Genomic DNA, 72,089 nt, shown 5'->3' with positions numbered 1-72,089 from the left:
CCTGGCATTTAGTTATAGTCCCAAGATTGAAGGTTGCCACAGGATCATACACACCAAAATGTCGTATATTAATTCCGACAAACACTGTTTTTGGGAGACGATGCCATGTCACACTATTCATGCACTAGTTGGGGTTCTGCTTTTTTCCATTCATGCACTAGTTGGGGTTCTGCTTTTTTCCATGAAGACATTTCATCAGAAGAATTTTGTCAGCCAGATCCCTGAAAATGGGCTTTATTTCTTCCATGATGGCTAATGGTGGCGAATGTATTTCTCTTCAATTGTTAGTCCCCTATTGTGGAAATACAAAGCCCATATAGCTTTCCTGATTTCTTCAAGAATGCCTGTATTTTGCCCGACTGCAAGGCCATAGCAGTTCTGAATGTGGTCTGTTATGGAATCAGTCAATCTTCCTTTGCAATGCAAGGTTTTCCCATCATCTATATTTCTGATTTTAACCTTCTCAGCCTGCCACCCATTCTCTTCTGCACATGTCCCATACATTCAAGTTTGCTTATATTTACACTGTTCCCATATGTTTTGCTTTCCAAAACTTCTATGAGTGCTTTAGAGTCACCATCTCCCAGACACTTGACATAGCGAACATTATACCACTCTGAAGAGCGATGAAAAATTTTTTTTCACTCCAGCAAGCTCCATGACACCACTATTACCATAATAATTAGCAACACAGTCATCACTATGTTCATTTTTCATCCTGTCTATGCATCGACAATATTTAAACATTATTGCAACATCAATAACCTTGCCAGTGTCAACACTAGTTACTGTTACAACACAATTGTTGGAGGTGTGACCCCTTTTCTGCTATGTGCCATCAAAAGCTACTGTGAGGTCACGACTGCCATCATTTTCTTTCACTGCTTCTTCCACAGCTACCTGCATTGACTTCTGTGCTACAGCTTCAACTGCAGATCCTAGTACATAGTTGTAAGCATCAAACTTTGAAGATACACTTGGAAGATTTGGAACACCAGCTGCTTTGCCCTTACCAATTGCTCGCAAGCCATATACTAACATAATATTTACACTATAAAGTTCAATTTTCTTCTATCCATTATGTACAATTACTGAAACAGAACTTACAAACTTACAGCTGTACTTACAAACACTCCACGTATTTCGACTTAAGGTTGAGGAATATGAACAAACAGTAACAACATAAAAGTGGCGTGAACCACTGTCGCATCGTCACAACGACAAGCCCACCCTACTATACGAAAAGTAAGGAAACGCATAGACTGCGTGCACCAATAGATGGCACCTAGCTGCACAGGCAGCATGGTAGAGGAGGGGATAACTATAAGGGGGTGGGGGGAATGGCTCCCTTACGGATGGGACAGGGGAGAGCGCGGAGAGGGGAGGTGTAGTTCTACAGCTTAAACATTCACACGATGCCCAGAGCTTGTACGTCATAGCCTGTGAGTCTGCAAAAGCTCGTATTAACAGTTTATGCCATTACGACGAATAGTTCGAAAGGCCAAGACACAATCGGTACAGAATTACGCTGAAATTGCAACAGAATGAGACCGCCGCTTGTACATCTTTGGTTCTGTTGTTGCTATATCAATATTAGCTTCTCTTCACAAAACACAATGAACTTCACACAGTTTCACCTCACTATCATGCTGATGCTGTTGCCGTTGTGACAGGATCCTAAAATAATCTTCTATTAATCAAACAACTGAAGACAAGTAACGTCAGTTGGTTAATAGAAGCTCATGCTCAGTACAAAAATAGAAGTATGATTCCTTCATTTATGTTGCTACAAAGCCATACCATTCCTCGTGTCACCAACTATCCATGGCCCTTCAAAGGATTACATTATTTTATTGAAAAAAAAAAGAGTTTAGTGTGTTGTACCACACAGTAGACAAGAAAATTTCGCGTGTTACCCATAAAGATAAATACTTTGAGCTTTGCGTGCTATTATTTTTTCCTTTTTGTGTCTCAAAGCATGTGTCGACAGGAGGGATGTTAGGATATTTGGCTTACACTCTATAGTTTGTACACTAGATACAAGCCCTTTTCTCGAGACTGGCGGTAGATGTACTTCTCGTCTGAAGTTGAAAAAAAACAAAAAACAATGCGTTAGCCACATTTCGCATGCACCAATATGTGATCTAACATCCAAGAAACGCAAATTCATAACGATCCCCATTTTTCATTGCAAACTATTTGAATTTCGTTCAGTACCTCACTGAAATTAGGAACATCAGAGTAATTATGACCGCTAACAAAAGGATATACAGTTAATCATGAAGCTGACAAATGGGGCTAAGAGATCAATGAGACTCAATTTATTTTACCAAACAGTTTCTGTAAAATCATTAGAGAAAATGTGCAGGACAACCAGCGTGCGCATACCTCCGTTTCCATTATGTGGTTGAAGTGGGCGAAGAATGTTTCTTTTGCAACTGACGAATCTCACAGCTCAGTAGATGACAGGTAACTGATGTTGCCACCCCTTGTGAACAGATGGCTAGACACCCCGCGCTGAAAGGGAGAACGCATTTCTGTGCACCGGCCAACTAATTTTGCGCGATTTCTAACTCAGATGTGGTCCATGTGTGTGCCTGTGAGCTAGAATCCCATCTGTCTGTGCGCTGTTGTGACAATCATATGACCTGCTTGTGTAGCTATTCAGACTTTCACAACATTTAGACAAAATGGGAGAGTTGGACTTCATGGCAAATATCGCTAAACTTTGAGAGCAGTGCTGTTTCTGTACTCTGAAACATACCCTGACTGTTTACGGAATGTCTTTATAAGCACAAAAACATTCCATGAAACTGGAAGTGAGAGTAAATTAATCAGCGAAAAAGAACAGAAACTGCTTAGATAAAGGAAGCTACCTTTTGTAGAAGTAACACACAATCCACACATCCACAATCCACATGTCAGTACGAGGAAGCTTGAATGTGATGGGTTAATGAGTGTTCTGAAAATACTAATATTCCAACGTATTTCGTCGGGCCACCGATTTAGCTCCATCAAGAAATCGGATACGGTTCTCCAGATGGTGCCTACGAAACATGTTAAGTGATCTGGCATTTTTATGCAAGACATTGTTTACAAGTGAAGCACCATTTACAAACTGGACAGATTAACATTCGAAAGTATGCACTACTGGTCTTTTAAAAACTAAGATGGCTACGAGAAAAGAGTAAAAAATGGCGTCAGTTTGTCAACATGGTGCAGGCTTTTTAAGAACTGCATTAGTGGGCCTTGTTTTACCGAAGAGACTCTTAAAGAATAACAGGTATCTGCAGTTCCTAACAGATATGCTGCCACTATTATTGGAAGACATTTATTGTGGTACCAACTTCTCGCCCATTAAGTAAAGATAATTACAAACCTTGTCAGCTGAACGTTTTTGCATTGGTGGATCGGTCTCTCGGAATACACAAAAACTGCCTGCACAGTCACCAAACTTAATTAATCCATCTCGAAACTGTAAAATCAAACATCAAATTATTATGAAAACTCGACTCTGTACTTCCAGTCCACTTTGGATATTGTAGGTTCTCTTACTTTCCTTGCTTGCTACGAATAACTTCAGAAGAATTCAACTTTAAAGACATTGTTTTATACTTCTGTTATTGTCCAAATATGTTTCAGTACTTTGTGTGCTATCTTCAGTATAATTTTTTCTTTCTTTCTGAAGAATTATTATTGCATGTTAATCTCTTTCGTAGCTGATATAATTTTGGTTTCAAACGAATTTAGATATACAAAGGAACGATGATTGTGTGTCAAATATTTTACACCAGATTACATATGATGTACAGTTCTGACGTATGTCATTGAGCTAAAGCATTTTATGTTGTTCATTCAAGCCATGTTTAAACCTGTTGTATATAATACACTAAATTTTGAAATAATATAGTTATGTTTCTGTTCAGACACCTCACACGACGTTAGTAGCTGTGTATGCTAGTAGCTTTACATCTGCCTGACATTCCATAGCCTGTCATCTCCAAACAACGAAATGTTTTCTATTTGTTTATTTAGCACGTTACTTACGGCTTTTTATGTTATCTACTTTCTTTCCTTCTTTATGGCATTTTAAAGCTCGTATGTCTTTGCTGTTGTCATTTCTTGCTATTACACACGCACTGGATAAAACTTAAGATCAAAGTACGAGCTTTCTGCCGCCATTTCACGTGTTGTTATAGCTGTTTGTCATTCATACGTTTCATTTCATGTTCATTTCAACTGTAGCAAACAGTGTTCATTGAGCACACTCATATAAACGAACTTAATGGTAACATGATCAATATACATCCACAAACATAATTCACCATTGAGACACAAACAAATGATATAATTCATTTCTTATCGTCACTGTACACAAATGAAACGACGGGTATGATTTCATAATATATAGGAAGACCACAATCAACGTAACAATTATCAACCTTATATCACATTCCCAGGCAGTTTCAGAAACTTACCGCATGGATTGAACAGAAAATGTATGAAGACCTAATAGGAGAACTAACACAATAAATTAAACTGCACAGGAGAATAGCTATGACACAGAGACTGTAGATAAAATGAAAAGTAAAATACGGAAACATCCAACACACAATTACCAAAGATAGATACAGACAGATTTGACACAAACAAAACAAATCAGCTTACAGTAAGCAGCAAGTGGTAGATAATGATGCACAGTAATAAAGCCACATACGTCATGGGCGACATACTGTAGGATGCAGTGAGATGTCACGGCTATGGAACCTAGATGATGAAGTATGGAGTGCGGTGAGACAGCATCAGCGGTTTACACTTTTTTGGCCTTGATCTGAATCATCTTCTCCCCATTAGCGTCGACGGCAGCAGAAACAGCACGCGAGCTTGAAATGTGCCGATCTGTCCAACTCAGCACTCTCGAGGGTGTCGACATAACCACAGCTGACAGCACAGCAGAAGCAGAGCTGTGACAGCCAGCTGAGCTGTTGGCAGGCGGTGCCTTCTTGGCACTGACACCCAACATTGCGATGACACGGTTTACGATGGCGCACTAGTGGATGTTGAAGATAGCACCGTAGTAAGCTCTGAGCAGTTGGGCATGGAACGGCAGTGGTGGTGCAAAGTTATGTTATGACCTCTTAACCAGACAGTGTCCGCATCCGCTCACGGATGCATGTCAGGAGACAGCAACAGCTATTGTACCTCCCCAGAACATTGACAGTTCGACAGTGTGTAAAACACCATCATTTGGCCCCCATGTGCTAGAAGGCTCCACGTTTTCAACCCGCAGCTCGTGGTCTCGCGGTCGCGTTATCGCTTCCCGAGCACGGGGTCCCGGGTTCGATTCCCGGCGGCGTAAGGGATTTTCACCCGCCTCGAGATGACTGGGTGTTTGTGTTGTCCTCATCATTTCATCATCATCCATGACAGTGGCGAGATTGGACTGAGCGAAGTTTGGGACCTTGTACTGGCGCTGATAACCGCGCAGCTGAGCACCCCACAAACCAAACATCATCATCATCGTCATTCACGTTTTCATATCGGCAGTGGAGAGTGCAGCCGCTCACAAAGGCTAAGTCCAGCTTGGCGAGCTGCCTACTGCCTACTGCCTACTGCCAAATGGTAGTGAGTGCATCACAGGTCCTGCCTTGGAACTGGCTCAGTGCTACTGGAAGGCCTTGGGAACCCAAGAATTTTGTAGCTGTCTTTTGGAGGCGGTGACATTATCCCCTCCAGATGATGAACGAATGTCGCCTGGTTTTCTGGCTCCAATAACACTCTCCATCAAGCCATCGTGTCCCAGCTCGTTATTTTCTACAATGCGGTGGAAGTCGTTCTGACGTATGATCTACCTGTTGCTATTCGACTCTGCGTTATTGGCAGCAGAATGACGTTATACTCTCCTCACAGAGATTGCTGTACAGATATTGCTGTACTGGTGACTCAGATACATTTCTCGACTGATATGTAGCAGTGGTCTCGGTTGGGTCACATGCTGTTTTCAGTGTCAGCTCACCTGCCCATTTGATATTCTGAAGCAGATTCAGTGCGTGAGCCTGCCTTGGTTTGGCTTGGCGTTAGCAGGGAGGGACTTCAAAACTTTTCTGCGGCGCAACGCTACCTTTTTTCTTTCAGAAAATTCGCCCCGAATTTTTCTTAGGCTACACCTACATCTACATCTACATCCATACTCCGCAAGCCACCTGACGGTGTGTGGCGGAGGGTACCTTGAGTACCTCTATCGGTTCTCCCTTCTATTCCAGTCTCGCATTGTTCGTGGAAAGAAGGATTGTCGGTATGCTTCAGTGTGGGCTCTAATCTCTCTCATTTTATCCTCATGGTCTCTTCGCGAGATATACGTAGGAGGGAGGAATATACTGCTTGACTCTTCGGTGAAGGTATGTTCTCGAAACTTTAACAAAAGCCCGTACTGAGCTTCTCTCCTGCAGAGTCTTCCACTGGAGTTTATCTATCATCTCCGAGGTGCTTTCGCGATTACTAAGTGATCCTGTAACGAAGCGCGCTGCTCTCCGTTGGATCTTCTCTATCTCTTCTATCAACCCTATCTGGTACGGATCCCACACTGCTGAGCAGTATTCAAGCAGTGGGCGAACAAGCGTACTGTAACCTACTTCCTTTGTTTTCGGATTGCATTTCCTTAGGATTCTTCCAATGAATATCAGTCTGGCATCTGCTTTACCATCGATCAACTTTATATGATCATTCCATTTTAGCCGGCCGAAGTGGCCGAGCGGTTAAAGGCGCTACAGTCTGGAACCGCACGACCGCTACGGTCGCAGGTTCGAATCCTGCATCGGGCATGCATGTGTGTGATGTCCTTAGGTTAGTTAGGTTTAAGTAGTTCTAAGTTCTAGGGGACTTATGGCCACAGCAGTTGAGTCGCATAGTGCTCAGAGCCATTTGAACCATTCCATTTTAAATCACTTCAAATGCGTACTCCCAGATAATTTATGGAATTAACTGCATCCAGTTGCTGACCTGCTATTGTGTAGCTTAATGATAAGGGATCTATCTTTCTATGTATTTGCAGCACATTACACTTGTCTACATTGAGATTCATTTGCCATTCCCTGCAATTCGCTGCAGATCCTCCTGCATTTCAGTACAATTTTCCATCGTTACAACGTCTCGATACACCACAGCATCATCCGCAAAAAGCCTCAGTGAACTTCCGATGTCCACCACAAGGTCATTTATGTATATTGTGAATAGCAAAGGTCCTATGACACTCCCCTGCGGCACGCCTGAAATCACTCTTACTTCGGAGGACTTCTCTCCATTGAGAATGACATGCTGCGTTCTGTTATCTAGGAACTCTTCAATCCAATCACACAATTGGTCTGATAGTCCATATGCTCTTACTTTGTTCATTAAACCACTGTGGGGAACTGTATCGAACGCCTTGCGGAAGTCAAGAAACACGGCATCTACCTGGGAACCCGTGTCTATGGCCCTCTGAGTCTCGCAGACGAATAGCGCGAGCTGTGTTTCACACGATCGTCTTTTTCGAAACCGATGCTGATTCCTACAGAGTAGATTTCTAGTCTCCACGAAAGTCATTATACTTGAACATAATACGTGTTCTAGAATTCTACCACTGATCGACGTTAGAGACATAGGTCTATAGTTCTGCACATCTGTCCGACGTCCCTTCTTGAAAACGGGGATGATCTGTGCTCTTTTCCAATCCTTTGGAACGCAACGCTCTTCTAGAGACCTACGGTACACCGCTGCAAGAAGGCTACTTATGGAACAATCTCATTTCAAACAACTTTACATCGACAGTTGTACACAGTACATGTTTTATATTTTGCATGCTCTTGAGAGCTGAATCACAGGTTTCTAATTTTGTTGCCTAATTGTGCACCTTTACTTTCTATATTCAGTTCATTGAACTGATATGGTTAATACTATGCTGTCTCTGTTTATTACTTATCTGTTAATACAAACTCACAGTTTAATTACGTTTCACTATGTGATCGTTATTTCTGCCAGTAGTAGTATACGCTACTAGTAGATGTGACAGATAGTTTTAACATGGTAGGGAAGCTAGAATATCAGAAAAGGGAAATGCTAAGGCTCAATCTAGATACAATGAGACTCAGTGAAGTGAAATGGAAAGAAGTAAGGGATTTTTGATGAGAAAAATATAGGCTAATACCAACAGCAGCAGAAAATTGTATAGTAAGAGTAGGATTCGTTATGAATAGCATAGTTGGACAGAGAGTGATTTACTGTCAACAATTCAGTGACAGACTTGTTCTCATCACAATCAACAGCAAACCGACACTGACAACACTTCAGGTATACAAACCAACATTATAAGCAAAAGATGAAGAGTTAGAAAAAGTATATAAGGATATTGAACATATAATTCAGTACGTAAAGGGATTTGAAAATCTAACAGCCTTGGTGGCTTGGAATACGGTTGTAGGGCAAGGATTAGAAGAAAGGGCTACGGAGAGTATGGGGCTGGTTAAAGGATTGAGAGAGGAGAAAGGCTAACTGAGTTCTGCAAACATCATAGCTAACAGCGAATATTCTATTCAAGAACTGCAAGAGGAGGAGGTATGCTAAGACTGGGAGACACAGGAAGATTTCATTTAGATTACGTCATGGCCAGGTAGATATAGACTCAGATCACTATTTAGTAATGATGAAGTTTAAGATACTAGTCAGAAGAGTCAGTGCGCGAAGATGTTGGATACGTAAGTACTAAGCAATGAAGAGATGTATTTGAAGTTCTCAGAGGCTATGTATACTGTGATAATAAGTACCTAAGTACGCAGTTTATTTGAAGAGGAATGGACATCTCTAAAAATTGCAGCCACAGAAGTCGCAAAGAAAAACGTAGGTACAAGGAAGATAGATGCGAAGAAATCACGGGTAACAGAAGAATAATTTAACTGATCGACGAAGGAAGGAAGTACAAAAACATTCAGAGAAATTCAGGAACATAGAAATACAACTGACTTGGGAATTAAATAAATAGTGAATGCAGGGAAGCTAAGGCGAAATGGCTTCATGAATAATATGAGTAACGTGAAGAAATCGAAAAAGAAATGATTGTCGGAACAATTGAGCCAGCAAATAGAAAAGTCAAAAGAACCAACCGTGAAATTAGAAGCAAGGACGGAACCATTAAAAGTGCAATGTGAATTTCACTGTTATATACAACGCAGACTACCAGTCGCAAATTTATGAGAACGTACGTCTGGAGCATAGCATTGTATAGTAGTGACATATGGACTGTGGGAAAATCAGAGCAGAAGAGAACAGAAGCATTTGAGATGCGGTGCCACACAATAATTTTGCAAATTAGGTGAACTGATAATGCAAGTAATGAGGAGGTTCGCCGCAGAATCGAAGAAGAAAGGAATATATGGAAAACTCTGACAAGAAGAAGGGACCGATAATAGGACATCTGTTAGGACATCGGCGAATAACTACCATGGCACTAGAGAGGGCTCTAGAGGATGACAATTGTTGTGGAAGACAGAAATTGGGATACATCCGGCAGTTAATTGGAGACTTAGGTTACTAGCGCTACTCTGAGATGAAAAGGTTGGTAGAGGAGAGGAATTCGTGACGAACCGCAACAAACTAGCCAAGAAATTGATGAGTCAAAGAAAAATATGAGGTATGTAAACAAATATAAAATCATACTATTTCGAAATTTAGTTTCCTATTCTTAATATTTTTTAACATAGAATCAGTGAACAACAGATAATGACTCAGCTCAGTGACATATGTGTTAACTGTACATCTTATGTGAACTAGTGTAAAATATTTGATACCTAAAAATTGCTCATTTTACCCATGATTCATATAACATACACAAGATATTAACGCAAAATAATTTTTTTAGAAGGAAAATAAACATTTCACTGAAGATGGCACATAAAATGCTGAAACCTATTTCGATAATAATAAAACTATAAAACGATGTTTAGCATAAGGCGACATATCTCAAGGACCTTGGTATCCATTTCGGATGGATGACGTTTCCACAGCTCCTTTCTAGGACTTAAATATGAAAAAAAACTACACATTTCGTTTTTTGTTGCCTGTTATTGGTCCTTGTTCACCTTGAACGGTTGACTTCTGTATCAGTGTGGCACTATTCCCGTCCATCTTCTAGCAGTTGCACTGCCTTGTAACTGTAGGCTGTATGGTGCGATCATCTTAGGTTCGCTTTGGTTCCCGTCTTGTTGCTTCCCGTCTTGTGATTTTTTTTCATGTTTCTTTACTGCCCTACATATATTTTATGTTTCTTGTCAGCTATGCTTCACCCATTCCATCAGGATCTGTTACATGTTTGTGCATATCTCGCTTTGAAATTTAATCAGACAATTCTTCATATACATCTATTAGTTTTAAACTCTTTTATTTAACGTTGATATTTTCTCATTGCTGTACCGAAATTTAAAATACTTCAGAACCGTATGTTCATGCATTCATTTTTAGTCTTCTAACCTCAACCACACACATTTGTGAAAGCTGTAATACCACAGAGCTCAGGTTGATATGGTTCTTGACTTTTAGAAAGCTTTCGGTACATCGTCTAGAAAAACACAACATGTGCATACAGAATAACGTAATGCTAATAGAAAGACCCGTATGTCGTTTGACGACTCAAACAGTGACCAGTCATGGGGCTCAGTCATAACATTCGAAAAAGAGCAAATTAAGGCAGAGTGACAGCCTAAATCTATCAATACTGAACCAAGATTAATTGGAAGAATCCTAATGAATAATTCCTGCGCGAAAGAGATCACTCACATTACTATGGATCGATCAGTTGTTAAATGTTGTTCGACGGCCTGTGATAACTTTCTAAATTGTATCAATATAAGTGACAGAGAATATTCTAAGAAGAGCTGGAATTCAATTGCGCGTTCGCTTAGTATACCGTAAGAAGGAAGGGATACGAGAAAGATCTTATGTTCTAACACGGGAAACTGGTTACTTCTAACATTCGTACTTCACCTATTTCATCAGGATCTGTTACATGTTTGTGCATATCTCGCTTTGAAATTAAATCAGACAATTGTTCATATACATCTATTAATTTTAAACTTAATGCCAGGCAACTAAAATTAACTGCATTTCGATTTAAACATAGCGATGTTCCCTTTCCAAGCACCAGCCGCAAAAAAGCAGGAAAGAGCTAATGGAAGGGATGATTCGGATACACTGTTACAGTACATACCATTCTACACTCACCACATGTACAGTGGCTTCCCAAGAACGGAAGTAGATTTAAATATCGCTCATCACCTTATATACAATAAGAAACTCGTATGAAGTTGCCCACAACCCGTTCAACAGTTCTGTTGACGGATTGGTATTTCGGGAACCAAGGAATTATCTTTGCTTGTGATACTATACCAAAGTACTTTCGGTGGTATAAAACAGAATACATCGTGAGTTATAAAATGCGCAGGAACAGAGCATAGAGAGAGCTATTAGCATATGTTAATTAATTTCTAGTTACATGCACGTCTGAAAGGAGATATAGTGGTGAAGATCCACAGCCGGCCGCTGTGGCCGAGCGGTTCTAGGCGCATCAGTCCGGAACTTCGCTGCTGCTACGGGCGCAGGTTCGAATCCTGCCTCGGGCATGGACGTGTATGATGTCCTTAGGTTAGTTAGGTTTAAGTAGTTCTAAGTCTAGAGGACTGATGACCTCAGATGTTAACTCCCATAGAGCTTAGAGCCATTTTTTGAAGATCCACAGCCGTACGAAACACTTCCAAATTAATTCTCTGAATGCGAATTTCTTGACATTAGCAGTATTGGGTATAGATCTACTACCTACTAGTGACATATGGAATTCAGTGGACTACAATGCAATGATGTAGACACTGAGACGTACGGTCCAGAGTGCGTGCACAGATAGCCGAAGTTGTTAAGGTGACTGCTTGTAATAAGTGGGAACTCCAGGACAGGGACAAGCTCCAGCTCAAAAATTTCGTATGTTTCTGTTGGGTAGTAGATACAGTATATACTTAACACAGCTGGTGTCAAGAACATTGTGTTTAGCTAATTAATTTCGAATTAATTTTTTATCTTATACAAGTTGTTGTAAAGTAATACATAAGTTATATTTGAGTTTTCATAATGCCAATGCATAGGTAACCAAAAATGAGCATTACGCAAGAGACCAAACTCTGCTGCTAGTTGTCAATTGTCCCAGTCAGGGTGTTACACTTGCAGTTTTCATTTTTATAGTCCCTGCCTGGCTACCCCTACCTATCTCACCTTTTGTATTGTACATCATTGTCACTCTCAGCATCACTGTGTTTTCTGTGTCACACACCAGATGACCGGCCAGTGCCTCGTCTCCATATTCAGCCTGCTTTTTGGTGACAAGATGCTGTCCCTGGGCCTTAACACGACCAGCGCTGCCGTCGTCATGAACACCATGATGGCAGTCATGCAGTTCTCTGGTGAGTGTATTACTTGCTTCGAACACTGCTGCAGATCTTACTTGCCGACTACGTCTGCAGACTATCCATCCCAAAGACGATACCTAAATACAGAATTCTTGAAATTACAAATCATCAAATCTATAATCTTCAAAATTCAGCTGTTATAGGTGTGAATTTCTTTACACAGTTCGTTCAGAATAATTCTCACCCCTCACTGGTGAATATTTGGCTTTTTGGAACAATTAATGCTTTGTCATTGGGTTCTTGCTGAATAAGCATGGCAAGCTCCCCAACATCACGTGTTTTGTGATGTAGCCATTAAAAGAGGAATGTACACTGAAGATATTTACTGGTAGGGTATTCTAGAAATGAAGAAGTGTAGCGCAGTGGAACACCTTCGGCTGGGACCACTGACAGGAACAGCCAGCAAGTTTATTTGCGGCTGCAGCCATGTCACATACCGTGAGCTTGATGCACAACCAAGACTTTTCTCTCTGTCATGTAGAAAATAATGAAAATTAGGTCAGCGTTTGAGACGTAGCCTGAATGGGACAATGGGACGGACAGAAAGACATGTGAAAACCTGCCTAAGGTTTTCAAAGCCCTTAAAGACTCGTCTGCATCGGATATCGTGACCGGAGATAACATGCATGGTATCTTTGACGTCTGGAAACAAAGAATCGATCCGTAGAATGGCGTTGCTTGTTTTCTACGAGGCTTATCACCACTGAAAACCGTGACAAATACTTTTCAGGATGACGAAGAGGCTATTCTGTGCGGTTTTCTGGAACTCTACCATACCGTCAATAGAGAGCGATTCACTGAAGCATTGCAGAACCCAGAGAAGCTGTCAGGGGAAAGAAGCAGCACTATTTCTATGCGTTCTTGCGGTTCATATCTGAAATATTATGAGGATACTTACCAACATGTACAGTGATTGATAACAATAGTAGTAATTGCAGACGTTAAGAAATCAATATAGTTAATAAGTTACATGATGGACACTTTTGTGTGATCCAGCAGGATACTAGGATCTCACTCAGCTACTTCCAGTTTGTACTTGTGACCATCAAGCAACATAATCAGTGTTGTCTCTGCATACTTATTGTCATCGCTTCCTAATCCCAACACATATAATTAACAACGAAAACATACAGGGCAGTCACCATTCAGAGTACATACATTAGTGGAGGGCGGATGTACTTCTTAGTTACACCATAACATCTCCAGTTACACTATTTTCTGATGGTTTCAGATAAATAATGGCAGTCATACTTCTACGGCCCTTTCTCGCGACAGCATCCTATGCAACACTTTAAGTCCTGCTGACCTCATCACACGTTCAAATGAAACTCGTTGTTAATAAACTGTTTCTGTATAACCACAAATAATGGACAGAAAACAAGTGAATCATATACGGCTGACGATTATCAAAAGTATGTAATGGCAAAAGCGAGGAACATGTACGTTTCAAGCAAGAACGGATCCTAATGTTACATATATTAAATATTTTTCTATTAAACAACTAATTTATCACAGCCAGAAACAACTTGGTGAAACATTTTTGTATAATACCTTTTCGGCCGTAAGTACAGAGGCGTTATTCAATATTTAAATAATACCATTTTTACTCGTTTCATTGTACTGCGGAGGCAAAAATCGGAATCTGTCCTTTCTTAAGCTTATGTAAATTCGTACCAGCGCACAACTTAACTTACGTATATTGTGAACAGTCAAAATCAGCTGATGTGTAACATTTCCATTGATGGGATGGTTGTAAGGGTACGTTGCGCAAGCTAGGAAAAAATTACCATGTCATGTACTTCAGCTATTTTAAGTATGTTCTGCTTAAGAGAGCGTATGGGGTACATAAAATGATTACATTTACAGATCAAAAGCACAAGCGGTTCGGAAGTACCAGGCACCGATCCATGCCGAAACACCCATTTTAGTATGCGGTGCAGCTTCCACAGGTGGCAATGCAGGTGCAGACTCTGGTATGAAGTACACTACTGGCCATTAAAATTGCTACATCACGAAGATGACGTGCTACAGACGCGAAATTTAACCGACAGGAAGAAGATGCTGTGATTAGCTTTTCAGAGCATTCACACAAGGTTCGCGCCGGTGGCGACACCTGCAACGTGCTGACATGAGGAAAGTTTCCAACCGATTTCTCATACACAAATAGCACTTGACCGGCGTTGCCTGGCGAAACATTGTTGTGATGCCTCGTGTAAGGAGGAGAAATGCGTACCATCACGTTTCCGACTTTGATAAAGGTGGGATTGTAGCCTATCGCGATTGCGGTTTATCGTATCGCGACATTGCTGCTCGCGTTGGTCGAGATCCGATGACTGTTAGCAGAATATGGAATCGGTGGGTTCAGGAGGGTAATACGGAACGCCGTGCTGGATCTCAACGGCCTCGTATCACTAGCAGTCGAGATGGCAGGCATCTTATCCGCATGGCTGTAACGGATCGTGCAGCCACGTCTCGATCCCTGAGTCAACAGATGGGGACGTTTGCAAGAGGACAACCATCTGCACGAACATTTCGACGACGTTTATAGCAGCATGGACTATCAGCTCAGAGGCCATGGCTGCGGTTACCCTTGACGCTGCATCACAGATGCCTGCGATGGTGTACTCAGCGTCGAACCTGGGTGCACGAATGGCAAAACGTTATTTTTTCGGATGAATTCAGGTTCTGTTTCCAGCGTCATGATGGTCGCATCCGTGTCTGGCGAAATCGCGGTGAACTCACATTGGGGGCGTGTATTCGTCATCGCCATACTGGCGTATCACGCGGCGTGATGGTATGGGGTGCCATTGGTTACACGTCTCGGTCACCTCTTGTTCGCACTGACGATACTTTGAACAGTGGACGTTACAGTTCAGATGTGTTACGACCCGTGGCTCTACCCTTCATTCGATCCCTGTGAAACCCTACATTTCAGCAGGATAATGCACGACCGCATGTTGCAGGTCCTGTACGGGCCTTTCTGGGTACTGAAAATGTTCGACTGCTGCCCTGGCCAGCACATTCTCCAGATCTATCACCAACTGAAAACGTCTGGTCAAAGGTGGCCGAGCAACTGGCTCGTCACAATACTCCAATCATTACTCTTGATGAACTGTGGTATCATGTTGAAGCTGCATGGGCAGCTGTACCTGTACATGCCATCCAAGCTCTGTTTGACTCAATGCCCAGGCGTATCAAGGCCGTTACTACGGCCAGAGGATGTTGTTCTGAGTACTGATTTCTCAGGACCTATGCACCCAAACTGCGTGAAAACGTAATCACATGTCAGTTCTAGTATGATATATTTGTCCAAGGAAACCCGTATATCATCTGCATTTCTTCTTGGTGTAGCAATTGTAATGGCCAGTAGAGTAGATCGTGCAGACTGTGAATACTGTCCTGGGTTACTTTATTCCACACCTGATCGACCTGCTCACATAGTTCAGTTAGAGTTGTTGGTTGACGAGTCGCACGAGTAACTTCTCGTCTCATCCTATCCCACATGTGCTGGTTGGAGACAAGTCCGGAGACGTTGCTGGCCAGAGAAGTTGCCGCACATCATGAAAAGCACGTTTAGTTTCTTGAACAGTGTGTGGGTAAGCATTATCCTGGTAGAACAACATATTACCTTCTTGTTGCAAGAACGGCTAAAGAACTGGTCTAATAACATTCTGAACTTACCGAAAGCTGATTAATGTCCCATCCAGAAACGCCAAAGGTGAACGAGAGCTGTAACTTATCACACGCCAGACCATAAGACCTGGGTGGGACCAGTGTGTCTTGGAAAAGTGCACTTTAAGAGATATCGCTCACTATGCTTCTTGTGATACATGCAAGGGATCATCAGTTGCGCGTAACAGTCTGCTTTTATCGGTGAACACCATGGCACGCCAATACAGCCTTGCACGTCGATGCTGTGGCGTGAGTGGAAGGCTGGCTAGAGGTGTCTGTGCCCATGGTCCCACTGCTAATAACCGGTTTCTAACAGCTCGTGTTGACACGTCTGGGCTCACAAGCCCTCTTATCTGTGCTGTGGCAGCTGTACCATCTGCCACCGCTGACTTTACAATACGACGATCCTGGCGGCGTCTGTGGTACGTGGACGTCCAGAACCTTGTCTATGGGTGTCAGAATGTTCACGTGACCACTGATCATTGCATCGTCGCACAACTGACGCAGCACGTCCACCTTGTGTGGAAGTTCTCCGAATGGACCATCCTGCCACTCGGACAGCCACAATTTGACACCTTTCAAACTCTCTCAGTCGTCTGTAGGAAGCACGAGAGTGTCTCTTTGACATGGTTGCCCGCTTGCTTCACATTTGCAGCACGCTGATTCTTGTGGCTATGAGCATTCCTTATTATAGGATACACACAGGCTGTACTCTGATAGCTTTTCCACTACGCTATCTGTTGGTGGACTGCATTGAAACCATTATCAGTACATCTGCTATCTCCCAGGTGGCGCATGCTGTCATTGGATCAAAATCGACGTCATCTTTCCAGGTGTACTAATTTTTTTCCGGCACTGTGTATCTGAAGATGAGGTATGAATTTCGAAATAAGCTGTATGAACATTTTTGACATTGACTGGTAGTGGACTATAGTTGCCTTTTCTTAAAACTGTTTATTCTGCAGGTATGGCAAACCTAATCCTAAACATTTAATATTCTTGGCAACACAGAAGACATTTCGAAAGTGAAATAATAGTTGAAGCGTTAGACTCTATTTAGCTCCAAGAAACTTAACTGACGCTTAAAGTCATTCATTGAAACAATGGATTCTTGAAATTGTATCACCACATACGTTTATGAGCGTTGAATTGTTCGAGTTGCTTAGAAATTCGTTTCTTATTTGTGGTATTCCCGCATCCCTCATGAAACCCAAAATTAAGGCTGGTGTTTCGTTTTGGATTATCATATTTCAGGCTTCTTTAAATATAGCCCTCCGAAGTGTTGTCCTCTGCGTCTCGTGTGTCACTTACTGATAATAAGTAAAAAAACTGAGACTGTAATATAATCTAAAAATTCAGATCTCTAATGGGAGGAGAGTTAATCGTCTCATTTGCTCAAGGAAATTTTCCTGCCAACAGTCACGAGAGCCAGGTCCAAGAAGCAAAATGAGTCGATATTTCAGCGGTCCACCTGTTCACCATTTTCAGGAGAAAGCTGCTGCTGAGTCACGCTGGAAACTGATGCTAAGGCTGAAAATCGACGTTCCATATATTGTCGCCCATACCGTACACGGCACATGCATCGCTCATCACAATTACGCCACAAAACTGGGCTGCTGGCGCCACCCCTACCAGAACACCGGCCCCGACGTTGTGTTTTGATGCGTGATACTACAGGTTTCCACGCCATACTAGAAGGAAAACCCTTGCCTTTATTAACCAGAGTTCCTTACAACCTAATTTTAATTGCTTCTTCATAATCATTGTTGTAAAAACCGGAATTACAGCAACTATTAGAGGGACATAAAATTTTATCCTGTATCTCTTGTTTAAACAATTTTTCAGCCTCGTATGACGGCGATGTTTCACATCCCTGTCCCAAACTTTGCGAACGTGACGGTTATGTAAATATTCCCACAATGACACTAAATGTCGTAAATGTCAGGCTTCCTAAGTTCCAAACTATCTTTCACAGATACATTCAGTTCTGTAGTGACTTTTGCAGCTGCCGTCACAATCCTCTTCGATGACCGTCAGTCACAACCATTTCACACAGTTTTGTTTGCGTTGTGGCTCAGCATATGACGTTTCTCTGCTTTCCTTCTACGTGGTATAAATCTTCGGTATGGTGCCTCTTGAAATATCAGATACTTCGGCTACCTTGGTAACGGAAGCACCCATCATTCGAGCACCAACTATTTGGTCACGTTCGAATTCAAGTAGCTCTGATATAATGCACTGAAAACTACACAGAAGGCTCTTCTAACACTGACGATTGACACTTGGAACGTATTGAGGACTTTTGACAGGAGCAGTCCGTGATCAAATACTACAGCGCGACCTGCAGGCTCGGCTAGCATTTATATTTATGTATTTCTCGCCGAATTTGCAATTTTTTGTCCACCATCTGTAAGCTCCTCCCCATGCACCTCCGGGAATAGATCGCGAAAATTCCGAATCGTGTTGAACTTAGGATCATGCAGCAACCCGAGAAGACGACCAACAATGTTTGTGATAGTTTTAGACATTGTGTTTGCCTGTTACAAAATAAATTTTGTTGCTGCTTGTCACCTCTAACGATTTTCTTTTATTTATTTCCTAGAAGACGCGTTTTGGGAAGTGATTCTCATTTCAAGTGCGTTCCTCGTGTTTTATGCAGTTATGCATGATGATGTGTGAGCTGCTGCATTAATCTGTTCATAAATAATTATAGATCTTTACTAATAACTAATGACGAATTTGGAAAACAAACAGTTCTTACTTACTGTTTTCTTGCAGTTATGCTAAGCAGAAACTCACGTATTTTAAACATCAGTCACACATTTTGCGGTGCACTGTACACGTTACAAAACAGAACAGTGCGATAACCATCACAAAGATATTTTATACATAGCCAATGCAGATAATGGAGTCAGCAAGGCATACGGCCACCACCTACAAATGGCAATGCCACAACTCATATAAAAATGCTGACTACATACAACAATGGGTAAAGGAGAGGAAGAACAAGAGTCAACAGAGATGATGCTACATATCGTCTACAGAACCCTACAATAGGACTTAACAGATACCAATGATTACGCCATATTATCCTGTTTCCTTCTCTTTGCTTTTTCCTTCCCTCCCATTGATTCATAATTTCTCCCCCCGCACTCCCCCGCCCCACAAGTTCTTGCCCCTTCCACGGAAAGGTTGGGTCACATGAGGCGACTTGTTCACGTCCCCCTTAAATGTCCGAATTTGGCTTATGTGGGTTATCGATGGGTGGGTGGGGTGCTGCAATTTAACATTAACTGGCGATTTCATCTCTATTACCTGGTAAGAGCCATTATACCGCGACCAAAACTTCTTCGTTCTCCCCTTCGGCACATAAGGAGTCGCTAACATAGCCCATTAACCCACAAGGTACTTGGATCCTTTCCTTTTTCTCTAAAGCCTTAATATTCATTTTTTGTACTTGCCTCGAGGTAAGTTTCACTCACCTAGCGATCCTTTAATGATGAGATGTCTACTTGCGGTGGGGTTTTGCAAAACTCAAAGGGCGACTGCATCTTGAGTTCAAGAATTACTTCATCCAAGGATAATCCTTGGTCAATAACGGGTAATACGTAACGATTCCCTGCTGATGTTTGTGTCAGGGTTCTAGGATGTGCAACCCTACCATTTGGGAGGGTTTATCAGCTTCTGGTAACCTCTGTAGTTTAACTTTCTGGTGGTTAAGATCTGCTCACAGAACACTTTTTTTGTGTAACGGTCCACTTCCTGTCTATGCGTCATCACCAATGATTCTGTGCTATGCTTCTATCCATTCCATTTGATTCAAATGTCCCACTAAAATCGAATCATATGCTTGCAACAACATTTCATTACTCAAGCTCTGCAGTACCACTAACTGTGGTATAATTCTTGTCGTTCGATACAATACTCCATCCTCTGTAGAGAACTGCTGTTGTTTAGCAATCCGCTGACAGTCCAGTCAACACTTTGTGTTGCCCTCCATTCACTTATACTGTGCATTCCAAACCATATATCTTATGGCTGAGTCCATCTGCATTACTGTGCGACATTCCCATTTGATGTACTACCTCGTAATCATTCTTAACCACACAGCCCATCTCGACAATCTACTCGTTGGATCTTTAAGTTCTAAAAGCCGCTTAAGACTGCGTGATCAGTTATCATGTTAAATCCTCTGCTACACTGATAAGAACGAAAGTACCCAATTCCAAAAATCACTGTGAGCATTTCCTTCTCTGTAATGGTGTAATTTCGTTCAGCATTACTGAGCTGCCATGAAGGGTAGCCAGTAGTGTGTTCCTCTCCATCTACGTCCTGACTCACAAGAAATCCTAGCGCAAAATCGCTCGAATCACGAGAAAGAATAATTTTTACAAAATCGAGATAGAACAAAACGAGACGACATGTTAATAGATCTTTCCACTTCTGGAACTCCGCCTCACTCTCTGCTGTCCAATGAAACCTCACACGTTTCCGTAGCAACTGAGTGAGAGGTCTTATAATATCTGCAAATTGTGGAACATAACTACAGCAAAAATTTGCGAGTACCAAATAAGATTGCAATTCGTTTACCTTGATGGGTGTTGGAAAATTTTGAATGGCCTCAAGTAGCTTTGTATCTGTACGAATTTCGTCCTGTCCTATATTGTAACCCAAATACCAAATTTCTATCATTGCAGAATGACATTCCTCTAAACTCTACCGCAATCGTACTGTGTGCAGACGATCAATCACTTCATGCAACAGCTCCACAACTTCTGGAATATCCTTTGAATACACAATTAAGTGGTCCAGGTACAAAATGGTCTGTTTTGGTTTTAATCCGTGCAAAACATTATCTAAAATACGCTGAAAGTTTACCAGAGCTTGTTAAGTCCAAGAGGCTTGCAGCAAAACTAAAAGTGTCCAGTCGGTACTGAGAATGCAGTTTTCGATCGGCCCTCCGGCATTTCTTCTAACTGGTGGTAACCACTACTGGAATTCAGTGTTGCGAAATACCAATGCTGACTCAAGTTGTCCAATCTGTCTCTTATATTAGGCATGGGATACATTTCTGACAACAGTTTCTGGTTCTGAAACCTGTAGTCACAACAGAAACTATATGCTTCTCCACCATCTGGTGACTTTTTCTTACTATTACCATGGGAACAGGCTAGGGACTACAGCTAGATTGTATGACGCCATTCTCAACAGCTGACCTATGAACTCTTTCATAATCAGGTGTAAATGCCTTGGAACTCAGTACGGTCGTTTGCAGTCAGGTGCTTCACTTCCAGAAGGAATTTCATGCTGAACAAGCGGTGTTGTGGGTAATGGACGCGACGGATTAAATAATACCACATACTCACTCAATAGTTTTTCCTCTAATGCTCTATCCTGGGCTTCAACATGCGCTATCTTGCTCCTTAGCATTGACTAGTCGACAGACCCTCCCGGCACTGTGTGACGTGCTGTAAGATTTGTTCTCATGTAACACTCCTAAATTCGCAGCCAGGTTACCCTGTGGCAACTTTATTTCCTCAGGGCCAATATTGTCAATACTGCCAGGCACAGCCCTCATACCGTCTACCTCCCGAACGTAGGATGTGCTACATCACAGAAAACAACTGACTGCATCTAGTACTTCGTTGTCCACCAAAGGTTCAACGGTACACACCGAGTTCACTGGCAGGTCAATACTAAAATCAACCCGGACTACCTTTCCTGTACCTTTCGGCATGCTACTCCACGAGCTGACCTTAAGGGAACCTGTACGCAGTGTAATTGGTTTCTCTTGGCCATAGGGCGTACTTTGCGACAGTTAAGGTATTCCGAATGCAGAGCCTAGCTGAAACAAAGTTCCATCCAGTTCTACCGTATGCCGCTACATATCAATTATGACGCGATGTGCAGCCAGGAAATCGAGTCCAAGAATAACGTCATACCTACTGCGAACCACGGGGAGAACTTCTGCATCCATTTGGAAGTTAACCTCCCCCACTCGGAACTTCAGCACTACAGAACTGAGTGAAATTACGCGTCCTCCACCTACGGCTCTTAACGCCCAGCGTGGTTCACTTAACCTGTTCGCCGAAAATGCTTGCTTACTTGCAACCAATACCTGACAACTGGTATCCAACATCATTTTACTTAATTTATCCCCCACATAGCCGGTCAGAAAAAATGTCGGACACAGCTTTCTTTCATGCGCTAACTCTCAGTGGGGGCGTGACGCAGTGAACACCCTGCTCCCTGCGCCGTTTAACTGCTGCCCATAAGATTTACCCTGTGACTGAAACTTCCATTGTTGCTCCATTGTTGCCAGTCCGAGTGACCAAATTTCTTACAACACCTGCAACGTTGCTGTCTGTAATTTCTTTGTACACCACCCCTTAGTCCAGACCGAAAACAATTTATGTCCATACTAAACACTGTCCAATGTTCATGTGATCTAGCCAATGACTCAGTTTTCTCTAATGATAATGTAGTATCCATTGCTTCAGTACTTAAGAAATTCCAACCGGACCTTTCTTGGCATTTCTGGTTGTAACCCCCTCTGCTCTGCTCTGCATTTCACAAAATTACCTAGCTAACTCTATCATCATCCACGAGCTCATTGGTACCTACACTGATTTTACGAATATGGTCAGCAGAACATTCGATCGAAACATCCTGCTCGCGAAAAACTCTAGTAAGTTGATCTCGACAATATATTACCAAGTTCTTGTTCCGATATCTCTCTGTTACCCCTTCCTGAAAATCCTCAAATGATTTTGCCTCCCTCAGATTCTCACTACACATAACACTTGCTCTAACATCTCGCGTTAACTTCAATCTAGCAACACGTAATAATTGCTCCTTACTCCATCCCCCCAATTTGGCCACTGTAGCCATATTGTCAAATGGTTCAAATGGCTCTGAGCACTATGGGACTCAACATCTGAGGTCATCAGTCCCCTAGAACTTAGGACTACTTAAACCTAACTAACCTAAAGACATCACACACATCCATGCCCGAGGCAGGATTCGAAGCTGCGACCGTAGCAGTCACGCGGTTCCGGACTGAAGTGCCTAGAACCGCACAGCCACCGCGGCCGGCGCCAAATTTTCAAGAAACGTTAAATCATCTTGTCCCTGTTTCCCCGAGAATGGGATAACCAATTCCACAGCAGTACCATCCAGAATGAGTGACTATTCCCTCTCTGCTAATCTTTCATTTACGTCTGTCTGTAATTTACCTGCCTGAACCCTAAGTTGATCAGTATCGTCGGCGGCTAAAAGTTCCTTTGCCACGACTACAATTTAATCAAGAGAAAAGAGTACCCAAGGAATACAAAAATGATCGAGGCGAAAGACAGAAAACGGACAACCCAACTGGCTCGAAATCAAAATAATTGAAATGGGCAGTTACTTTCTCTGTTGCGTGGCACACGGTCGCTGTAAGTGTTCCACTCTGCTGACTCCTAACAGGACTGGAGAGTAGGTCGGTCCTCCACGATGCCTCAGCAGCCTTCCTGACATCTATGTAAACAGGCACAGGATTCCAGTGCCAGTCGCCAGATTCTAACATAGGTTCTCTGCTGGGCGTGAGGAAGGGGATAGCGGGGGTGCGTCTACGGATGGCCCTTGATGACAGGATAACAGCGTTTATTGACCTGCTGCAGTATATTGGTTGTTGGCTCACTTGGAGAGGTACGCTTCTGTTCGTAATAATCTCTGCGGTGACGAAGATGGCTGGTGGATACTCACTTGTGGGCACGTTGCTGAGACTGTAGCTGCGCTGCAGTAGCTGTAATCTACTGCCTCCCCAGCTATGGCTTTCGTGGGTCGTACTGCGTCGGCTGGAACCACGCGCCAAGAGCTTCTGCTGTGATCGCGGATGGGGGGCTGGGCGGCGGTGGCAGTGGGGGAGTTATATGCCATGTGTCAGCGACCCTAGCCCCAGCGGCTCTAGCCCCAGTTGTGGAGGCACCGTTCCAGGATGGAAATGGAAATGAGCGTTTGGCGTCATTGGCCGGGAGGCCCCTCGCGGGGCAGGTCCGGCCGCCATATCGCAGGTCTTATTACATTCGGCGCCACATTGGGCGACCTGCACGCCGGATGGGGATGAAATGATGATGAACACAACACAACACCCAGTCCCTGAGCGGAGAAAAATCCCCGACCCAGCCGGGAATCGAACCCGGGCCCAGAGGACGGCAATCCGTCACGCTGACCACTCAGCTACTGGGGCGGACCGTTCCAGGATGATGGCGACAGAGTGTTACCACAACACACCCCAGACGATGACTCCTATTGCAGGTGGCTGCCTGCTGACGGCATCCGACGATAGTGACGGTGATGACTGCAGCGGCGACATCACTCTAGAAATGTTATACACATACGAGGTGCATTCAAGTTCTAAGGCCTCTGATTTTTTTTCTCTGGCCTGGAAAGAGATAGAAACATGCGCATTGTTTTAAAATGAGGCTGCGTTCATTCTCAATGCGTCCCAGAGATGGCAGCACCGTACAGCAGATGGAATTTTACCGCCAGCGGCGAGAATGAGAACTGTTTTAAATACTTAAAAAGGCGACGTTTTCCTTACTTGAACAGCGTGCAATCATTCGTTTTCTGAATTTGCGTGGTGTGAAACCAATTGAAATTCATCGAAAGTTGAAGGAGACATGTGGTGATGGAGTTATGGATGTGTCGAAAGTGCGTTCGTGGGTGCGACAGTTTAATGAAGGCAGAACGTCGTGTTACAACAAACCGAAACAACCTTGGGCTCGCACAAGCCGGTCTAACGACATGATCGAGAAAGTGGAGAGAATTGTTTTGGGGGATCACCGAATTACTGTTGAACAGATCGCCTCCAGAGTTGGCATTTCTGTGGGTTCTGTGCACACAATCCTGCATGACGACCTGAAAACGCGAAAAGTGTCATCCAGGTGGGTGCCACGAATGCTGACGGACGACCACATGGCTGCCCGTGTGGCATGTTGCCAAGCAATGTTGACGCGCAACACAGCATGAATGGGACTTTCTTTCGTCGGTTGTGACAATGGATGAGACGTGGATGCCATTTTTCAACCCAGAAACAAAGCGCCAGTCAGCTCAATGGAAGCACACAGATTCATCACCACCAAAAAATTTTCGGGTAGCCGCCAGTGCTGAAAAAATGATGGTGTCCATGTTCTGGGACAGCGAGGGCGTAATCCTTACCCATTGCGTTCCAAAGGGCACTACGGTAACAGGTGCATCCTACGAAAATGTTTTGAAGAACAAATTCCTTCCTGCACTGCAACAAAAACGTCCGGGAAGGGCTGAGCGTGTGCTGTTTCACCAAGACAACGCACCCGCATATCGAGCTAACGTTACGCAACAGTTTCTTCGTGATAACAACTTTGAAGTGATTCCTCATGCTCCCTACTCACCTGACCTGGCTCCTAGTGACTTTTGGCTTTTTCCAACAATGAAAGACACTCTCCGTGGCCTCACATTCACCAACCGTGCTGCTATTGCCTCAGCGATTTTCCAGTGGTCAAAACAGACTGCTAAAGAAGCCTTCGCCGCTGCCATGGAATCAAGGCGTCAGCGTTGTGAAAAATGTGTACGTCTGCAGGGCGATTACGTCGAGAAGTAACGCCAGTTTTATCGATTTCGGGAGAGTAGTTAATCAGAAAAAAAATTGGAGGCCTTAGAACTTGAATGCACCTCGTATATAGTTTTCGGCCAGAGGCGTTCGATCGCCTGAAAGCCCCAAACTGGTCAGGCTACATAAAACAATAACTAAAAGTGACACCTTGATCACGCACAACGGCCCCCTGTGTTGTCGCTGTAAAGGGATTAACTTGAGCACCGGAACAAAACTGAAGTGATAAGTCACAACTGTCGATTGCCAAAATAACACAGTCCAAATAGCAGTTCATAAAAAGCCCAAATACCAGTAAGGTCGTAATCCGTTAATGGTTACACGGTGCTTGGCGACACAGCTTCCTGTAAAGTGAACAGACGCCAGCTGTACGGCCGCGGCTCGACCGCTGACAACGTCTATTGGATAGCGACGCTTCTGTGCATCTCTTACTTCGAGCCCAGGGACGATACTAAATAAGCATTGTCAACAAAATTGCTTGTGGAGTTTAATCAGAATTCTTCACTGTTTCAACATACTTGTTGATGAATACCGCCACAAACTGAGTAGTATGTACACTTCTTACGTAGAAATTTTTAAATGTATCTTTATCTTTTTCAGGTCTTATGATGGGGCCATTACTGAAGAAATTCAGCACGCGTCGAGTAGCTTTCAGCGGGGGCTGCCTTATAGTGGCTGGAGTCCTTCTCACCAGTTTTGCCAACTCTTTCATCCACATCATTATCACCTACAGCATCTTCATAGGTCAGTGACTCCTTCTGTGTACTTTGTTAAAACTCCTCCTGTACTGTTATCCTCATTCTTTGCAGTCATTTCTGTCCGTTCATCTTTGCTTGTCTCCCTTTGTCTTTGTCTGTTTAATTTCTTATTTCCTGTCTTTTCTGTCAGTCTAATTTCTCAGTGTTTGCCTGTACTATCCTGAAGTCACTGTTAACCACGCCATTTGAAATAGAATACGCTGTAATGAGTGTCATTGTACGTGCTGCGATTTCGTATGACTAGCAAAACAAAACCAGAAGAACAAAATAGTAAGTGTGTTGGATCACTTTTAATCTTGCATATGTGAACCCATCTTTAGTCTGTCGACTGTTTCAGATTCACTTACCGGAGGGATTTGGCAACAGATACACAGAAGTGCCAAAGAAACTGGTATTGGCAACCTTATTCAAGTGCAGAGATACGTAAACAGGCAGAATACGGCGCTGCGGTCTGCAACGCCCATATATGACAACATGTGTCTGACGCAGTTGTTCGATAGGTTACTGCTATTAGAATGCCAGGTTATCAACACTTAAGTGAGTTTGAAGGTTGTGTTATGGTTGACGCACAAGTGATGGGACACAGCACCTCCAAGGTAGAGATGAAGTGGAGATTTTCCCGTACGACAATTTCACTAGTTTACCGTGAATATTAGGAATCCGATAATACATCAAATCTCCGACGTAGCTGTGGCCCTAAAACGATCCTGCAAGAACGTGACTAACGACGGCAGAAGAAAATCGTTCAACGTAACAGAAATACAACCCTTTCGCAAAATGCTGCGTGTTTCAATGCAGGGCCATCGACAACTGTCATCGTGCGAGCCATTCAACGAAACATTATCAGTATGAGCTTTCGGAACCGAAGGCACATTCATGTACCCTTGATGACTGCACGCCATAAAGCTTCACGCCTCGCCTCGGCCCGCCAACACCGGCATTGGATGGTTGATGTCTGGACACATGTTGCCTGGTCGGACGAGTCTCGCTACAAATAGTATCTAAAGGATGAGCGACATCCTTAGAGCATAACTGTACGGCGACGATATTCTACTCGCCGTTTAGTTACCTTTCACCGAAACCCATCGTGAGCTTACATTTCACCAAGATAATGCTCCCTCGCACACGGCGAGAACTTTGACTGCATATCTTCGTGCTTTCCAAACTCTACCTTGGCCAGCAAGCTCGCCGTATCTCTCCATAACTGAGGGCTTTTCGAAGGCCGTCCATCCAGCTGAAGATTTTGACGATATAACTCTCCAATGGGATATATTCTGGCATGATATCCATCACGAGGATATCCGCCAACTCTTGTCAATAAATGTCAACCCGAATAGCGCCTTGTACAGGGACCGGAGGTGGACCAAAGCATACTGACTTTCTCAATTTGTAAAGCTCTTTCTCTTTAAGAAATAATCTGATTTTTATGAAATTATAATACTGTGTTTGTCTGTACATGTAAGTCACATCTACCAATTTCTGACCCATTCGGGTAATTCCTTTCTTGTGTGTCGTTATCATTTTTTGAAAATGTACTTTGCTCACCTCCAAGTCGCGTGAGCTCAACAGAGCAACGGAAAACCTTCAAACCCATTCTTGCTACAAGACTGTACCCTCCATTTCGCATATCTAACGCTGGTCTTGGTATACTGTTCTTTTGCACGTGTGCGTGATTTCCATCGATCTTGCAAGTCCTTTACTTACATAAAAAAATGGTACGTAAATCTTTGTTCTTAGTACTGGCGTGTTTGTCCAGTGTGTACGATACTTTTCCGGTATTTTACACTCATGAACAATGTGAGAGTGTGTTCAAGAGTGAGCCAGGATAGTTCCTCTGAAAGGGCGCGGCATATTTCCTTCCCCATTCTTCCGTAATCCGAGCTTGTGTTCCGTCTCTAATGACCACGTTGTCGACGGCACGTGAAACACAAACCTCTTGTCTCTCCCTTCAATAGTGAGCATTTTTAATCCAAAGGCGAATCGATTAGTTCGTTTTTTCAGGTGACTGTGATTTCGACACGACGTATTGTACGTTAAGGTTACAATTGACTGCAGGAAGGGCGAGTTGCGCGTTAAGAGTAAATCTGAATGAGGCCACATCGGGATGCTTGGCGTGCGGGGTACTACATCTCTTGTAGCTTCATGGATTTTCACGTGTCTCCGTATCAAAGTTATGTCTGTATGACGAGTACGTTAATAAGGAGGAAACCATCGCCCATAGCGTCAACTGCCTTGAGGAGCACGTTCTTCATCTCCATCGTCTACACGCACACTCCGAGAGCCACCATACACTGCGTGAGCACTACTAACTATTCTCGTTCCTGTTCCATTCGGCAAAAGCAACGAGGAAAAACCGCCTGTCTGTATGCCTCGGAATGAGCCTAATTTTTCTTGTGTTCATTGACAGCAGTAGAATCGTTATGTAGTCAGCCACAGATACCAAATGGTTCATATGGCTCTGAGCACTATGGGACTTAACATCTGAGGCCATCAGTCCCCTTGACTTAGAACTACTTAAACCTAACTAACCTAAGGACATCAAACACATCCATGCCCGAGGCAGGATTCGAACCTGCGACCGTTGCAGCAGCGCGGTTTCAGACTGAAGTGCCTAGAACCGCTCGGCTACAAATACCAAATCTCCAAATTTTCTTAACAGTGTTTCTCGAAAAGAACGTTGTCTATTCTCCAAGGATTCTCATTTGAGTTCAGGGAGCATTTCCGTTGTACTCGCGTGTTGATCGAACCTACCGCTGACAACTTTAGCATCACGCTTTTAAACTGCTTCGATGTCCTCCTTTAATCCGATCTGTCTGTCTGCGAATCACTCGAGAAGTACTCAAGAGTGCGTCACACTAGTGTCCTATCGGCGGTTTCTTTGATGGACTTTCCTAGAATTCTCCCAATAAATGTAAGTGGACCATTCGCCTTCACCACTCCATATCACTTTGCAACGTTATTCCTAGACATTTAACCGATGTGGCTGTATCAGTCAGCAAACAAGGGACACTATATTCCAACAGAACTGTTTTTCCTGCCTACCAGCATTACCGCATATGTTTCTTAGTTTTAGAGCAAGATTCCATTCATCCAACCAAATACATATTCTGTCTATGTCACAGGGTATCCACCTATAGTTCATGACGACACTTCCCTGTACACTGCAGCATCATCAGCAAACAATCGCAATTTTATGCTCACCCTATCCGTCAGATCAGTTATGTATGCAGAGAAAAGGAGCGGTCCTGTCTTATTTCCCTGAGTCATACATAACGAGACCTTTGCTTCTAATCAAGACTCGCCGTCTGTTACGTAAGGCATTTTGGAGCCACTCACGTCTTTGAGAGCCTATTCCGTGAGTCAGCAGTGCAGTGCCATGTCAAACGCTTTCTGGAGACCTAGGAATTTGCATTCTACCTGTTGCCCTTCATAATTTGTTAGCAGGTTATCGCACGAGCAAAGCACAAGCTGACTTTCACACAACGGATGCTCTCTAAATCCGTGTTGATTTGTGGCAAGAAACTTTTCTCCCTTTCTCAAGGAAACCTGCTCAGGAATCTGCACCAAACCAGCGTCTTAGTCTGTAATTTTGCGGGTCCGCTCTTCTTCCCTCCACACAGAAGTCACCTGCACTTTTATCCAGTCTCTTTGCACTTCGCACTGTGAGACAGATTCACAATAAATATAAGCCGACTAAGGGGACAATGCCTTAAAGGTCTCTCTGTGAAAATGATTTAGGATTACATCGAAGCTGGCGACTTCTTTCTTTACAACTATGTAAGCAAGTTCCCAACGCCTGGGAAGTCTATTCGTATGACCTCTATACGGGAGACCAAGCGACGGCAAAACAATGGTATTCTGCAGGACCCTCCTTCATGACTGATTTTTTAAATGTGATATTTAAAACTCCAGCTTTCTCTTTGCTGCCTTCTATGGCCAAAATACACTGGTCTATGAGTGACTGAACAGAAGCCTTCGATCCGCTTAGTGATTTTACGTAGGACTAGAGTTGTACCTCGTTCTCGGTAAGACCCCTAGGCCACCCTTAACTACCATGGGTTTGCAACAGATGATAAAAGGGTCACTCTGCAGAACTACTCGCCAACCAGTGCTGTTCAACTAAAAGTCGGGGAAGGAATGCCTTATTATCCAGAAAAATCTCATAACTATACAGAGCCAAGGAGCTAAGACAGGATGATGATGAAAAAGTACACAGGCACAAATGAATGCACATTAATATGGAATTATTATTATTCTCGTGACAGAAACATACATAGAGGCTCAGTTACCATGTAATTTAGTCTTTGAACGAAACTGGGCAATTTACAGTCTATTTTGTGTCACTTGAGGGAGACTTTCTGCAATACATGAGGCTGGACACAGTCGACTCTGAAGCATGTGCTTGGACAGCCTGGACTTCTCCAGAATCACACTTAATACTGTTTTGTGTACTGTTGCTCCATCTTGCCAAATTAATACCCACGCCTGACCTCAGCGTATTCAAAGATTTTCAGGTCATTCATTCCTCCTCATGTCCTGGAGGCAGAATTCTAGAAACTTTTTCCCAATCAGAGGGAAGGGGAGTTTTACCACTCCAAACTTCCAGCCTGAGATTTTCATCACTGGTAGTAAGTACCTTTGATATTCTAAGGAACCTCTTCCTTGACTTTAGTCGCTGCGAATGCGGTTTATGCCCATAAAGGCGATGGGTTTGTTCTTCTTCCACTTTCTTTCGTTTCTTATTCACAGGAGTTTCTCTTTTTGAGAATATTCTTGAGAGGCTGTAAATCCATTCGACGGGAGTAGAACTCAAACAACCTGCTATTTTTCTGCAGGTGTCGTTGAGACCTACGTCTAACTGTTTGGCATGTGATGAATTATACTAAACAGGACGAGCCTACTCTGCTGCAGAATAGGCTAATGTAAGGGAAAGGTTGATTGCCCCACTGTGATCTAACCAATTTTCTTAGCAAATTCTTTCTGGTGAAAACTTTCAACTTGTTATTCCTGCAGTGTCTCTTGAAAGTAAGCGATCTGCCTAGCGTCACTCCTAGGTATGTGGTATTGTAGCTGTGTTGTAACTTATCTACTGACCATACTGTATCAATTGGAGCTAACACGCTTCGTTGAGGAAGACCGTTTTTCTGTAGTTTCCATCGACGGCACTGCCCTTGAAAGTCAACGAAGAACCTACTGTTTTGCACAATTGCTGCCACTAGCCTAGTTGGGCTAAAGCCCTTGGTCATATTGTATACCTTGAGTAGCAGTAGCTGGTGGTTGACAGTGTCATAGGCCGCTAATAACTCGACAAATATCATCCATGTCATCTTAAGAGCTTCAAACCCATCTTCAGTGAACTGCGTAAGATTCAGCAGTTGTCTAGTGCAGATTATACAAGGACGAGAACCATCTTATTGAGGTATTAGCAGGGGGTGAAATACAGGCAAGAAGTAATTCAATATCATTCTTTCCAGCAGTTTGTACAGATGGCAGAGTAACGAAACTGAAATTCTTTGCATTGTTTCCTTCTTTACCAGGTTTCAGCAAAACAATATTGAATGTGTGCAACCATCACCTTTATAGCGGACTGAAATCTGTTTGGGACACTTTCAGTGAGATTTCTCAATGTTAACCGCAACCAAATATTTTTCAAGAGCCGAAACGAGAGAAGATAGTGATGTTGGACGCTAGGGTATGCTGGAGCGAAGTTGACGTTATCACTGTTTCGGGGGATTATCATTGGGTGCAAATTAGGATTATTGGAAGGCCAGTCAGTTTCAGGAATGTTGTTTCCACATACCATTTCCTCACAGATGCTTTATGACAGGGTGCACTGTCATGCTGACAAAGACCATCATCGTCTCTGAACTGTTCCTCCGCTGCAATCAATACACAGTGCTGTTAAATGTACACATACCATTCTTCAATCAGCATTTTCTTAAGAGCATTAAGGGACTACATATTTACCACTAAAATCATCCCCAATGCGTAACGCCCCCTCCTATATTCACCATTGTTAGTACATGACAGTGACTAACGCTCTCCAGGCATTCTTCAAAGCCAAACCATTCCATTGGAATGCGACAGGGTATAGCGTGATTCATTACTTAAAATCACTAGTTTCAAGTCATTCACTGTCGAAACGCACCGTTCTTAGAACACCTCAGCTTGTCTTAGTACTGAGTGCAGAAATGTTGACTTATGAGGTGCTGCTCGACCATTCTTACCTATTTTTTAAACTCCCTACAAACAGTCATTGTGCTAGCTATACTACTGGTAGCGCTTCGGAACTCACGAGTGATTCCTGCGACTAATTCATGCCCTTTTTTACAACCGTCTTTCGCAGTGCTTGATGCTTCCTGTACGTCAGTAAATGAGGTCTTCCTGGTCTTCGCTTAACTATAGTTTATCCATCGCGTGCCCACTTGACAATCACGTCATGAACAGTCGACTTGGAGAACTTCACTTGTGGACCGTTCCAAGTGTAGAAATGTCCATGATGGATTTGTTACTTAGATGATATCCAATAACAAGTCCACATTCGAATTCACTGCTCTTATCTGCCATCTCACTCTGCCCTTACTGCATCTACGTTGACAACATACTACTCCCGCCACTCTTACACTGGCAGGTCTTCCTCTCGTGACATCTAGTGGTCAATCCCCCATTACGTAGCGGAGTCCTAATACTATTATCAGATATTGTACACTTAGGTGACAAAATGCTTGCTATACCTCCTAATACCGTGTCGGCCCTCCTTTCGCTGGGCGTAGTGCATAAACTCGACGTGGTATGTGCTCAACAAGTCGTTGGAAGTCCCCTGCAGAAATACGGAGCCATGTTGTCTCTATAGCCGTCCTTAATTGCGGAAGTGTTGCCGGTGCAGGATTTTGTTCACGGACTACCTTTCGATTATGTCTGATATATGTTCGATGGGGTTCATGTCGGACGGTTTGGGTAACCAAATCATTCGCTCGAATTCTCCAGAATGTTATTGAAACCTTTCACGAGCAGTTTTGGACTGGGGACATGGGGCATTGACACCCATAAAAATTACATCGTGGTTTCTGAACGTGACATCCACGAATGGATACATAAGGTCTGCAAGCAGCGGAACATAACCATTTCCACTTGGACCATAGGACCAAATTCATTCCATGTAAACACAGCCTGAACCATTGCGCAGCCACGTTGACAGGTCCATGGCTCTTACCAACTGAAATCTGGACTCATCTGTTCGAGCCACGGTTTCCCAGTTGTCTAGGGTCCAACAGATATGATCACGAGCCTAGGAGAGGCCCAGCAGCTGATGTCACGCTGTTATCAAATACTCGGGTTTGTGGTCTGCTGCCATAGGGGATCACCGCCAAATTTCGCTCCATTGTCCGAAAGGATACGTTCGTGGTACGTTCCACATTGATTTCTGCCATTATTTCACAGTGTTGCTTGAATGTTAGCACTGACAACTGTGCGCAAACACCGTTGAGTGAAGGCCGTCAGCCGCTGAATTGTCCATGGTGAGAAGTAATGCCTGAAAATTTGCTAATCTCGGCACACTCTTGACACTGTGGACCTCTGAATACTGAATTGCCTAACAATTTCCAAAATGGAATGTCCCATGTGTTAGCTCCAACTACCATTCCAACTCTGTTAATTCCCGTCGTGTGGCCACAATCGCGTAGGAAACCTTTTCACGTGAATCACCCGAGTACAAATGACAGTTCCACTAATGCACTGTCCTCTTTTACCTTGCGCACCGCCATCTGTATTTGTCCATATCGCTATCCCATGACATAATAGTTTTGCATGAATCGTTAGTGTTCAGTCCTATCTTCTGTGTGTGTTCAATAAGTAATTGTGCTGATATATAACATTGTTTCAAGCGGTTGCTAATGTGGCATCAATGATGAGAATCCTTTGTTATGTTAGCGAATTCGTGTACTCTCTCTCCCTTCTACGCTGGTGGAGCTCACTTGTGCCCAGCAAGACTAAAGTGGCGAGATAACTGTTACAGAGGCAGTGATGGAGACTAGCGACTTGAGTCACCTAGCATACGGCGATTGTGAGCTAGGAAATTACGTCATAGGAACCTCTGGCGAGATGAAAGCTAGTATATGGACCTAATTTCTTATCTGTTTGTGTATGTCGTAAAATTCGATACACAGAGCGATATGAGTTGGTGAAAACAGCACTTAGATATATTTACTCGTTCTGGTAATATTTTTGGTAACTTGTTTTAGCTCCACAGCTTACGGAGTACACGAGTAGCCGCCTAGCAATTGCCGAGGGCAGCAATATTGTCGTGGGCGCAGTAACACAGGCACGAGTCTTTCGCAACGTGGGAAAAGCGTCCTTGAACAGGTGGTAAATTGGTACAGACGTCAAGGCCCAAACTCGAAGAGGTAACTGACTTACCAATACACCATCATTCAGACAGAGAAAGATTGTTGTGTGTAAGATTTGTTAACATGTGATGAAATGGAGTTCCTGGAATGCCTGCAATCTGCTGTCACGAACTAACGATACAGGAAACTATTGTCCAATAATGATTATCTGTATTATCTGTTGCTTCATCTATGGCACACCATAGGCGTCCTGTTGCTTCAACAAGACACAGCGTCATGCTACTGCCCCCCCCCCCCCCCCAATAGTATTTTAGAACACGCCATTGCTCCTGAGACGTTTCAGAATACTTTATGAAAGGTTCCATCGTCTGACAGTAATTGTGCTATCACTATCAAATGATTTGAGTCGCATTGACAGATATTGTTTATGTCATAGACGCGATGTTCATGCCTTGGACCCCGACTCGACTGATCTATTCGAGTTACTATGGGTGGTTGAGTGGTCATGGATCACAATCGTTCTCCAACATCTGTCAGTGTACAGAAGACATTAGGTGCTATATTTGTACAGACGGATGTCTGCAATTTTATTGCTCTTTTCTTTCCATCGGTTGAGGATTTCATCAGTCCTCTGAATAGGCTGATATGGCCTGATACGACTCATTGCCTTATATCAGTCACTCAGAATAGCACACAATGTCCTTAGTTATGTGTTGAATATATTACAGTCACTGGATTTTCCGTAACTTTTTGTATCTGCAGCTCCCACTAATACAATGGACGTTATTCTTGACATCCAAACAGACGTCCACCCATCACATCCCTTTCATTAGTCAAGTTTCCCACCTGATTTTTACCTCGTAAATTTTGCATTGGGCTTCCTCATTCCACGACCAATCAATTCACCTAAATATTTATGTCCTTCTGAGACACCACATCTTAAATGTTTCAAATTTCTTCGTTTCTGTTTTCTGACAGTCACTGGTTCACTTCTGTATAATGCTGTGCTCCAGGCGTACATTCTCAGAATCTTATTCATTAAATTAAAGCCTGTGACTGACAGCAGTAGACATTTTTAGCGATAAAGTCCCCCATTCCCTACGCTAGTCTGCTCCATTTGTCCACTTCTCTCCTTGCGAGGACCGCGCGGGATTAGCCGAGCGGTCTAGGGCGCTGCAGTCATGGACTGTGCGGCTGGTCCCGGCGGAGGTTCGAGTCCTCCCTCGGGCATGGGTGTGTGTGTTTGTCCATAGGATAATTTAGGTTATGTAGTGTGTAAGCTTAGGGACTGATGACTATGGCAGTTAAGTCCCATATGATTTCACACACCTCCTTGCGAGCAACTGAAAATGTACCATGATTAATTAACCTAACTGTTAGTGTTTAATCTTAAGAACTACATAACTGTCTTTCTAGTTGCGGGTTTTCAATAAAAGTTTCGTGGAAACTAATACGAAACGATAATGATTGCTCCCATCTCCGGATGCGTGGAAATTGTATGTTGAAGACACGTCTAGTTCAGCGTGACTTATCCTCACCTCACTTTGGACAGGTCTGGGCAGTGGGCTAGTCTCGCCCTCTGGCTTCATTGCAGTCAAATCGTACTTCGTGAAGGCACGAGGGCGCGCAGTTGGCATGTCCATGGCGGGCGGCAACCTGGGTCAGATGGCGATGCCGCACCTGGTGCGTTTCCTGCTGGAGAACTACGGCTTCAGCGGCGCCATGCTCGTTCTAGGAGGTGTGGCCATGCACGGTCCAATGGGCAGCCTCCTCTTCCACCCTCTGGAATGGCACGCCGAGCGCCGACCCGTCGCCAGTGAGCTGAAGCCGCTCAAGGACGATGGCGCTGCGGCGAATGAGCAGCCGACCAAGGTTCTAAAGCCGAGGCGCTTCGCGTCTGTGACGTCACTAGCCACCTCTGAGTTGGGCGACATGAGCGAAGCCATACCTGTCGATCACAGCAAGCGTCTGCCGCCCACTAGCGATGAGGACCCAAGCCCCGTCCAACAGAGTGAGTATTGGCGAACATGTTCCAATCTGTGAATTACTAAAACCCTTACGAGCATCCAGCCACATATGGTGGCTGCAATCCTGTCAGATATCGCATAGAACTGCTTGTCAGCTATTGCTTTAGGCAACGTCGTACTTATATAGTCATTCTGCCAGCTATAATATCGCAGGTCCCCAGTCCGTTACCAAATTAAGCGATATATACGTCATTTCTTCATCATGCTTGCTTCACTGTCGCGAGGGCCAGGTACTGTAGTGAACTGAATGTTGTCGTTCTTACAGAGAATGGATTCCAGCCGCCGCGTTCTTTACGTGACGCCTCCATCCATGTGATGACAGAATTGTGATGTAATGCAATTATTTATCCATTTTCGAAAGTGTGATCCGCCATGGCTGATTTCTCTGTATATTCTAGGTCCAAATCCTGTTCGTATTCTTTCCAGTGTTGTTCTACAACGTGCACTGTTTATCTTAAGTAATAGTAACAACTCTCACAAGTAGTGTAATGCATGTAGGACAATCTGAGTCCTATATCATCTTTCACAGACCTCATCAGTTACTGCATTTTACATGTCTCCCTGACGATTAACTTTGTCTCCCTTCTGCTGCCAGCTATGCGGCCCTTTCAGACAGTAGGACAAGCATATTCACAGTGAACTACAGAAAGTAGCAGTTTAGGTATTACCTACTATAACACATGTTTTCTAATTAGAAAAACTATTGTATAGGAAAATCCATACCGACAAATACATAATCAAATATTTGGTTACCATCACTATTAAGATTCATTTCTTACAATGTGATGGAATCCAGATTTGTAATTATATATTTGTAACCATGGAATTGGTTGCGTAAGCACTGGTTAGAATGACTACGTGTATCTGCCAAACAATAACCAAAAGACATAGAGAACGGAAATTTTTGTATATCTGCTAGGTTTCGGCAATTGATGATGACATTTCTTATATGGAATTGCTATTTTAGTTTATCTTGTGGACCTGCTTTTATTCATTACGAATAACTCTTTATAGTCGGGCTTTCTTAACCATGAAAGATCGTAAAATTATTATTTTTTATTTCGTGCGAACGTCATGTATGTTTTAATCTTAAACTACTAATATTTTTGTATAAAATTATATCTTGTATTTAATCCATTTTAGCTGTTCTGAAAATATCGTGTTTCTACCGAATTCCTTGATCGTTTCATTACTTTCATCAACTAGATCATCATCTTGGAAGTCATTTCCCAATGAGCCAATTTGCAATGGGGCTATAGGTACGAAACATACTTCATTTTGAGAAAACTTCACCTCCGGAAACCTAATGATAAAGGAACTGTATGTTGTGAAGAATCTTGTACGTGACTTATACTGAAACCAACTTATAAAAATATAACATCATAAGCCTCTAACAGTCAATATTTCTCGTAAAACGTGCTTCTTCTGTATCTTTTATAGATCTAGTAGTGGTGCCTAGAGTATGAAGTGGTAACATTCATCACAATTTCTTGCATCTGCAATTTATTTATTTATTTATTTATTGTACATCAACAACAGCAAACATTGACAGGTGCATAATGTTTAATTTATCATGTATATCTTGTTAAGTATTAACATATGGTTTAGTTTTACTTTTTGGCACAAATTTTATACACATTTTTAAATTGCGAAAATCTCTAACTTAATATTACTGACTGCTTTAACTGATATAATTGCAAGTTAATCATAACTGAATATGCATCTGTAAATAATATAAATAATTAGATTAGCTCATTAGCACTTCCTGTGCGAGTCTGGCGAAATTCGTGTGCCCCAGTGATACAACTGACTTCTTGCAGGTTCACACATTGAAAATCTGAGTTATTAGTTTATAAAGCCAACATATAACAGCGTATGTTGCAAGTTGCAAGTCTCATAGGTCGTGTAATAAAGGTGTATTAACTGTGAGATAATAAATTAAAATTTGGAGGAGTATCATCCTTGCATGTAAGTTTCTATATAAGGACTGTATTCAGTAATAAGAAACTATGAAGCCAAGGAACTTCTCTAACCGAAAATATTACTCGCAGAACAGTCTTTTGCACATAGATGGTTAATGAAGTACAAACCTCATTAAAGATGTATTTTAACAGAACAATTAAATGAAACATTTAAATTGCGATCAAAGGTAGAGCCTAAAATTCATAACCCTGAAAGCCTATTAAGTCCTACTATAAAAACTACAGTAAGTTTACTATATGAAATCAGTAAAAGAACAATGGCCTAATTTAAGTCGTCACATTCCAATAATATTTCCGTCACTAATAGTTATATATAATGACTAACATTAAACATTTACTTGTTAGAAATTGTCAATGGAGTAACATTGGTTTTCTTTGAAACAATCAAACTTCATACACACAGGAACTGGAAGGAATAATATTCCATAAATCTCTATGTTGTAAATAATGTTTCAAAAATTGGTGGACATGCTTCAATTTTCAATATTAAGTAGGCAGTACTTTTCAAAATGGGTCCACTCACTATCCTTGAAAAACTGAAACATTATGCGTTTTGCTTCTGTGAAAGCATTTCATAATAAGTGATATAATCTACCTAAATAATTCAGTTTACCTTAGTATCAGATCACTTGTGTTTCCACAGTCATCCATTGTTGTTGTTGCAGCTGTTGTGGTCTTCAGTCTGAAGATTGGTCTGATACAGCTCTCCAGGTCATACAATACACCTCTGTCCATATAGTATGGCTAACTGTTTCATAATGCAGATTTTATTTGTAGCCAATATCCAACAGCAGTTATCTCTTTTACGATATGTATGACACAGAACTGTATTAATATGTCCATATTATTGCCATGAATTTCTGTGGTATAGCCTCTTATTGGTATGTGTATCAACCAAAAGAGAGCTAAACCAGCTGTACGAGTAGATATATACAGACATAAAATGTTTGGTTAATGGCTGTACATAAAGTGATTCTCATGAAAAAGATTTATATTGCTTATATGTCACTCCACTTTCTGTCTTGAAAAACCACATATTATATATAAACTATTAACAACTGTGCATATATAGAAAGTCAATAAGTGCTTTATCACAAAAGAGGGCATGAGCCATTACAGCAGCAGGTGATAACTGCCATCACATAATAAACAGTTGAACAAATTAGATACCACAGATGCCTGATCAAGGTAGTCAATGAAACAGGTCTGTGAGTCAGTTACTTCACATTATCTATTTAATCAATATTCTTTGATTACATAATTACAGAATATCAATTGTTACTATGATACTTCAAAGTCAATTGTAGAACATACAAACCGAGTCAGCTGTAAATCAAAGGAAACAAAACAGAACATATCCAAGTTAAGTGGAAGATAATTGTTCCCCTAAATAGAGATATGTACATCAGAAGTAAAGTATAACAATACAATCATATTATAGCAGGCTGAAACATTGTGGACATATACTATTTATTTACATATCAACTCAAAAAAATTAACCACATATGAAACACCAGAAACAACTGCCAAAATATGTCAAAAAGTAATAAGCAACATCGTGGACGTATGAGCTAAGAAACATAAAACCATGAGCAAGTTGTTCAAATGTTGGAGAAATAAATTTATCTTAAGGAAAACTAATTATAATATGTAATTTCCAAACAATGAGAAATAGGTAATTCTATATGAAACTGCCTGTCTTATGTACCAGCTAATATGTAAGTACTAATGTCTTATCATATTTTATGACTCAATCAGCACAGTTACAAAAAACACCTAACATATCACAGATTTCTTTCTGAAAACATGAAAATTATAACACATAGAAAAATCTATAGAATTGTTTTCAATAACCATCTATGGGATACAAAACAGGCCTCGATCAAAGAAACTAATAATTACCAAAGCAACAGTTACATGACCTAAAGACCTCAATGTCAAGGCAACAAAAGTTTGTTATATTAGGAATGACAATTGTGCACATGTTACACAGTAAGGATGTACCTATTCTGTATTCGCTGTTATATAAAATAGGTGGTTTGGCAAGGAATTATCTATTCATCCATCCTGCTGGGAAAATGCCAAGCATTATAGCCATAAAACTGCTGATACCTTTCTAGTCATTGTTTAGCTTTTGCTTAGTTATGTCAGAGTGACTACAGCATTAACTCGTCAAGGGCAACGACAAGTTATTCCCGAAACTGCAGCAGTGGTTTGCTGCATATCTGACTTGCCTGCTCAAATAAGTACTATTGCAAAACGTCAACACTATCTCTTGTATAGAGATAGAGAAGGGAAGTAACATTACTGAATGATCATGATAGTGGCTCTGTAAGTGAATGTGATGAAAGATCTTCCTTTGATACTGAAGAAGACATTTATTGCTAGGGCCAAATAAACAAAAATGGATGGAAACTGATATGCATGAAAAGACATCATGTGTACCGACAAAGTATATTATCAAGGTCTTTCCAGTCCCTAAAACTGCAGCACAAGGCATTGTGGAGGAAACTGAATCGTTCTATGAAACCAAGTGTATTGGTATGATAGGTGAAACTGTACATTTTACAAACATATACATTTCCAGTAAACCGCAGGAAAATAATTATTCTAGGGATAGGGATGCTAAATTAAGAGTTTGTAATGAAATTTATTAGGCAGTCTTAATTTGACTAGCCTCAAGGGTGGAACTTCTGTCAAGTGATGGAATGGGAATGATGATTTTGTGATCCTGCGGAGTTGCAGGAGATATTATTTTTCAGGTGTATTAGATATGGTAATAAGGAAACTACGTGCATGAGAAGTGAAACAGATCGGTTAGCAGCTGGGTTAGGAGCTACCTTGATGCATTTGTGAAAACCAGCATGAATATTGACAGTATTGAAGAATTTGTTAGTATTGACAAGAAACTAGAAGCAGTCAGTTGTTACAGATTCGTGCAATACATTCATAACAAACCAGCTAAATTTGTCATCAGTATATCTGCTCTGTGTGATGATAAATCATTCTGCAGTGGGTTTTTGGAAGTATATTGTGGCATGCAGTCATAGGACGGTTTTGTGTTTCTAGTAAGCCATTAGATATTGTGTGTAAACTAACTGAGGTGACAAAAGGGACAAATGGAAATGTAACAAAAGGTAGCTGGTATATTAGCTATCTGCTGGTTCTCTCTCTCAGCTGCAGAACAAAGTCATTTGAATAGCAACCCAAGATAGGATAAAAGGAAATCTGATCTGGGTATTTGTCCAATAAAAATAGAGAAATCAGTCTGGCAGTTTTTGGGTACCAGGAAGATATTAATATGGTATCGCATTTACCTAAACTTAACAAATCTGTTGCACTCATTCCCATGATGCACAACGAGGTAACAGTAGATGAGACCACTAAGACACCTCACCTTATACTACATTATGATAACACAAAGAGTGTGATTGACACTGTTAACCAAAAGTGCAATAAATATTAAGTAATGCAAACGACAAGATGATGGACAATGACTATTTCATACATAGTGTTGACAGTTGCTGATATAAATATAATGGTGCTATTTCAAGTGAATATAAAGAACTAGAAAGATCCACATCGAGTTTTTCTAAAGGATCTTTCTTTTCAGCTAATGAAACAACATCTTATCAAAATATTTTTGATACCAAGTATACCACCTAATGTTAGCATGTATCTGCGTTGTTGTGAAGTGCAAAAGGAGCACATACAAGAGCAACCAATGAAGAACAAAGGTAGATATGGCACAGCTCCACAGCAGTAAGATGTAATTCTTCTAATGATTTCATCTGTGAAAGTAATTCTCAAACAACAGCTCTGTGTGAAAAATGCAGTGTTTCTTCGCCAGAGGCTGAAGACACTTAATTTGCTTTTACATTACTCCAATGTAACAAATTTGCATCTGTAACATGTGTTAAGATGTTAAGGATAAGTCTATGGTAAATGTTCCTTGTAACCACTATCTGATGTAATGTAAATTACTACCATACGTGACAAATCGAAGGCCACTTACCATCAATCGATACATAATGTTGAGTGGTACTTAAGATAAGTAAATAAAATAGTGAAATCAATGTGAAGTGAAGTAGAAATTAGAAAATAAATGAAAAACTTAGTTTAGTTTAGAGAGTTACATACTGGCAAACAGCGGGCAGAGCAGAAGAGACAATGACTGTGAAGTCAGCAAGTTCAGGAGAAGCCATCGCCCTGTCGATTAAGCCGTCAGGGCATCGCCCGACTGGCTCACGTGTTTCTCAGTTGTCACATGTGAGCAAAGGCCCTCGCCTACATTCCAAGAGCCAATGACCGACGTTAAGAAGATTCTTCGAGAAACGTTTGAACGTGACAGAAGAGGCAAGGACCGTGAACTCGTTCACCTCCAGTGAACTGAAGTGAATAAATACGCGAGACGCAGTGGGCCCGACAAGAGAGTAGCAGTAGTTTTCAGTCAGTTTTGGTGCTGCAGACCGTCATGCAAGAAGAGACTACATCATACACAGACGCACCAAGTCTGCCGCTGTAATGGAATAGCAAGCAGCAGCCTCGGCGCCAGAAGACAGAAGTTAAAAGGTATTTGAAGTCTGATTTTTACGTACTCGGCTGACTCGTGAGGACGGGAAGGAGACGGCTTCACATCAGCAGTCACATGTGAGCTGGGATGAAGATCTGACAGCCGAAGACTGGCAAGCGGGAGTCCGTTGATCGAGTCCGGGACACTGGCCTTACCCCGCCGCGCCGCTCCGCTGGCCGACGAACAACACTTACACACGCGGTCGCTTAGAGAAGAGAAACACTGGGACGCCACTTCCAAGGTATCACCATCCGATGCACGACCTCCTTCTCAATAATTAAACGGGCCACCGCACGAGGCGCGTCTCCAGTCAACTGGGCGAGACGGCGATACGAGAGACACACCGCCGGGCGTAATCAGACGCCGCCGCTGCCGCAGCAGAGGCTTTACAAACGACACAGCTGCCGCTCTCTCAGCCATAAGAATCGAGTAAGGGAACAGTTGTACAAATCTTCAATAAAAGTTATCTTATGTAAAAATGCTGTTTTATTCTACCTCATACTCGAGCCCAGGAAGAACCCACCCTGCCCACATGTTGTTAAGAGAGAAAAATTAATTTATTTAGTATTTTCGCCCTGACATAATGCTTTAGAATTAAATGCCCATTGCAGTAATGACAATTGACTAGCATCAAAAGAGAAAATCCAGTTACATTTAGTAGCAGAAGTGTTGCATTTAGTGTCAGAACTTTTACAATAATGCATCATGCAGTTGCTCTTGTAACATTGCCTGATCTATGGTCAAGATAAGATTACTTCTCAGGTTTAGGTTGAACATTTGAATATCATGCTCATGGTTTTTATATACGTTTCTCAGATCATGCTTTCATGATGTTGGTTTTTACTATTTGACATTTTTTGGCAGTTGGCAATAGTGATTTATGTATCTATAATTTCTATCAGCTGATACAGAAATAAATACTATATGTTCACAAAGCACACTTATATGAAATTCCAACCTCCCATAACATGTGGTTATTATTATACTTTACTTGTGATTTACTTACCTCTACCCATAGGAAAAATTTACTTCCACTGAATTCAGATGTGTTACAAATTTACTGTTCGATTACATTTGCATGTTTCGCTACTGACTTGGAATTAGCACAGTAACAGTTGCCATTCTGAAATGATGTTTGTCAAGGAATATCAGTTAAGTCGATTTTTTGTTCAATTCTTCTGTTTTACAAATGACTTGGTTCGTATGTTTTACAACTGACTTAAAATTATCGTAGTAACAGACGTCGTTCTGTAATTATATATGTAAAAGAACATTGGATGCATCGATTATATGAAGCGTTTTGAGTGTCATTTCTATTTCGTTGACTGCTTGTTCAATTATCTTTGGTATCTTCTTTGTCCATGTGTTTACTATGTGATGATCAGTTATCACTTCCTATTGTAACAGCTCATATCCTATTCTGTACTAAAGCATTCATTACGTTGCTATATATGCATTGCTGTGAGGAGTTTCTATGTAGTATGTTGTTTTTCATGTCGGGAATTGTAGTGACATGTGAACAACAATAACCTTTTCATAAATATTACTTTGTATACAGCCATTAACAAAATGATGTAAATTCATACATTTCTCTAGTTTATTTTGCTCTCTTTTGGTTGATAAGCAACAAAGAGAAGATGGTATACATCAACACTGGTGGTAACAATAAAAGAATATTAATGTAATACTATGGCACACATTTCATAAAATTAGTAGGATGCATCGTAGAGGCACACAAAACACCAGATACCGGCAATGTCTACGGCTCATAGGGGTCATCTAAGCCAATAAATTTAATTAAATCTATTCTAAAGCTTCTTCAGCTATATACATTACAGTATAAAGGAAGACCAGCAATGAAAATGAGCTTCAAAATATTGCCTGCTGACATATTTATACAAAAACACAGAAACTCTCATTATCCACTGTAATATTCGGGGTTGTAATGAGTATCAGTGCAGATATTTTTATGTGTGGTGCCTTAATTTGTACACACATCAGTGTGGCGGCTGATTTTTCTCTGCTTGGAACAGTGTTCACACTAACAGGTCAGAAACTTTATGACCTGACATTTTCTCCTCTAAGTGGACCACAACTGTCAGTATAGACTAACTGTTTCGCATCCATGCATCAGACTTCAGCATCTGATCTGCTGCTCAGGGACGAAGAGCTTGTTCTTACCACTTGTTCTTGGAAGTACTAACTAACCTAAAAAAATGACTTAAAGGACCTGTATTGATTATTCTGAAAATGATGGAAATACTGATGTAATGTTGTTCAGCGTATGTCCTTAATCACCAAAAGAAATATCTGGAATTATATCCATTTTTAAGGTTTAAAATATAAAATGAAATACATTTTTCAAGAAATTGATTAAATGTGCTGTTATATTAGCAATGATCTTCTCAGTAAGAATTAAAGTAATTTCAACATAAAAACAATACACGGTAGGAATTCAAATTACATCTATAGTTTCCCCTCTGCTCTGATGATAGTCTTAACCATATAAAAAGAGGACTATTTAAACTACGATCTGAATGTGCTAAATACCACAGCTACTGTCAAAATGTTAGAAAATGGTGTGTTCTGCAGAGACTGAATAAACTTTGGAACTTTTTACAGTGATTGCATTTGTCATAATTTTCTTAGAGTCATTGCATTTCTCATAATTATGTACACACAAATCTTCGGAAAACCACACACTATTGACATTGTCATATGTAGAACATTAAATATCCCAGAGCATTTAAAGGTCTACGGAGTTTTTCTCTGATGCTGATACAGACGTTTTGGGATGATGGAGAATGTGACATGTCACGTTTGAGTCAGAAAACCCCTAGATCTATCAGCGAATGTGTCAACAGCAATGAACAAAAATGCATTGTTAGATATCTGTAACAGGAGAAAAGGAAAACCTACAATATATTTTTATATAAGGTATTAAACTGATTTTTATGGTTGTAGTAGCTTTAAGGTAGGCAAGAATCTACTGCTCCCTTTCAGATAGTATCACATATCACTCACATCTTTATGGACATTTACGAAGACACATGCTTTTTACTGACTGAGTGGTGGTTTAAGAGGAAGGCGATTAATCATCGAGTTTCATTATTAGCTCAATCACTTCACTACTTTGATCTAGAGAATTTAACAAACGGGTCCTTCAGTTTACATCAAAGTTTTGAAGTAACATATTCTTTTGCTACTGCAACGGTTCATTTTGTGTGTTTGCGATGTGCATAGGTGATTTTTTTTCACAGATTCGTTTATTTGGAAGATAGGTGATTTGTATTGAGTTGATTTCTTAGCACTCTGTCGAATTTATCCAATGTGTGTTGTAGTGACTGACTTGTGTGTTGTAATGAGTGACGTCAAGCTCTATAATACTTCTTTTCCGACTGTTTCTCTGTACTGGTGTTAGCTTGGCGCTGTGCCTCTTCAGAGACAGCTCTAAATGTTTGTGTGCTAGGAATAACATCACTTTAGTGCATTCACATGCATCAATAGGACGTTGAATAGCAGTCTGTGGCAGCATATATCGAACTGACTGCGTGCCAGAAACAGCATTCCTTTATTGATTTCCTGTGTTGCAGAGAGATGCCATCGCATTCCTGACAATAGAAAATAACTTCTTATCAGTATGATCTATATGATCCTAGCGTCACTTAATGGTCACACATTCGCTGCAGGCATTTCATGCAGCGGGATGGACTTATGGCATATGCTCTATGCATGGGTCAGGTGTGTCTGGCAATCACGCTGTGCAAGAACTTCTAGGTGACATATCACATTCGAGCTCTGCTATTGCCAGCTATGGTGGCTGGTAAATAAACTGTGGCAGTTGCGGCCGTCATCACAGTGCGTGCTGCTTCATGTCAACATAGTGGCCAACAGTGTGGAGGGATTTGCTGCCAGTCTGCAGCTATCCATATGCTGCCCATGTCATTTCAATAGCTTTGAGGCCTGTGGATGTCCACAATTGATTACATAAAAAAATAAAAGCATTCCTATTGTACTGCACACACACACACACACACACACACACACACACACACACACACACACACACACAATAGTGGCGCAGAACCTCTCATGTGTGTTGCCCATGTCAGTGCGATGGCTAACATGTGAGGTTCTTCAGCCAGCAGCTGCCAAAATAAAACATTGTTCTGCAGGAGCAACAACAAAAACAACTATTACTATTACTACTGGTAGTACAAGTGGAATTTTTTTACATCTTACCATTTTCAACTCAGTATAACTGGGGTAGTTCCGCCGTCTTGAATTATTGAGTAACCCACTATTTTAAAATTAGGACAATAGTCATAGTTCCGCCATCTTGGTGTCTGACATCACAATGATGGTAGGGAGAAAAGAGTAGAGGAGGGAATCAGACAACACTATGTGATTGGAAATCTGCCAACAATGAAACCTGGGCTACTAGACCCTTATACGCAGTGCAACAGTTAGAAGTGACCTCTTTGATGATGTCCACATTGAAACTGGTATCAGTGAACATGAGGAAGTCGTAGTAACAACGATTACCAAAGCACAAAATGCAACTGAAACATTGAGAGAGATTTATATGTTAAGAGAGTAGGTAAAGAAGTAATATGGATAGATCTCAGTAACGCACTCGAAACATTGAAGAACTATGGCTTGGGTTCAAGGAAATAGTTGATCATGCACTTGATAGATATGTACTTAGCAGATCCGTTCATAATGGGACATTCCATGTTATACAGTTATTTTTTAAAAGAAGACAGAGACTCTGCAAAATAAGTGCAAAGCAAGTCATATGCCTTTAGACAGGGAGATTCTGAATGAAACGCATTTAGCTGTGAAGAGGGCAAACTCTTAAGCCTTCAACGACTACCGTAGGTGAATATTATCGAAATATCTCTTACAGAAGATAAAGAAGTTTTGGTTAGATGTAATGGTTATTAAAGGTAGTGTTCAGAACTCATGGGCAAGACAGGAAGTGAAATTGAAGGTAGAAATTGAAGGTAGCAAAACAAAAGCGAAAATGACAAACTCAATTTTCAAATTATCCTTCACAAAGGAAAATCTTCGAATACTGCTCCAGTTTAGGAATATAGATAAAGCGTAAGGCGCGCTGAGTAACAACTGAAATCGCTAAAATCAAACAAAGGTCAGGGGCGTAATGAAATCCCTAACAGAGTCTATATTCAATTTGTTGGTGAGATAGTCCCTCTGTTAACCGTAATCTACTGGAGACCACTCGATCAAAAACCGTGCCCTGCAGTTGCAAGAAAGCACAGGTACACCAGTATACACGTGATCCGCGTAACTACTGTAAAATCTTCTTAAAATTTACTTATTGTGAAGTCTTGCAACATATACTAAACTAAAAAGTAATCAGGTACTCGAACAAAATGGCCTCCTCTTTGCCAACCAGCATGGATTCCGGAAACACATCATTTGCAAGCAGCTAGCACTTTTCTCACAATACATTCAAAAGGCCATGGATCGAGGCGCATAGATGCAGTATTTCTTGATTTTCAAAAGTATTTGTTCAGTAGCACACGTACACTTATTATCTGAAGTACAGTCATATGGTATACCAAGCGTAATTTGTAACAGGTTGGAGGATTATTTGTTAGTAAGGATGCAGCATGTTATCTTGGACGGAGAATCTTCGATAGATACATATTTTATATTAGTGATCTTACAGTAAATCTTAACAGCAAACTCAGATATTTTGCAGCTGATGTGGTTATCTCTAAAGAAGTACTGTTTGAAAAAATCTGCACAAATATTCAGTAGGACCATCATAGGATTTAGAAGTGGTGCAATAATCGGCAATTTGCTTTTAAGGGCTAGAAATGTAAAATTCTTCATCTAAAAAAAAAAAAAAACGAGAAACACGTAGTATCCTATGACTACAATATTATGGAGTTAACTCAAACAAATACCTGGGCACAACTATTAGTAGGGATATGAAATGGAGTGGTCAAATAGGCTCAGTCGTAGATAAAGCAGATGGTAGACACTGGTACGTTAGTAGAATACTAGGGAAATACGGCCAGCCTACAAAGGAGACTGCTTACAAACAGCTCACGTGAAACACCTTAGGGTACTGCTCAGGAGTGTGGAACCTGTATCAAATAGGACTAACAGGGGAACACTGAACGTACACAGAGAGGGGAAGCACGAAAAGTCACATGTTTGTTTTACCCTTAGGAGAGCGTCACAAAAATGGTGAAGAAACAACATCTGAAGATAGTTGCAAACGATCCCATCAAAGCCTACTTAGAAAGTTGCAAGAAATGGCATTAAATGAAACTCTATAAAAATACTGCAAACCCCTAGATATCGCTCCCACACTGCTAATGACGTCAAGATCAGGCTATTTACAGCATGCACAGAGTCATTTAAACGATCGTTCATTCCACAATCCATTTGTGAATGGAATGGGAATACGTCATAGTAATTGATACTACCCTCTGCCATGCACTTCATAGCTGCTGCCACGGTATGGATGTAAAAGATGTAAATGTGGACTGTCCAATTTGTCTGCAGGGAATGGTGTACGACCGACAGCCATGTAATGCAGTATAAGAACACTGGTAGTAAAGAAATCGTGACAGTAACCATAAATGGATATCCAGTCTTGCCAACGTCAATTGGTTTCAAATGCGACAAGAATTTCACTGAATACAGGTCTACTTCATTCAGTTTCATGATGTGCAGCACACTGAGGTGAGAATAGTCATTGGATACACCCTAACATCGTGTCGGACCTCCTTTTGACCGGCCTAGTGCAGAAACTCGACGTGGCATGGACTCAATAAGCTGTTGAAAGTCCCATGCAAAAATACTGAACCATGCTGCCTCTGTAGCCGTCCCTAATTAAGAAAGTGTTGTCTGTGCAGGATTTTAGGCACGAACTGACCTCTCGGTTATATCTCATAAATGGTTGATGGGATTCACGCTAGGGGATTTGGGTGGCCAAATCACTCGCTCCAATTGTCCAGATTGTTCTTCAAACCAATCACGAACAACTGTGGGTCATTGACATGGTGCACTGTTATTCATAAAAATTCCATCGTTCATTGAGAACATTAAGTACATAACCAGCGCAAATGGTCTCCAAGGAGGTGGACATAACCATTTCTAGTCCATAATCGGTTCAATTGGACCAGAGGGTCCAGTAGATTCCATGTAAACACAGCCAACACCATTATGGAGTCACCACCAGCTTGCAAACTGCATTGTTGACAACTTAGATCCATGGCTTCACGACGTCTGCTCCACACTCGAACTCTACCAGCAGCTCTTACCAACTGAAATCGGAACTCATCTGACGAATAGTCTAGGGTCCAACCGACATAGTAACAAGACCATGAGAGGTGCGGCAGGCGGTGTCGCGCTGTTAGCAAAGACTTTCGCGTCGGTCGTTTGCTGCCATAGCTCATTAATGACAAATTTCGCTTCACTGTGCTAACGGATACGTTCGTTGCACGTCCCACATTGATTTCTGCGGTTTCTCACACAGTGTTGCTTGTCTGTTATCACTGACAGCTCTACACAAACGCCGCTGCTGTTGGTCGTTGAGCGAAGTTCGTCGGCCACTGCGTTATCCGTGGTGAGAGGTAATACCTGAAATACGATATTCTTGGCAAATACTTGACACTGTGGGTCTCGGGATATTGAATTCCCCAACGATTTCCCAAATGCAATTCCCCATGCCTATATCTCGAACTACCATTCCACGTACAAAGTCTATTGATTCCCATTTGGAAACCTTTCATATGAATCACCTAAGTTCAAGTGCCAGTTCCGTCAATGCACTATCCTTATATACTTTTTGTACGCGATGCCACCGCCGTCTGTGTATTTGCATATAATTATCGCACTGCTTTTGTCATCTCAGTGTATCACAGGAACTGCATGCAACGGGCATACAGCGTCACATACTTAACAAAAGGCCTTTGCTGATATTGACACATAGAGCTGCGGTTCCTCAGTGGGTCAAACTTGGAAGGTAGACCGTTGTCTGGGAACGCATAGTGTAGTGGCAGTTTACTGACCTTCCAAGTGATTCAACTCATCAGATGCACTGAAACCTCTACCAGACGTTGAACCTTTAGTCTGTAGATGATGTATTTCTGGCCGGTAGTGTTTTTTTTATGTTTTTGTGGACTTCTTCATACCATGATGCGTATTTCAACATTTTCGACATCCAAGTGTTGGCCTCTTGTCTATATCTTGGTGACGAGCATGCTGTGGGATTTCCCATCTTTAAAGATGACACTAGTCGCTCTCACAGAGCTGCATGTATACTTTCCTTTTATGGAAAAGATAAGTAATTTTACTAAACTGATGTCATTACATTTTCCTGGGGACGTATTGAGCCTCAACCTTATCTCTGATAAGCTGAAGTAATGAATTAAAACTTTGTCCAAGGATGGGATTTCAACCCAGGTCTCCAAAGTAGGGGGTAGATGTGCTATCCACAATACCACTCTGGCACTATGGAATATCCAGCTGCACGGAATACCCTAGTCCAGTGCCCTCTACGAACCAAACTTCAGTTCTCATCTCAGACTATCTTGATTTTCCCCTTTTTAAATTGTCAGTATTACCGAGGTTGTCTCATACTGGAACGGCTCCCCAGATTTGTATGTAATGGGGAAATCCTGACTGTTCCTCAGGAGTAGGTGATATACTGATGTGATGAAATTACATTTTTTTGAATACATGTGAGTCTCAACACTATCTTCGATAAGGATAAAAGCTGAAGTAATGAATTAAAATTTGGACTAAGGCTGGGTCTTGAACACAGGTCTTCTGGCACTGTGGCTAACACAGCACCATGGTTGACCCACTAAATAAACCACATCTCTGTCCCAAAGAAAGTGGTTAAAGCAGTCTGGAAAATCGGATGAAATGTAGCAATCAACATCCCCACACTTTGGTAGCTCTGTGGGACCTAATCAGCAGTGCGTCGATTCAGATGAAGAAACTAGTGAATGTTCACTGCCTAACTGAGGCCTTTAACAAGGCTAAAGGTGGTGTTAATTATTAGACTGATTTCTCGTGAGGGTGCCTAAACTTTTGTTCAGAGTGCTTACTTTTGTATTTGCTGTAACTTCAAAGGACCCTTTACTCCAGGGGCTAAATGCCTTGTCATTATCTCAGTTTTCATTTCATCAATTGGAGACATTATCCTTCTTTTCCTTGTAATCCTAGACAACACTAACTTCATTTTCAACGCGTGTGAAGACTGGAGAAGATTTTGTCCACCCGAAATGACGTCTGTAATTTTTTTGGTAGAATAATCCCCATTTAAATGTAGACTAAATCTTGGACTTCACAGAGCACCAATCAGCGTGGCGTCGTGTGATCGCCTTCATGGACCTGGACCTGCTACAGAACTGGGTGTACCTGAACGTGATGTTTGGCACAGCGTGCATGGTCGCGGCGGCCATCAACTTCTCGCTGCTGCTGCCCTTGTACCTGCAGCGCCACCTCCACCTCTCCCTGTCCGACACGGCGCTCTGCCTCACCATGATAGCCGGCGGCGACTTCGTGGGCAGACTCACCGTGCCTTCCTTCACAGACCGCTTCAAGATCAAGCCGCGACTCACCTTCTTCGTCGGCGCGATCGTCACTGGCCTCACCCGCTCAGGTCAGCAACCCAGACTTTTTTAAAAACAACACTAGCAACGAACATTAATTTTTTCGTATTTCTACTACGAGAGTTTCGATCAACAGAAAGGTCTGGCGAAACCCTGCATTTTATCTGATGTGACCGAAATATTATCATGGAACCAACAGTCACTACTGATGCTCAAAGCAGTATCGAGCAGAACATTGCTGAATCCAAACATCGAAATTTCTGCAACTCAGCCATTTCACTGTAGGCTACGCTAGTGTGCACGTTTATAAGGCGATACATGTATACCTACACTCATTCTCATTAATTAAGGATAATTGCAGAATGTGGTGCCACACAACGTGGCACTACACAAAACTGCCGCTAATAGCACAGGCACATAGGGAACACACACGACACAGATCTGTAAGTCCACGGTAGTGCTGATAAGTTGAGAAAACCATCCCAAAACACATGTGCTACAAAACGCCACTGTTTCCTGCGCATGTACCCCGACATCAATATGGGATACGTTCACCATGCACGCGTACACAGGACGCACAACGGGTTGGCATACTTGGGATCAGGTGGTCGAGCAGCTGCTAGGGTATAGCCTTCCATTCTTGCACCATTGCCTATCGGAGCTCTTGAAGTGTCGTAGGGGTTTGAAGACGTGCAGTGATACGTCGACCGAGGGCATACCAGACGTGCTCGATGGGGTTCAGGTCTGGAGAACAGGCAGGCCACTCTGTTCGCCTGATATCTTCTGCTTCAAGGTACTCCTCCACGATAGCAGCCCGGTGGGGGCCTGCATTATCATCCACCAGGAGGAAGGTGGGACGCACTGCACCCCGGAAAAGTTGGACATACTGGTGCAAAATGACGTCCCGATACACCTGACCTGTTACAGTTCCTCTGTCAAAGACATGCAGGGGTGTACGTGCACCAATCATAATCCTACCCCACACCGTCAAACCATGACCTCCATACAGGTCCCTTTCAAGGACATCAAGGGGTTAGTATCTGGTTCCTGGTTCACGCCAGATGAAAACCCGACGAGAATCACTGTTCAGACTGTACCTGAACTCGTCAGTGAACATAACTGGGACCACTGTTCCAAAAAAATGGCTCTGAGCACTATGGGACTTAACAGCTGTGGTCATCAGTCCCCTAGGACTTAGAACTACTTAAACCTAACTAACCTAAGGACATCACACACATCCATGCCCGAGGCAGGATTCGAACCTGCGACCGTAGCAGTCGCGCGGTTCCGGACTGCGCGCCTAGAACCGCGAGACCACCGCGGCCGGCCCCACTGTTCCAATGACCATGTACTGTGTTCTCGGCACCAGGCTTTACGGGCTCTCCCGTGACCAGGGGTCAGTGGAATGCACCTTGTAGGTCGCCGGGCGAATAAATCACGTCTGTTCAGTCGTCTGTAGACTGTGTGTCTGGAGGCAATTGTTCCAGGTCCCGTGCAAGGCTGTCTGCAGTACTCCCGTGGTCGTATACAGGCATTGATGGTGAGATATCAGTCTTCTTGTGGTGTTGTACACTGTGGAAGTCCCGTACTGTAGCGCCTGGACGCGTTTCCTGTCTGCTGGAATCGTTGCCATAATCTTGAAATCATACTTTGCGGCACACGGAGGGCCCGTGCTAGGACCTACTGTGTTTGACCAGCCACCAGTCACCCTAGTATTCTACCCCTCATAACGTCATAAATACGTGTTCTTCGAGCCATTTTCAACACACAGTCACCATTAGCACGTCTGTACACTCACTCGCTGCACCGTACTCTGACATGCACCGTCTCTGCGTATGTGGACTTCTGCTAGCGCCACTGTGCGACGACTGAATGTCAGATGAACCGCATGGTCATAACCTGAGGTGACTTAAACCCGCAAACCGCCAACCAGAGCCTTGTTTCACCATGTATCAGCATTATCCCTAATTTATGAGCATGAGTGTACTATTCCTTCTATTTTGTGTATGATTCGAGATACAGAAACGAGGCTTTCAGCAAATATCAGTAATTAGAGGGGCATGTAATTTTTCGCTTGGCGATTGTTTTGACTCTGTATCAACTGTAACGTAGAAACATGTTTACTTTACAGAGCCTTTCTTAACAGCATTTAAAAGCTCTTGCAAACAGAAGTACAATAATATAACGCTTATTGAGGACAGTCCATTGGGAGTGGCAACACTACATGATGAGTTATCAATAGCTGCCAAGTCTCACAGTATATTACTGTAGGACTATATTCTGCATCATTTAAATACAGCTTATTGTGAAATTCATTTCCTTGCTAGAAAACGCTATTCTGTGTTTTTAAATAGGTATTATGTAGGCCTACGGTTTATGTTTCGTGATTGAATTTAGAACTGTGTGATAAACAATTTTTAATGTTTTTCCTTCGCTTTAGCTTTGAGTTTGATTGAGCGACAGTAGTTTTGACAGTAGTTTTTTGGATTTTCCATTTTATCCAACAATCACATTTTCAGTCCTTGGGCCAAATTTGTATGCTTTTTCAACTACAAGCTCTGATGGTGTGTCAATTATTACAAAGTTGCTGTTATCAAGGAAGATAATGTGCACTCAGTTGTGAAATTCTATGAAATCATTTATATAAAAAAGAGCAGTACTTACAACAGTAAGAAACGTCAATGCACTGTTGTGCTTCGTCAAGAATGTTAAATACTTTTGAGAGGTTCAAAAATATACGTATGACTTTTCCACCCTTTTCAAGTGCATCAAGTCCCATTTCTTTCTTCTCTAATGTGGCTTATGCAGTAATGCTACCACTTTCTAAACCAAACTGGGTAACGTTGAGAAGGTCATTTTTATTTATTATTGCTTTGTCTCTTATCACTCAGCTGTTCCCTAGAAGAAAAAACAGTGGCTTGTAGTTTCATATGTATTTCGCGTTCTGTATAGTTCTTTAGTGATAACCGAACGCTATCCCACTTGGATATTGTGATAACGTAAGAGATCAAAATAAACGCTTTAATTTGTTTGGTGACGGAACTCTGAGTAAAAGAGACACTTCAAGAATGCAGAATAGTTCAAGTAGATAGGTAGTGTGACTGTGGAAGATGACAGCGACAAAAAGATAAATGAAATCTGTAGAATAACGGCAGAACTTTAAAAGTTATTAGAGGCCAAACACAGATGTGCCCCAAAGACAGAAAAATGTAACATGGAGCACTGCTATAGACAAAGTTTATCTTATACAACATGAATACGGATAATGAAGGACGAGTAGAATTGAAAGGACGAGAGTGTGCTTTAGACACATGTGACAACTTTGAGGATTCCAAATTAATGTTTCTGGGAAGGAGACAAAAACTGAGGCTGAAGGGAATAGAGGAAAGTTGCCAGGTGTTGGGAAACAACCGGCATACGATCGAGAAAAAAATAGAGTGAAAAGATATTTCAGAAGCTTCTGTTTCATGTTGACTCGTTCCATGTCTTTAAACTGTATTACAGATTGTTGTGGTGATGATAGTGGTGATGATGATAGCGGTGGTTCTTTCAGCACCGACTGACAGTCCATGCTTACTTGTGTACTTTCAGTTTTTCGGCTGTGGTATTTTTCCTTACTTCATTCTATATCAAGGGCAAATATACGCTTAGTGCACAATGTTTTACGTTTGTTGTGTTCGTTATGGGATGTTTGTAACCTCGTAGCAATAACGAAAAATTGGGTTTCTAATATAAGTGATCTCCATTACTTCTGTTTTTGATCCAAAAGTTATTTCGTTTTTACTTACCTTTGGAAATTTTCACTGTATCACATTCCCTTCCACGTTATATTTATTTTCCTGTTAAACGTAATATTAGCACTTAGTCACTAGTTCTATATCAGAATGCGCCACTGCCACTGACTTAGCTTTGCTACTGGCCACCGTTCTTCTGCGCAGCGATAGCCAAGTCTTCTGGCATGGTGGCGCTGTGCGTGTGGAACGCTGTGTCTGGATTCTCTCGAGGCGCCGCCGTCGTCAACGTAAACCTGTGTGTCACCGAGGTGTGCCCCGAGCACAAGCTGCCGGCCGCCATAGGCTTCAATATGGTCTCCTGCGGCATCCTGCTACTCACTATCGGACCAGCTATAGGTAAGGAAATCTTCATCACACACACGAAAACAGGACCAAACACATTGGAAATAGGTCTGATCAATATTCTTTTTCAAATATTTGTGAACCGACATTACTTCTGAAACTGTACGGTATACAATGGCCATTCCTATTAGCTGAGGAATAGTGAAATTGGCATGGGTTATGTTATGAATGCTGATTTAAGTACTTTACGTATGTTTTTCTCCAGTCTTCGCTATATCCACCACTTCGTTATGTGACCATTAGGTTGGCTCTTACGTCTCAGGTTCAACGAAACAAGTTACAAAGCATACCGAACGACCATGAAATTTGGAAATTTTCACTCTTAAGTTGTCTTCCAGATAAATCTCTATAATTATTTCACTTATACTTTCTTTTAAGGACTAGACCAGTTAATCATTGCCAGTATTCAGTAACAGACATTAAACCTTCAGTTATAGTGTCATGTGATTTATTATTGCTAAATTATGAATAAAAGTGAATCTTTCCATATGGGTTATATTATACGATTTTACACAAATACTATTAGATAAACTCAGAAACTTTCAAAGTATATCTTTGCTTAAACCGCACATACAGAGAAACTAGTGGACAGCTGGAACAACAAATGTAAGAATATGTGGTACCACTATATCTTTTTAATACAACTCGGTGACAACCAGCTGCTCATGGCGCAAAATGAAGAAGGAAATTAATAGAGAAGTTTAAGAAATGGGCTTTCATGTCAGCATTAATTTATAAAAATATGTGGTATCAGGGGGAACAAACAAACACTTGCCAAATACCTTGAGTAAAAAATCAGACAGGATAGCAAACAAGGTAAGGAAATAAATTGAAGAATAAATTCTGGAAAGTTCAATATTGGGCTATTAGATGGTATTTTACGGAAGCAACATATTAGAAAGGAAACAAAAACCTTCAAAACAATTGTTATAAGCTTTATAACTTATGGATGAGATCTATGGACAGTTAAATGCCAGGCGGGAAATGGCAACAAATGAAGTGATCAGTAACAAAATGGGCTTCACAAGTTCGATTGTCGATTTGGTCATATGCAATGTACATATGAGAAGCGTATCCGCCACGACGGATTGTGGAAGGGGTACGAACAGGAAGTAAGAAAAGAGCGTGCCCACCGACCACATGGCTACCAAAGATTCAGACATTAAGTACAAGAAGAAATATCTAAGACAATGTACGATCTTGTGTTACTGGAAAATGTAAATACATTGTAAAGCTGGGAGTAATATTAATATTATAGTAATAAAGTTATAATGTTATCATTAGAATTGGTGCTGTACTATTATTATTTCATACATTTATTTTATAATGTCTGTATTTTTACAACTTCATTTTCATGGTTTACCTATTCTATTACCAAAAATGAAGTTTTCTTTCAGGCACGAATTTTCAGTAGATGTCATTCCGTTGTCGAATCGTCGAGATGTAGAAGTTTTTTGGACAATTTATGAGCCTTGGAGTTTAGAACAAAGGTGAACACAGCGTTGTTGATTCAAAAAGTTTCCAGTTTTTGGTAAACGCATGTTTTCCTGCTAGGAGAACTGACAACGGTGATGATAAGCTATTCAAACTATGCGATGAATGGACACATTTACAGAAAAAATTATCAGAACTGTATACAAGAAAAACGTAGCGAAAGACGCGTGGCTGACAGTGTGTTAATAACGGCTCTACTTCACAAACCACGAGTGTTTATTTCGATGTTATCATATTCTTATATTATGCGACGACAGTAGTCTTAGCTACAAATTTGAGTTTAAGGAGACAGATAAATCTGATAATGGTCATAATGATCGAAACCTCTCACAAAATGAAATAAATTTGCGATTACACATTTTTTGTTTTCCATATATTCTTAAGCAATAATAGTCTAGGAGCATCCACTCTTTGGGCATTAATACCTGGAAATGGCGTAAATGAAGAAAATCTGTTAAGCATGTGACAATGCATGAATGGTATGAGTAGAAGAAGTCAGATATTACTGTTGGGCTGCGAAGAGATTTGCATTTATATGGGCAAAATTAAAAGGAATTCCATTTGATGCTCTCTGGGACATTCTGGCGGTCGAAAGGTGGATTGGATGCTATAGAAACCGGCCACTCGAAGAAGATGGTATCTGCGTATTCGACGCGATCCAGTCGGTCCTCGCCAATAAACTTCATAACGACAGCGAAGACCCTGTAAGCAATTTCTGCCTTACATTTTGATGACGCCTGCGACGTCCAGTCCACCTTCATTCTTATTTGAAATAACTAATTTTACGTAACTAATTTAATTTTTCAATTTTCCTAGTTTTCTGTAAGAAGTAGGTCGGTCCCGATGCAAATGAAGACTGAAGCAACACTCTATTTTTAAAGGGACTCAGATGACTTCGTTGCGCTCAAGTGTTATAGAAATTGTTTATGTGAACTATGTGGTTAGTTCTGTTTTCTCAGAAGTAAAATGGAGTCGTTATCACATTCTTTACTTGTCTTCCATTTTCAGGTTACGTCCGTGACGCGACAGGAGACTACCCTCTGTGTATTCACCTGCTGACTGTGTTGTTGCTCGTCGCCATGGTATCTTGGCTCATAGAGGGCTCGGTGCATTGGTGCCGCCGAAAGAGATGACTCAACACTTAAGTTAACAATGAAGAGGGCCATACGAAGAAGGATGGTGTTTCTCTCAGCATCCGAAGAGGAATCTTATATAAGAAGCTTTCTTGCACGTGGATATCTATGTGAAATCTCATACTGCAGTGAAGCTATAAACAGGGTGCCGTTTCGACTATTGTTAAGTTGTACTAAAAATACTGATTTCTCAGTATCTACGACGGAATATGAGTTGTGGGACAACGTGGTAATGTGACCACGTACATAATAAATACTTGTTGAGTCCTCGAAGACCTGTGAAACTGTAAAATATGGAAACAGAGCTCTTAGCAAAATGAGTCTCTTTCGTCAGTGAGATGATACTATATAAAATGGAAATGGAGCTAATGCCAGCAGAAAAAAAGTGTTTCCTTACTAATAAATACTTCTTTCACAACTTTGTAATCCATGTATCTGGATTTTCACGCTCCATAATATAAAGAATCTATTGAACGATAGAGTCACATTGCTGTCACATGTCTACGTTTATTCGCTATTTTCTTTTAGTCTGCTATCTAGATACGAGAACAGACCAAATGTTGCATATGAGTTGGCGTGAATATAGCACGTAATATTTTAACGTAATTTCAAATGTGATAGTATAACGAAGCATTGAGGTGTTTAAGTGACAAATATCTACACAAGATATCTTCATGCATAACAATTTTTAAAAATGCTACACACTACCCTTCGGTCATCTGGCGCGACAGAAATATGTTCATCGGGAATCCAGAAGGCACATGCTACTGATCTATTGTACTATGCTGCACTGTTACACCATAGACGTAGAAATTTATAATTCTGGAGTACATCACTGTACAAACCCACGCTACAATACACTGTTGTACTTAGTATCAGAACTAAGCTAGATTTTTCTCATTTGTCTGAATAGTTAGCCCCTGGCGCGCTGGGCATGACTTCGGATTCACAGACGTTGTGCCGCTGCGCCGCTTCAACGTGTAGAAAGTGGGAGATGGCTGTCATGGTCTCAGGAATTGCATCCTAGTCTCCCCCACGTTTCATGTTGCTGGTTGCAGAAGGTAGTTGTAGGTAGACATTCTGCCGTGATGAGTCTCGCTGTCATGATATACGAGGTGCGATAGTAAAGTAATGAAGCTGATGTGAAAAAAAAAATATGCTTACCATTTTAGTCAAGTTTAGTGTTGTCCCCTTCAAAGTAGTTCCCTTCTGATTGAATACACTTTTTCCAGCGCTTCTGCCATTGACGGGAACATTTCAGGAACTAATCTGCTGTAATATCCTCCAAGATCCTTGTCACAGCTTTTTGGACATCCTGAGTTATTTGAAAATGGTGTCCCTTGACTGCCGTTTTGACTCTTGGAAATAGAAAAGAGTAGCACGGAGCGTTATCTGGTGAATAAGGTGGCTGTGGTAGTACTGAAATTTGTTTTGAGGTTAAAATTGCTGTACTGACAGAGCAATATAGGATGGCGCGTTATCGTGATGCAGAATCCAATTATCAGCAATGTTGGCACGGACATGAAGACCTCTTTTACGAAGTCTTTCTAAAAATTCTTTGCAGTACTATTGGTTAACTGTTTGTCCAAGAGGCACCAACTTTCTATGAACAATTCCCTTGGCATCAAAGAAGCACACAAGCATGCATTTCACTTTTGACTTTTATATGCGAGCTTCTTTTGATCTGGGTGATCCCTTTCAGCATCATTGGGAACTTTGCCTTTTGTCCATGGATCGTACTGAAAAAACCAACTTTCATCACCAGTGATAACACGGCTCAACAATTCTGGGTTGATATCCATTTGCTCTAATAGATCGGCTGCCACATTTTCCGTGTTTCTCGCTGTTGTGGTGTGAGATTTTTGAGGACCATTTTTGTACAAATCTTTCTCATACCAAGACCTTCAGTTATTATTAGACGCACCGTATCTCGATTGATGTTCAGTTCTTCTGCAATCATTTTCACGGATAATCTTCGATCAGATCGTACGAGTTTACGCACCCAGGCCAAGTTTTACATCCGTCCGTGAGATTGGTGGTCGTCCACTGCGGTCTTCAAAAATGGTTCAAATGGCTCTGAGCACTATGCGACTTAACTTCTGAGGTCATCAGTCGCCTAGAACTTAGAACTAATTAAGCCTAACTAACCTAAGGACATCACACACATCCATGCCCGAGACAGGATTCGAACCTGCGACCGTAGCGGTCGCTCCAGCGGTCTTCACCCTTCAACATTCATTCTGCCTTCAGTAAACATTTTATGGCAACGAAAACCTGTATTATCCGCTTTACGTGTGCGGTAGCCTTAACCGCCTTGACTACCAGTGCGCGAATCACAGCCAGACGCAAGCTTTCATATGTCGTCCATGTGTCACAAGCTCCACCGCTCATTGTTCTCGTCCAGAAACTAGGTATTTATTGATAGTCGAGGGCCTGGTGCTGACAAATAAATACGAAACAGTGGTGTCTTTGTCGCTGAGAAGCAGAAAACCTTACATTGTACATCTTAATAAAACAGGCACTGCTATTTCTAAGCAATATTTTATCCGTTGAACTTAGTTACTGTAGTGAAAGCAGATGATGTGTGCACAAAGATTCCTGCTTCTACGTGTAAAGTTGTGCAAGTACACTGTAGCCTTACTTCGTCAGCGTCTGAGTTAAATAGATGTTTTCAATGATCGTAAAACGACCCGATTTGAAGAGGACAGATAGGAGAATTCAGACGCCGTTCCATCCAGAAGCGTTCACCCTACGATACAAGAATTGCAAAGCTGCGGTATTTCGTCCTGGAGAGTTGTGCTTGAGGAGGGAAGGAAATCATTTCCTTTTAAGAAAGTGCAAGCACTTTCGGTTTTTTCTCCGGGCATGATTATTGGGCAGTTATTGTATGACCGTTGCACCATACAAACCTTTTACGCTGCATTTGTGTCGTTCGCACAGGAGACGCCCTTCAGCGGTGAAGGTTTGTCCAGTGCTCGCAACCGTCATGTGTGGGTTGACGAAATCCGCCACGCAATCTAAGAACGAGATAACAAGAAAAACATACATTGCATTTATAGGTTAGCATCATGCACGTTCAGAAGAAGAAAGGATACAGCGAAAATGAGGAAAAATTACAGAACCTGATACCTGAAATTACTCTCTACTAAATGTGAACCAAACTTACATGAATTGTCAGTATGGAGGACTACCACACGTCGCCGTGCTATCGACTGTGTCACTAATCAATAGTAATTATCAAACGACGCGTTTCGAGTGGGTTTGGTGTTGATAAAACGCAACGAGTTCAGTTTCAGGCAACAGAGCGAGCTGAGTTGTCAAAGCCAAGCGGTACCTTGAGAGTCTACACAAATGTAGTCCAGCTGAGCATTTACTTCCAGACAAGGTAGCAAGGAATTATCGTTGCAATTGTTGTTCCCTTCACGTGGCTCCACATGGACTTCCCTTGAGGCCGGAATGTCAGCTCTCGGCGTAGAGGCAAGAAACAACACTGGACAGGAGGGAGTTTTCTTCTGTCACAAATACTGAGTCTGTCGCTAACCAGAACATGGTTCCATACATCAAATTGGTATAGCATTATCGCGGGAATAAGATACATGCATTTTACTCGTTTTAAAGAGGGTTACTGAATTGTCGGTAGCAACTTCGTGACAAAATTATCACTTAGATTTCAACACCGTGGCGAGTTTTCCTCCATCCTTCTTCGTCCAGCCGATCATATCTAAAGACTTCGCTGACCTCCAATTACTTTTCTTCTTCTTGCCTAAGCTATTCTTGCTATTTTCCAATCTGTTTTTCTTAAATTTTTGTTTACTTCCGTAGGACCAAATTGAGGAGCAAATCTCCAACGATACCATTCGAATAGTAGAATGGCAGCATTAAGTCTTTGAACAAGATCCTCAACATGGACATTCCACGACAGTTTACTATCTATCTGAACACCTAGAAATTTGAACTGTTCAGTTTCACTAATCATATGTCCGTTCTGTTAAGTTAAAACGTCGGCTTTTGTTGAATTGTGTTTCACAAACTGTAAAAACTAAGTCTTACTGTGATTTCGCCTTAGTTTATTTTCTACAAGCCATGAACTTCCGTCATGAACTGCACTATTTGAAACAGTGCCAATGTTGCACAAACATCTTTTCTACCAAACTAGTGTCATCAGCAAACAGAAATATTACAGAATCACCTGCAATACTGGAGGGCATATCATATGACTAGGTAAATATACTCAGGTAAAGATTTACTTAAATATTACAAATGTCCATACAATTCCCATCAGAACTCTCATTACTTCCAATCAGCTGAGGAGCAGATTAAGAGAAAGAACACAGATATTTTAAGGTTTGGCTAGCCACCTTTCCTAAACAAAACTATATACAAATGACTAAAACAATTAAGGAGGTGCTTTTATTTTCACCAAAGAAATCTTCAAATTTACTTACTCAGTTGATTAATCAACGATATTCTTAGAATGATTACAACTAGAACATAACCATGTGACAATACCCCTAAAATGAGGTTGTTTCAATATTGCGTGTGAATTATCGATAAACGCTAGCAGACCAAGGATACAAATCAATACGAGAGATTCACGAGACAGGAAATGACATAGAAATGTACTCAACTTTGCTCTGCAATTGAACTTCACATGCTATAGTTCTCCACCGGAAAGATGGAATCACGCAACAGTGACAACATAACACAAGATGTAAAGGAGGGGACTGGACCTTAAATATCCCTCCGCCCCCGTGGTGCTCTGCTCGCAGTATGCTCGGGTCGATCGCTGCCGGTTATCTGTACCACATCAACAGCAGACGATATTCTGAGACATAAATTACACAATCTTATCTAGAGAACAGGTGATCGATACAACTGAACAGAAACAAATTAGCCTCCGTGAGTTACTTGGCGAGTGCCAGCCCTTAAACTTTGATTAATAAGTTCGCAAAAAATCATGCTCTAAAGTTAAGATGGCAAGAATTAGCTCGGCGTACATCTACACGCCACACTATCAAATGAACTACAAGGTAGACTAGAGGACGTATCTCGGCGTGTCTTGAAACGCCAGAGCCGGACTTGCTACTCGTTGCACTTCTAGCTACGTCTTTAACCACACTTCATGTCGGTTGGTTGGGCGTAGCCACACTTCCTCAGCCGCCGTCAAGATAGTTAGTCACGACACCGAGGTAAGTAATAAACAACTAAAACAATTCCAAAGGATTTCTAGTACAATGCCATATTCAATTAAGCCACACACAACCCACCGAAACTACTCATCGACTCCAATTCAATCGGCCGGCGTAGCTTGTAACAGACTCGAAGGAGCTTATCCTTCCGACCTCTAGGAAAACCGAATCACCATGGGCGGTGGGTCTTCCCTCAAGACTCAACACGCCGTAGCCGCTGGCCCCGCTCCTTCGTTGTCCGACTCGTCCTCTTGCCGTCCTGCCTACGTACACAGTCCCACGTCACTCTCGCTCACCGCCGATCGCGACACACTTCCCCAGCAGAGCGCACGCGCTGCCGTTAAATCTGCACCGCCGAAGACGAGCAGAAGACAAATACGCATCGACGTCGACTCAAAGATCAAAATGACGATCGATGGAAACTGGCGCCAGAAAGGCACCAGCTCAGCAACTGCACGGACTTCCCTAGCACGCCTCCCGCCAGACCCCAATTCTCAATTCATCCACATGCTACTTATGTAGTGGCTGATGGTGTAAATGGCTCTGAGCACTATGGGACTTAACTTCTGAGGTCATCAGTCCCCTAGAACTTAGAACTACTTAAACCTAACTAACCTAAGGACATCACACACGTCCATGCCCTAGGCAGGATTCGAACCTGCGACCGTAGCGGTCGCGCGGTTCCAGACTGTAGCGCCTAGAACCGCTCGACCACCCCGGCCGGCACTTATGTAGTGCCCATGCCCGTTATCCCCATTACCTGCTGTATTTCGCTGAGTCCCGTAAGAGTTCGAGCGTTGTGTACATATGCACTGGAGGGATCATTGGCTAGTCTCGCCTTAATTATGTGTGTGAATTCCTAAGGGACCAAACTGCTGCGGTCATCGGTCCTTAGACTTACACACTACCTAAACTAACTTATGCTACGAACAACACACACACCGATAGACGATGCGGGACTCGAATCTCCGGCGGGAGGGGCCGCGCAATCCGTGACATGGCGCCCCAAACCGCGAGGCTCTTAATTATGTATGAGGTGTCTGTTTTCTGAGACATGTCCAAAAGGACAGACGCCACATATGTAATTAAGGCGTGACTGGCCAATGATCTCTTCAGTGCAGTTGCACACCTGGCTCGTACTATTACGGGAATCGGCAAAATCCTGCGAGTATTGGGGATAATTAGCAAAAGGCGCTACATTAGTAGTGCGTGGATGAGTTGAGAATTGGGGTCTGACGGGAGGCGTGCTAGGGTATTCCGTGCAGTTGCGATGATCGCCGTGACCCTTAGTGGTCAGAGCATCCTCCTACTAAGCAGGAGACCCGGGTTCTTATCCCAGTCCAGCACAAATTTTCAACTTCCCTCATCGATCTAAATCAAGCCCATTACGCAGCTAAATGTTGTACATTTCTTTGTGTGTTCATGTAGGAAAGGTGTTGCAAAGGACTGAAGAATCTCGTCAACATGAAGCTGGCCCGCTAAGGTTCCACGTACAATTAGAGGGGACCGGCTGTCGTAGGCTATGGCCTCCCACACCATTAAGCGGGGTTGTGCGGGCTGTGTGGTGCGCGACAGTGCGTGTGTGCGTGGGGGGGGGGGGGGGGGGGGCTTCCGTTCACAAGTGTCTCCACTCCCGTATGCGGTTAACATCCGTTTGCAAAACGAATCGAGTTTCATCACTAAACACCACGATTTGTCAGTCTGTGGCGAAGCACGTCGTTCTGGCTTGTCTTCACTGCAGACGGAGCCGCCAGTGTCGCGTTACTGACGGCAGTACACAACAAGGCCGCTTGTACTGCGAATTTCAATCCGCAGGGTGTCTGGAAATGGTTTGTGGAACAACTGGCTCCGGTACGTCAGCTTGTATGGTCTGCTTGTTTTGTGCAGCGAGTCACTGTCGCATCCTTCATCGCTTGCCGCACGTTCATTCGATCCCGTCGCCTCATCGTCTTCCCGGTCGCTCTAGACCCGACACGTCGCGCGTGGGTACCGTTTCGTGCCCACTGGTCCCAACATCATCCAACGGATCACTCAGAACGATCGACGTGGCGAGCCACACGGCGTGTGGACCAGCCTGCAGTTCTCATGCCTGTGTTAAGGCCCCTCCCAAACCGACTTAACTCTGGGAAATGTCGTCTAAAGCGTCTACCTGGTATTCTGTGCCTGATAAAGTCTTCCTAAAATCGGGATGTGATGGTCACATGTATGACTCGTCCACTACGCGTCATTTAAAAATGTTCCACTGCCCGATTGGAGCACCACTTCAGGGGCAGTGGTCATGCGCACTGACAATAAACTTAGATTATTTGCGTATAGGTTCTCACAGTACGTCTTTGCAAAGTTTCGCATTTGTACCTTTCTTCCCTCTTGGTGCGTAAATTTAAATTTTCCTGGGTGTATATTAACATTATGGAGGACATCATCGGAAGCTCGTTAACACTGATCATGGAAGTTCAGAGAAGTCGCAAAGCCAAAATGTTACGGTACTCGATGACATTAGAAACTAACACTAGAAGTTCTTTTCTATACATCTCGAGAAATCTGATGTAGACTAGCATTGTAAAAATTACGTTACTTAAGACGAACAATTGAAATGAAAGAAAACTTAGTTACAAAAAGGTGATTAATATTATTGATAGAAGGTAAGTACACATTCCAGGCTGCATCTTATGTTGGCTCATCACATAGGAAACAGGGCCGGCCGATGTGGCCTAGCGGTTCTAGGCGCTTCAGTCCAGAACCGCGCTTCTGCTACGGTCACAGGTTCGAATCCTGCCTCGGGCATAAATGTGTGTGATGTCCTTAGGTTCGTTAGGTTTAAGTAGTTCTAAGTCTAGGGGCTGATGACCTCACATGTTAAGTCCCACAGTGCTTAGAGCCATTTGAACGTATGAAATAGGAAGATCGAAATAGCAGCAGTGTATTTCGTCAGTGCGAACGCTGTAAAGAACCAAGGAAACTGTCATCCAATTCACCTTTCCGACGCTGCAAGAGCTACAGTGTGGTAAACGGTGTGGGTTATTGTTGAAATTCTGAGTACTTTCCAACAAGAGAAGCAACACATTACTTCCCTCGACACCTATACTGCGAAATGACCACGACAGGAAAGTCAGTGAAATCGGACATATTCGGAGGCTTAACTCGGAACACTTCTGTCCCATTTCAGAATTGGACGGAACTGGGTTTATAATAGTAGTACACTCAGTAACGCACCGTGAGGCGGATTGTGATTTAGATCATTATTTACTGACTGACTCTGCTATACTGTACACATGACATTGCAGAGATTATTTGGTGACAGGCATCTAGGTCTTATTTATTGATATAAGCCTAACAATAATGTCTGCAAAAGTCTTATGGGTGATAAATGCGAATGGTGCATCGTTTATAGGACAAATGATGGAGATCTCAACTGCAATCAAATTATCTGAATTTGGAAGATATCACAAATTTATCATCATCCGTAATCGCAGTTGTACACATAAGTTGTTATTGGTCCTCATCACACCAACAGAACCTCACCACTGGCCTTCGATCGATACCAACCGATAGGTCTGAGTGTTGTGACAGCTGGCCTGTCACAATCGTTCGCAAAGTGCCGAATCAGGCTATGAAGCAATATTTTGGAACACAATCACCACGATCAGGAGCCATTTCATATCTACTGTTGGATAATGGACTTCTTCAGATTTCACCACGATGTACTGTCCTCCACGCATTCACGTATTTCCTGCATGATTTACAATATCATCAGTCCATCTTCCATGGTTTTCTTTCCTCATCTCTGGGAAACCACAGTGTGTCTACCACAGTGTGTTCCCTGATGCATTTATTTGTTTACACCTCGCTCCTACTATTTCTCAACATGCAACTCTCCACTGCACAATTTTTAATTGTTTGCTTATGCAATTTCCGTGCCTCAGTCCCATAATTCAAGACTGATAACACACTTTTATTACAAACTTTCCTTTTCAGATACATCTCAGACTTCTATTTAAATTGTCTGCTTGGTTTACCGAAACCTTCCTGACGTAATTTAGTCTTACATTTATGTCTCCTACCTGAGTCCAGTCGCTATCTTCACCTTAAAAGCAATCATCTCCTCTGGACACATCCCTCCATTCCAAACATAACTATTTAAATTTGACAAGTATGTTGTGTGGTCTTCATATGCAAAAAATGGTTCAAATGGCTCTGAGCACTGTGGGACTTGACTGCGGTGGTCTTCAGTCCCCTAGAACTTAGAACCACTTAAACCTAACTAACCTAAGGACATCACAAACACTCATGCCCGGGGCAGAATTCGAACCTGCGACCGCAGTGGTCGCGCGGTTCCAGACTGTAGCGCCTAGAACCGCTCGGCCACTCCGGCCGGCTCTTCGTATACAGTAAGTACGTAAACATTCGTTTTGTAAATTTAAACACCTCTCTTGCTCCAAGCTATTTTATTTCCTCCACACGAACTTTATCTGTTACATTAAAGGAGAATATAAGAGTAAACTGAATATGGTACACATCGAACACAGATACAAACTCACAAATGAAATTACGAACATTTTCAAAGAACGGGACGAAAACAGAGCATGCACAACAGAGAATTCTATCGGAAAATACATTCCAGAACTAAAGTGACCTAGACTTACAGCAGGAAACAGCTATAATTTGTATTAAATACAATGTAACACTTGTAATGGCAGATGTAGGGCAACTATGTAGAACATTCTATGTCAGATACAAAGAACACGTGAGAGCTTGGAAATGTGGGAGAAATATGGGACAAACCACTCCATATTTTGAGAGAATGTCAGAAAACATAACCACAAGCGCACTTCTAGATAAAAATACATGAAAATGATAGGGATAAACAATACAAGACATATTTTAATTTTAAAAGAAAATTATCGTAAACGATAAATCAAAGCAGAAAAGGAAGCCCTTTTGAATGGCCAAGTTTCGTGGCAAACAACTCACAGTTTGCATTAATACAAAATTATTAGAATAACACTCCAACAAATGATCATCAGATGATACCACACACCTCGTTTCCTTCACTCTTCCACGACCCACTCCAAATAACTTCTAACCAAAAACCAATGATTTAAACACACAGTGTGTGGATCATACACCCTGGCAGCTATTAGGTCCATATTCAACTGTCTCTAATCCCCACTACAACTACTCGCAAAGCCTCCCTTCCAAATAGCTTAACACAATAGTAAGATGGATAGAAAACAATTTCATGTGCACACAGAAGAGCTGGCACACGCAGAGAGAGAGAGAGAGAGATAAAAAGAGTACAGAAGTAACGTGTTTTTAGGTTCCCATCAAATACTTCGTTAGATTGCCAACATTTACGTACACAAGTCAGAACAGAGCCATCAGGCGAACACACAGTCACAACAGCTATCATATTTCTCGAGAGGTAAACTTCAGTTAGTGCCACACTATTAGTCGTGTTTCGCAGCAGGTAGCTTACGAAACACGAAAATTACAGCACAAAAAGATTGTAACTCTAATATGAACCTATGTTTCTTAAGTGAAGTGACAGAGCGACCCCTAACTCAGGACCAAATGAGGGGAAACGCTGATTCTGTAAAACTTAGGACGTGAACTGTTTCCTACTCGGCAATTACCGCATATAAAAAAGAAAACTGTATTATTCCGAATTCAATCCCCTGAATATGGCTTAATGTAAGAGACAAATCGCGTCTGGAGCAAATAAAATACATTGCAGCAAGAAAAAGGTGTGTAAATTTATAAAACGAATATTTAAGCTTGGATATCTAAGCTCCGCCTTCCGCCAAACACAGTGCATTTGTTTCTTCCATTTACCCCAGCGTGTTGCAACATCTATCAACCTTCTTCTGAGGGCTTCAATTTGTTCCAAAAATTACAGTGATTCTGAAAATGGATTTGTACCGGTCGGCTTGCATCTAAACATTTTTACAGTTTCACGGCATGACATCTTCTCTATACTGCTATGCAGCATAAGTGCGCCTTGATGTTCCTGTGTCAATATATACACTTTTTTGAAACGTTTTACACTTCATGCCCACCTGTTACAACAGGTTTTCGCCTTGTTCTGTATATGAAAACGTTTGATAACACGTGAAGGTGAAATGTAAAAGGTGGAAAGATGTGTGTGAATTTAAAATAAAACAACAGAGTTTGCTCAAAAGTGTACATACGTGAAGTCATAATCTGCTGGGTAAAATTCAATGACATATTGCTACTCCTCGGTGTAGTGAACTGACATACGGCTGGGAGAACGGTGTGCTGACCACATGTCCCTTCATATCCGCATCCGATGACGCCTGTCGGCTCAGGATGATACGGCGGCCGGTCGGTAACGTTGGGCCTTTATGGCCTGTTCGGGCGGAGTTTAGTTTCTAGTTTTAGTTCCTACTCCTCATGATATGCGCAAGCGACATGCTTGGATCCTCATTGGGATGCAGTGCACAGTTTAGCTGAGACGTTAATTCTCAAACCTGTTCCAGTCCTGGACAGCGGCCCTCTGAGGGTCATTCATTGTGTTATGGGGTTTCCTACGACGCACTACAAGTTTCAGCTGAAGCCAAGCATATTCAGTAGTGATCATCAAAAGAAACACTGCAGCCCGTTCTATTCAGCGATTCTATTCTCCTGGAGCCATGTGTTTCCAAGTCGGTCGCCGAGCCTTCGTAGATTTTTCGTTTTGATAGATAAGCCGTTTGCCATTACGTTAGCTGTAGTGCTGAACGGTCGGTTGGAGGATCGTGTCTCGATACAGCCCTCAAAATAATCCTAATGGTGTTCCATGACTTCTGAAATCAGTACGTAGTAGTTTCGGTATTGTGCAGCCCTCAAATTAATCATGAGGATGATCCAAGATGTCCCACTTCAGTACATGATACTCGTGCAAAAGATGACTGACCTGATTCCCCGCTGAAGCCATATCACGTGCATCGCTACGTGTTCACCAGAAAGCTCTTCTACGACGATCATCAGGCTTGAGACATATGAGACACGTCCAGCATTCATCGGTGATAAGAACTGTACACCACTGATGTATGTTACAGTCAAGGC

At 42.1% G+C, this 72,089-nt stretch overlaps 1 protein-coding gene across 1 annotated transcript; it reads left to right on the top strand.

Annotated features, from left to right (window-relative positions):
• The first annotated feature begins 12,346 nt into the window (after positions 1-12,346).
• LOC124798805 (monocarboxylate transporter 1-like) lies at positions 12,347-59,835 on the top strand. Its single transcript, XM_047262335.1, has 6 exons — positions 12,347-12,473; positions 26,383-26,526; positions 36,438-36,896; positions 52,811-53,122; positions 57,011-57,202; positions 59,711-59,835. Exons 1-6 carry the CDS (start codon positions 12,347-12,349, stop codon positions 59,833-59,835), a joined length of 1,359 nt encoding a protein of 452 aa, XP_047118291.1.
• Positions 59,836-72,089: the final 12,254 nt, after the last annotated feature.

The sequence above is a fragment of the Schistocerca piceifrons genome, chromosome 5 (genome assembly GCF_021461385.2).
Source record: "Schistocerca piceifrons isolate TAMUIC-IGC-003096 chromosome 5, iqSchPice1.1, whole genome shotgun sequence".
Lineage (NCBI taxonomy): Eukaryota > Metazoa > Arthropoda > Insecta > Orthoptera > Acrididae > Schistocerca > Schistocerca piceifrons.
This window is presented reverse-complemented; position numbering and strand designations above follow the sequence as displayed.

Bases quoted from the DNA above. Each gene is read 5' to 3' on its own strand.
- LOC124798805 (XM_047262335.1), top strand. From the start codon at position 12,347: ATGACCGGCCAGTGCCTCGTCTCCATATTCAGCCTGCTTTTTGGTGAC. The intron at 12,474-26,382 runs GTGAGTGTATTA...TATCTTTTTCAG, and splicing joins GGCAGTCATGCAGTTCTCTG to GTCTTATGATGGGGCCATTA. The intron at 26,527-36,437 runs GTCAGTGACTCC...CACTTTGGACAG, and splicing joins CACCTACAGCATCTTCATAG to GTCTGGGCAGTGGGCTAGTC.